Source organism: Cajanus cajan, chromosome 9 (assembly GCF_000230855.2).
Source record: "Cajanus cajan strain Asha chromosome 9, NIPB_CcT2T_4, whole genome shotgun sequence".
Classification (NCBI taxonomy): domain Eukaryota; kingdom Viridiplantae; phylum Streptophyta; class Magnoliopsida; order Fabales; family Fabaceae; genus Cajanus; species Cajanus cajan.
In genome coordinates this window covers 8,740,006-8,807,277 of record NC_138525.1, presented here as the reverse complement: position 1 = coordinate 8,807,277, position 67,272 = coordinate 8,740,006, and the positions used below count along the sequence as shown (strand labels likewise).

The 67,272-nt window shown below is 37.9% G+C and overlaps 1 protein-coding gene, 2 long non-coding RNA genes and 1 pseudogene across 4 annotated transcripts; 2 read left to right on the top strand and 2 right to left on the bottom strand.

Moving 5' to 3' along the window:
- Nucleotides 1–17,667: 17,667 nt before the first annotated feature.
- LOC145951834 (uncharacterized) lies at nt 17,668–26,293 on the bottom strand. The gene is made up of 3 exons (XR_014429772.1): nt 25,925–26,293; nt 24,317–25,476; nt 17,668–23,883 (listed from the first exon to the last, which is right to left on the bottom strand). It is a non-coding gene; the product is annotated as an uncharacterized LOC145951834 (long non-coding RNA).
- Nucleotides 26,294–30,463: 4,170 nt separating this feature from the next.
- Nucleotides 30,464–42,685, top strand: LOC145951622 (uncharacterized). The gene is made up of 2 exons (XR_014429421.1): nt 30,464–30,650; nt 42,527–42,685. It is a non-coding gene; the product is annotated as an uncharacterized LOC145951622 (long non-coding RNA).
- Nucleotides 42,686–47,553: 4,868 nt separating this feature from the next.
- Nucleotides 47,554–50,736, top strand: LOC109799756 (uncharacterized). Of its 2 annotated transcripts, none has more exons than XM_083064515.1 (2): nt 47,554–47,703; nt 48,617–50,736. In XM_083064515.1, the coding sequence occupies exon 2, from the start codon at nt 48,863–48,865 to the stop codon at nt 50,402–50,404; it is 1,542 nt and encodes a 513-aa protein (XP_082920641.1). In that variant the 5' UTR covers nt 47,554–47,703; nt 48,617–48,862; the 3' UTR covers nt 50,405–50,736. The 2 variants fall into 2 exon arrangements, with proteins under 2 accessions (XP_082920641.1, XP_082920642.1); XM_083064516.1 differs by lacking the exon at nt 47,554–47,703 and adding an exon at nt 47,738–48,397.
- Nucleotides 50,737–65,184: 14,448 nt separating this feature from the next.
- On the bottom strand, nt 65,185–66,224 carry LOC109799498 (HMG-Y-related protein B pseudogene; annotated as a pseudogene).
- Nucleotides 66,225–67,272: the final 1,048 nt, after the last annotated feature.

Below are 67,272 nucleotides of genomic sequence, written 5' to 3'. Positions count from 1 at the left end.
AGCAGGGATAGGCTGGAGAATAGTAACAAGGCTACTGGTGGTAGCAGGAGCTAACTTTTTGTGTGTGGGCTACTCGGCGTAGCTATTTTGTTAGTTTTGGATACTGACTTGTTGAGCTCCTGCCTAGACATATGTGTATATATATTTACTACTTTATATGCATACTCTACTTCTGTGTGGTGTTATTCTGTTATGTGACGGCTAGGCGGATCGTTACATAACTTATAAATTTAAATATTTTTTTATTTTTCCTGTAAATTAAAATTGGAAGGAAAATCCGCAAGAAATGTTACTTGCAAAACTTTTCTACCATTTAGTAAACATTACTTACGAATTTATTTTTGTAAGAAAATCTGTCAAAAAAAATAAAATAAAATTCTTATAATATTTTCTGTAAATTTTTACCATGAAAAAAATTTTCTATGATCATTAAAATTGTAGCAAAATTTGCAAAAATTTCTTGTAGATTATTTTTCATAAATTTTTTTCAAGAAATATCTATAAATTATTTTTCGCAAAAAAAATTGTAAAATTTTTTTGTGAAATTATTATTGCAAGAAAATTCGAAAAAAATTTCTGTGAATATTTTTTTATAGAAAAATTCGCAAAAAAAATTACACTTTTCTAATAGTGGTGGCTTAGCTCAACTCCAGTTTCACTCTATGGAGCACCAACTAAACATTAAAAAATATAATATTAGTGCAATTAGAGTAATTAATATTTTAATTTATATTTAGTATATGAGAATTATTAACATACTCTCATTTATTTTTACCAAATTTATTAGTTGGAATATATCACAAAAATTACTCACTCATCTTATTTAATTAATTTGAATAAGGATTATTATAATAATTTAAATAAAAAATAAAATAAAAATATCTTTTCACTCCTATTAATTTTTTTCCCAACTCATTTCTGTCTCCTCCCTTTCATCTCTTACTGTACCCCTCTTTTCTTGTCGAATTAGGATCACCGGTGTTAAGCAAAAAGATTGCTCAACATGAAACGAAAATTCGAAGCTACACAGATTGAGCGGCACCATTAGCCCAATTCTCCTTTCACTCGATCCTGACAAAGACATGAACAAGAGGATTCGGTTGGAATATAAAGGACTGGTTTCTTTACAGTTGTATAAACAACTGCACAAAATCTTGGCCAAAAACAATATTATTTTTTTTTATAATTTTAATTTAAAAATCTTGATTGGAGGCTTGTTGACGAACTTTAATTATTTTTTTAGCCCCAAATCTTCTTCATGGTGTGTTTTGAATACCATGAAGTGGATGATTAGCCTAACCATTATATACAAGATAAAAAAATATTAATACAATATATTGATATTTTTCAAGATTTTACGGTCAAATGAAATGATTGGATACCTTTTCATGCTACTTATTTTTATGCCCTTATTTGTGTTGTTTATGGTAGATGCTTCGGATAACATTTTGATTTCTATGATTTTAATATTGAGATGTAAAATGAACGAATTATAAGAAGATATGGCAGAGAACAATTAATGCACTCTCTTTTATTGCTATTCAAAGCTCCTGATTTGTGCCAGTTGTCATTTGTGGCGGATATGCTTCAAAAGGAGTAGAGAGAAAAGAGAGGAAAATACCTATTATTAGGAAACATTAGGATACTAAAAGATAATTACAATAAATAAAGACTAATGCTACTTCATTCATAATTTAGAAGAATATCATCATTAACGCTGATTCTATGAATATCATCATTTTAATTTAATAAAAATGGAGAAGATGAAGAAATAATAAAATAAAAGAAAAAGAGAGAAATAGAAGAGAGAAAGGTAGAGTGAGAGTGAGAGTGAGAGAGAGAGAAATAGAAGGGAAAAGATAGAGAGAAAGAGAGAGAGAGGGAGAGGAAGTAGAGGGACAAGAAGGAAGAGAGGGAGAGTGAGAGAGAGAAAGATAAATAAGAGAGAAAGAGAGAAATTTTATATTTTCACTTATCTATTAAATTTTTTTCCTAACTCAGAAAAACTTGCTTCTCATCTCTTGAGAATTTTTTTTTTAAGAAATATGGTAAAAATAATTTTCAAGAAACTATATTTCTAAAAAAATTATATAATTATCAAATATAAGAAATCAAAATTTATGATTTAAAATTATAAATAAAATAAAAATATTTCACGTACTAAACTTTTTTAAAAATTTTTATAACAAACATTGTTCCTAATAAAAATGATGAGAGATTAAATATATATATATATATATATATATATATATATAATATGTTATTCATATATGAAATATATTTGAGTTTATTTATAAGAATGTATCATCTAATAAGAAAATATTCTTCTTGATCAAAAGGTAACAAGTTAATGTATATTATTTTTTTATATTAATTTTTAATATTAATATACTTTATATTTACTATTATCATCAATTTTTAATTATATAAATAATTATATATTAGATCACTCAATTTATTGCATGATATCAAATCTAGTTAGTATTCAAGATCATAATGGGAAAGGGAAAAAATAACTTAATTGGTGAATTACAAATACGAAGTTGCTACTAAGATTTATTTCAAGAAAAAAATTGGAAAATCTTTAATATTGATAAGTAAAATGGACGAATAAAAAAAGATATTCCATATAACAATAGTCCATCCGTGATTGTTAGTCGAAGGCATTGGTTTGTGCAATATATGGTTGATATGCTTTGAATGGAGTTAAGAAAAAAAGGAGATTAAAATTTTTATTTGGTCCCTTAATTATAATATTTTTTAATTTAGTTTTATTTTAATTTTTAGTTTTAATTTGGTCCTTAATAATTTAAATTATTGTAATTTTGAACTTTCGTCCAAATAATTTAAACGGAGTTAACTGTTAGCCACGTGGATGTCAGGTGGATGCTACGTAGATGCGTAGTTGAATGCCGGATTTCTTGAATACACCTGGAACCAGAACGGCGCGTTCTAAAACCAGAACGACCCATTCTGGTCACACTCTTGGTGTCTTAATTTTGTACCTGTAACAGGTTGTTCCAGATGCAAAATTAACACACCAATAGTATAATCAGAACGGGCCGTTCAGGTTTTAGAAAGGACCGTTCTAAAACTAGAACAACCTGCTCTAACACCAGAACGACCCGTTCTAACAACATAACGGGCCACTCATGGTGTGTTAAATTTGCATTTGGAACGGCCTGTTCCAGTTGCAAAATTAACACATAACATGTGCAAGCAGAACGGGCCGTTTTGGTTTCAGAACGGGCCGTTCTGGTTCCAGGTGTATTCATAAAATTTGGCATCCACCTATACATCTACGTGACATCTACCTGACATCCACATGGCCAACAGTTAACTCCGTTTAAATCATCTGGACGGAAATTCCAAATTGCAATAATTTAAATTACTGGGGATCAAATTGAAACAAAAAATTAAAATGGGACTAAATTGAAACAAAAAAATTATTATAAGGGACCAAATAAGAGTTTTTTTTTTTTTAAAAAAAAAAAAGAAAACTAAATATTATTCAAGAAGATAACTACAACAACACCTCATTCTTTGTTTTCATAAGTTAAGATATAACTTTATAACCTAGTAGTGATAAGAGTGATGATTATACAGGTCTCATCATTTCAGTAGTGGAAAAAATACTTTTAAGATCGGTCATTTTTTAGTTTTAAGATCGGTTCTTTGACCGATCTTAAAAGAGATGATCTTAAAAGTTGGACGTTTTAAGATCGATCATGCTAGTAGCCGATCTTAAAAGCTAAACTTTTAAGATCGGTTATGCTAATAGCCGATCTTAAAAGCTGGATTTTTAAGATCGATCATGCTAATAGCCGATCTTAAAAGTCCAGCTTTTAAGATCGGTCATGGTAATAGTCGATCTTAAAAGTCTAACTTTTAAGATCGGTCATTGTGATAGTCGATCTTAAAAGTCCAGCTTTTAAGATCTGTCATGGTAATAGTCGATCTTAAAAGTCTAACTTTTAAGATCGGTCATTGTGATAGTCGATCTTAAAAGTTCAACTTTTAAGATCGACTATTACCATAACCGATCTTAAAAGTTTTGAATTTTTTTAAAATTATTAGTTTGTTTTGAGAAAGTTCTCGTAATTTAATCAAATAATGAACATTTGCTAACTGACAATGGCAACAACACCAAACACCAACATTCTAAAACAATGGCAAGAGGCAATGAATTCCTCGAAATCAAACATCTAGCGCAATCAATGCTGCCACTCAACCATAGTTAATACACTTGATTAGCAGAGGAGGTATTTGGCAATGCAAAACTGCATGTGGAAAACAAGTGACAAATGCATAGACCTAGTAAGAAACAAAACGATGCAACCATCAATATAATCCCATTCCTCATGGATCATGAATGTTCTTGTGTATATATCACCGAAGGAGAATGCACAAAATGGTATCCTACTCAAACAGAAGCGCTCTTTAGTTTTGTGCTAATGTTGCCTATGAGGTCATAAGTAACTATACTCGAGAGACTAAAGGTCAGAATTTTACTGAATTCATAGTAGATTGGAATGGAAATGAGTGCAATCATTCTTTTTAAACCTTTACAAAATGTAAAAATAGAGTCTGAGAAAGAACATTAAACGAATAATTTCAGAATATAATGCTAATCTTACACAGGAGAAATATGCAAGAATGGTGAAATTTTTATCAAAATCAAATGATAAGCTAATCGGTGCTGCCATGATTAATAAAGTTGCTACACCGAATGTAATTATGAAGGTCCTAATATCTCATATATGCAGAAAAAGAATTATATACATATGATATTAATGGAGTGTGTAACTATACATTTGGATCTGAACTTCATCTGTTTCCTTTCCAATTTAAGCATGAATTCTGATCAGAGCAAAATTTATAGAATATAGAACCGAAGAATATTATGCAAATAGAGTGAGCTGCATCCTATGCAAATATAGAATCGAAGAATATTATGAGCATGCTGCCAGGAATAAACTGTTCATAGAATATGAACATACTTTTTAGTCTTTTTATAACATAAAAAATTATATATAATTTAAGTCTTTAATTTGAATAAAAAAGTGAATGTGTAGCAATGAATGCAATAGCAATAGCTTGAGTGGTCCTTGTTTTCATTTCTTTATTTCTGAAATTTCATCCGTACAGAGGAAGGAGTAAGTTGAGCTCCATTGGTTTAATGGACTTGTTGGATAATTACAATAAAAAGAGACCAATTATCCATCCATGATACAATTTGAGTGGTCCTTGTTTTCATTTATCATTTGTTTTTCCTCTTTGCCCTTCTCGTTATTAAACGAACAATTTCAGAATATAATGCTAATCTTACACAGGGGAAATATGCAAGAATGGTGGAATTTTTATCAAAATCAAATGATAAGCTAATCGGTGCTGCCATGATTAATAAAGTTGCTACACCGAAAACAATTATGAAGGTTCTAATATCTCATATGTGCAGAAAAAGAATTATATACATATGATATTATATGCATAAAAGTACAGGATCAACAAAAAAATAAAAATTATGATCCAGAGGTAGAAAAAGAATTTGGTTCTTCACAAAAATCATTGATTATCTGGCTCAATGCGTTTCCAATTTCACAAAAATCTAACATGCTTAAGCATTTCCTGCAAAATCCTCCTTCAGCACATTGAGGACCTCAATCTCAACCAATCCAAGTCAAAATTAGTGAAATGGAAAAATTAATTTTCGTTGTGCTCAGACGTGAATAGAAGTGAAGGGTTTAGAGTACCTTGCGTGAAGTTGTGAACAATACTAGAGTGTGGAAGAGCAGAGGGAAAGTTGCGATCAGGAACGGCTTGTGAGGCAATGTAGTAGCAACAAATATACATTTAGGGTAGAGTATGGAAAAAGCTATTCAACCATGAATTATTCTACGAGATATGAACGAGAGGTTCCCTCTATTGTGTCATTCACTTTTTTATTTTTATTTTTTACTTTTAATGCCATATCAACAACATTGATATTAAATCTATAATACTGATTCGATGAAAAATATTATTTAATATACATTATTATATTTGGACTTAGTTTTCTTTTTAGAAGTATTATATTAAATATTTCCTTTATTATGAGTTATCCTTAAAATTTATAACGAACTTTTAAGATCGATCATTTAAAGAGCCGATCTTAAAAGTACTTTTAAGATCGGCTAAAATACGACCGATCTAAAAAGTTATAACTTTATTTACAAAAATGCTACCGTGTCACTTTTAAGATCGGCTAAAATATGACCGATCTTAAAAGTTGTAACTTTATTTACAAAACTGTCACTGTGTCACTTTTAAGATCGGCTAAAGTATGACCGATCTTAAAAGTTGTAACTTTATTTACAAAAATGACATTGTGTCACTTTTAAGATCGGCTAAAATATTACCGATCTTAAAAGTTGTAACTTCATTTACAAAAATGACATTGTGTCACTTTTAAGATCGGCTAAAGTATGACCGATCTTAAAAGTTGTAACTTTATTTACAAAAATGTCACTATGTCATTTTTAAGATCGGCTAAAATATGACCGATCTTAAAAGTTGTAACTTTATTTACAAAAATGTCATCGTGTCACTTTTAAGATCGGTTAAAATGTGACCGATCTTAAAAGTTATAACTTTATTTACAAAAATGCCACCGTGTCACTTTTAAGATCGGTTAAAATGTGACCGATCTTAAAAGTTGTAATCTTATTTACAAAATTGCCACCACATTTCTTTTAAGATCGGTTATCTAATAACCGATCTTAAAACTCCGATCTTAAAACTAACTTTTGTACTAATGTTTTAATTTAGGAAAACAATTACTTACTTTCTATTTTTAAGGCCTAGAGTCCATCATAATAGGTTTCCAAAACCATAATGGGGAAAATGAACAAAAAAATAATAATAAAATTGATGAATTACAAACGCAAAATTGTAACTGAGATTTATTTCAAGAAAAATATTGAAAAACCTTTAATTTGGGAGTCAAAAGATATTAAAACACTACATATTGATCATAAAGATGACTAGCCCTTATTTACCGAGTAAAATTAGAGTTTCTTTACAAATTTTTATATTACTTTTTAAAATGGAATAAAAATGAATTAAATTCAAACAAATAAATGATATATATATTTGAATGAAAATTGTGAAAATTAAAATTGACTCCACTGTTTTTTTCTCACTTCACATATCCTTTGGTGAAATAAGAATCTCATAGTCACATAATTTTTTTCTATAATAAACTAGATCAAATAATTAATTAATTAATTAATATTATTATTTATATATTATTTTTTGATGAAACTTGATTTTGAGAATTAAATAGAAATGGATTTTTAATTGGATTCAAAATCATCTAAAACTGTGTTATTTTTTTATTCAAACTTGTAATTCATTGATTTTCAATTTAAAATAAAGTAGAGAGACAGAGAGAAATTTTATAGGAATATAAAATGTAAGAGTTTAGAAAAGAAATTAAAATTAAAAAGTGAAAAGATTAAGTTTGGGGAAGAAATAGAAATTAACATTAAAAATAAATCAAAATTACTAGAAAGGAAATGGTGATTAATAATGTTGTAATAACCTGTTGATCCATGAGCATTCCTAAAACTTAAGATACTGTCTATAACATTCTTAGTATCAACATCTTAACACATCATCATTTATATGCATTATCTTAAGTTAATGAATATAGAGATCCAACATCATCATACAAGTATATATAACATACCAATGCTTAACAATAGTTTCAATCATACAACATCTACATATATTATCCCAAATTAATACATACATAACTTTCATCATCATTCAACACACAACATGCAATAGAGCCAACAATTATATTTGTGTTCACCATACAACTCACTTAGCAACAAATATAAGCAAAACAACTCGTGCTTGGTGCAACTTACTTTGCGCCCAGTGCCATTAAAGCAAAAGAATCATTGTTTCACCCACACCTAATGTCACACAACTCGTGCTTAGTGTGGCTGAGGTAGGGAATCCTTGGGATCTCATGTCTAGCATGGCAAAATCCCACACTCGACCTTATTGCTCTAACCTAAGATGATTCTCTCTCCTCACATCTGATGCTCCTCCTTTGGCGCCAATGCCAGTCTAGGTAGAGGCAATTCTCTCACCTCACGTCTGACACCATTCAAACCATGCATGATGCCATTCAACCTGAAACAGTTCTCTCTCCTCATGCCCAATGTCACCAATTCTACACTTAGCGTGAGTAGAACATAAGCCTTGTGTTGAAGGCACGCATAGTGTAATGATGAATTATGCACTTGTAGACTCACAAAATTGCCTCTCTTTCACCTAAAATTCAGTAAACCAAGCATGCAAAACTCTGACCAACAAGTATACATCATCTTGAATTCATTTAACACCATAATTTCAACATACAACAACAGATAAGATCAAACCATCAATTCCATACTCATATGCCCAAACACAAAAAAACAATCATTCCATCTTAGATTCATTCACACCATCATGTATTTAACATCATAGAGTCAAATGCAACTCAAACTCCAATACCAATATGGGTTCTAACTTTCCTTATCTCGACTCTAAGCCAAATGAGAAAGTAGGAGAGGAAAGAGAAGGAAAAAGGAGCTTTGAGAAGCTTCTCACCAACCCGCAACCTAGATCCTCAACTAGAAGCTTTGGATCAACACACCAACAACAATCTTATGAGCTCAAGATATCTATTAGAAGATGAAGAAAGGTCAAAATCTCCAAAAGCTCGTCTCTCTAAAACTCTCTAACATTCTGAAGAATATAAATTCATGAGACATAATTCTTATAAACCTTACATACTTCTCCCCTTAAGATCAAATTGGACATCAATCTAGAGAAACTCTCTAAACACCTAAGAACTTCTCAAGAGTTCCTTAACTTCTAGAGTGTCTCAACATTTCACCTCAAAGTAGCCTTAAATAATTATTGCTAAAAGCCAATAACTAACAAAGTGCAGTTCAATACTTATTACAAAAAAAAAATACTTATCAAAAAATTAAACTAAAAAAAATTAGGAAAAGGAGAAAAAAGAAGAAGAAAAAAACTAGATTGAATCTGCTACTAAAAATACTTTAAAAAAATTACTTATTTGTATGTATATACTTATCATTTATTAGTTATTTTTTTCAACTAATAGCTTAACTGTTAAGCGTAAAATTCATAACGGGTCATTACATAAGGTTGTAATGGATAACATGGTAATTAATGTTATCTTAAAATTTTAAAATAACAAAAAAATTACTAAAAATCTAACAAAGAGTATCCACTATTAAAAATAGTTACTAATTTTCGTTAAGAAATGCATTTCACTTTTGACTTAATATGTTTAATTTAGGAAAGAGGTGTATGATTGTGGCCTTTTGTTCCTTTGTTCTCGATGTTCAATAAATGGAGTCTGAAGTTGGGTGAGGGTTATTATAATTGTAGGAAACGATGCTCATCTCCCTCTAATGTCATTTCTATAAAAAGGGAAAAAGGGAATATGTATTCTTCACTCACTTTCTCATTTTCTCTGAATCTTTCTTCTTCATGGGTCACCCTCCAGTCACTGACCAAACCCACAAGGTGATAAAATTAAGAGCACAACTTGTGCACACACTGTTTGTGAATAGAGAATACTCTGATGTTTATTCAATTGAAAGAGCACGACTTTTATAAGCCTTTACATCCATAAGATAAAAATTGAATCTACGTACATGGCTACAAAGTAGGCCACACACACCCACGCACACCTACGTACATGGCTACAAAATAGGCCACGCACACCTACGCACACCTAAACAATAGCTAACTGATAGACTAGTTCAACCCTGAGAAATAAGACTTTATTTAAAAAATGCAAAAATAATCCAACAATCCTTCCCTTAAGCTCTAGCTTATTGTAGTAATATCAATTCCTCCAAGCATTTGTTGAAGTTTCTCAAATTTTTCAAGCTTCACTGCGTTAGTCATTATATCATCCACCTGTTCCTGTGTATTACAATATTTCAATTGAACAACGTGATCATTTACGAGATCTCTAAGAAAGTGAAATTTTACTACAATGTGCTTACTACGTCCATGAAAGACAGGATTTTTGGACAGCTGAATAGTGCAGTTGTTATCGCATAGAATTGTGATTGATTCCTTTCTTTCGATCCCAATATGTTCTAAAATTCTGTGAAGCCAAATGCATTGACAGGCACATGCTGCTACAGCTATATATTCTGCCTCTGTAGTTGATAAGCTAACTACTGACTACTTTTTCAAATCCCATGATACAGCCCCTGATCCTATATATTATGAATACTGCTCCAGAAGTGCTTTGTCTGTCAACCAAATCCCGAGCATAGTTACTGTCACTATAGCTTGTGATTTTAGTCTTTCCTCCCTTTTATTCCTTTGTTCATGATGTTCAATAAATGGAGTCTGAAGTTGGGTGAGGGGTTATTATAATTGTAGGAAATGATGCTCATCTCCCTTTAATGTCATTTCTATAAAAAGGGAAAAGGGGAATATGTATTCTTCACTCACTTTCTCATTTTCTCTGAATCTTTCTTCTTCATGGGTCACCCTCCAGTCACTGACCAAACCCACAAGGTGATAAAATTAAGAGCACAACTTGTGCACACACTGTTTTTGAATAGCGAATACTCTGATGTTCATTCAATTGAAAGAGCACGACTTTTATAAGCCTTTACATCCATAAGATAAAAATTGAATCTACATACATGGCTTGTCAGAAAACTAAATCAAGCTACAGTAAGCTACAGTAACTTGGAATTCAAAATTGTAGGCTACCGACAATCTCTTAAATTGATGAATAGTATGTTACTTGAAAGTCAAAATTGGCTGCACCGTTTCAAAGTGAAATTTGGAATTCTATAATTGCTGCATGGTTCAAATTGAATTCCACGAAGGCTGCATCATCTCAAATTTGCATACGTTAAGTTTCTTAAATATAATATTTTATTATTTTGTGTGTTGTAACATTTGCCTATAAAAGGCCATATGTTGTACGTTGTTAGTGTATGTAAGTTGAGTGAAAAATTTCCTCTTCCGTTTCTCTTGTTTCTGCTGTGTGTATATGATAAAAATTATGTCCCACTGATATCAAATTGGTATCAGAGCCAGAGAGTCCAGTGATAGTGTGAGAAAAAAAAATATTTGTGTGAGGAACAAGAGAGTTCTCACTTTATCAAAATTTTCAGAGTCTATTTGAGAAAGAGATATGGCCACCAACTACAATATTGTTTGGTCCGGTCCCAAATTAGATGGAAAACTGGATTACAATTATTGGGCATTATTGATGTCCACCCATTTGAAAGCTCATAATATTTGGAGCTTTATTGAACCAGGCTTACAACAAGGAGCAGATGATGCAACTAAAAGGAAGGACCAGTTGGCGCTATCACAAATTCACCAAGGTGTAGATTATTCAATTTTTGGCAAAATAGCAAATGCCAAAATAGCCAAAGAAGCGTGGGATATTTTGAAGCTATCATACAAAGGAGTAGAGAAAGCTCAAAAATCCAAGTTGCAATCTTTGCGACGGGAATATGAAAAATATGAAATGTCGAATTCTGAATCCGTGGAACAATATTTTTCACGAGTTACAGATCTCGTCAACAAAATGAGAGTATATGGAGAAGATATTCCTGAAAGCAAGGTGGTGGAGAAAATTCTACGCACCATGCCGATGAAGTTTGATCATGTGGTGACTACAATAATTGAGTCCCACGACATAGAAATCATGACAGTTGCAGAATTGCAAGGTAGCATTGAAAGCCATGTGAGCAGAATCTTGGAGAAAACTGAGAAAATAAATGAAGAAGCATTGAAAAGCCAGGTGAATTTTACCAACATAGCAGAACCCAGCCGAAGTGAAGACAGTAGAGATCGTGAAGGAGGAAATATAAAAGGAAGAGGCCGTGGTAGTTTCAGAGGAAGAGGTCGTTGTAATTTTAATCAACAATGGAGAGACAACAATTTCAGGCCACTTAATCAAGGAAGAGGTGGACACAATTTCAGATCTTCCAACCGTGGAAGAGGAAGAGGCAGCTTCACTAACCAGGAGAGGACAAATTTCAATTGCTACCACTGTGGAAAATTCGGGCACAGAGCTGCAGATTGTAGATTCAAACAACAAGCAAATATAGCAGAAAATCAATATAAGCATACTGGTAAGAGTTCTGATAGTCCACAAACCTTACTTCTAGTAGCAAATAATTTTTCAGGCGATGGAGATATTTGGTACCTAGATACTGGCTGCAGCAACCACATGTGTGGGAAAAAGGAGTTATTTTTCTCACTAGATGAAACGGTAAAATCTACTGTGAAATTCGGAAATAATTCTAACATTCCGATTTTGGGAAAAGGTCGAGTTGCAATTAAATTGAAGGATGGTTCTCAAAATTTCATCTCTGATGTTTTCTATGCTCCTGGTCTTCATCATAACCTGTTGAGTATGGGACAACTATCAGAGAAAGGTTACAACATGCAGATTCATCATGGATACTGCACGTTGATAGACAAAAGTGGAAGATTTATAGCTAAAGTAAAAATGACCCCGAATCGCTTATTTCCTTTGAAGATTTGTCATGAAAAGTTTTCTTGTTTGAGTTCTATTATTCCCAATGATGATTGGTTGTGGCATATGCGCTTTGGACACTTTCACTTCTCTGGATTAAATTATTTGTCAAAAAAAGAATATGTTTCTGGCTTGCCTATTGTGAATATTCCTAATGGAGTTTGTGAGACGTGTGAGATTGGAAAGAAGCATAGAGAATCATTCCCAACCGGAGTATCTTGGAGGGCAAAGAAGCTATTAGAGATAGTTCATTCAGATTTATGCATGGTTGAAATACCAACACATGGCGGTAGCAGGTATTTCATTACTTTTATTGATGACTTTAGCAGAAAAGCTTGGGTGTATTTTTTGAAACAGAAATCAGAAGCTTGTGATGCCTTTAAGTCATTTAAGGCATTTGTGGAGAAACAAAGTGGTTGTAAGATTAAAGCATTAAGGACAGATAGAGGCCAAGAATATCTTGCCTGTGCAAATTTCTTTGACCACCATGGAATTCAGCATCAAATGACAACTAGATACACTCCTCAACAAAATAGAGTAGCAGAAAGGAAGAACAGAACAATCATGGATATGGTGAGATGCATGCTAAAGGCAAAACAAATGCCTAGAGAATTCTGGGCAGAAGCAGTTTCTACTGCTGTGTATATTTTGAACAGGTGTCCAACAAAGAGTGTTTGTGATAAAACACCAGAAGAAGCTTGGAGTGGAAGGAAGCCCTCAATCCGGCATCTCAAAATTTTTGGGTGTATAGCATATGCTCATGTACCAGATCAACTCAGAAAGAAGCTAGATGACAAAGGAGAGAAGTGCATCTTTATTAGTTACAGCACCAACTCAAAGGCGTATAAGCTTTACAATCCAGTGACAAAGAAGGTTATCATCAGCAGAGATGTGACCTTTGATGAAGAAGGAATGTGGGATTGGTCTTTCAAAGCACAAAAGGAGCCTGTAATAAATCCAGAAAACTATGAAGAGGAGAATGGACATGTAAATCCAACACCTGATGAACCAGAAACATCAAGCAGACCACAAAGGCAAAGGAGATTACCAGCCAGATTGGAGGATTATGTTGTGGGTAATGATAATGACCCATCTGATGAAGAAATTATCAATTTTGCCTTATTTGCAGATTGTGAGCCTGTAACTTTTGAAGAAGCTTCAAATAATCAATATTGGAGAAAAGCAATGGATGAAGAAATTCATGCCATTGAGAAGAATCAAACATGGGAGCTGACAGACTTACCAGCAGACAAAAAGCCAATTGGAGTAAAGTGGGTGTACAAAACTAAGTACAAGTCCAGTGGAGAAATTGATCGCCTTAAAGCAAGGTTGGTAGTAAAAGGGTACAAACAAAAGCCAGGTATTGATTATTTTGAGGTATTTGCTCCTGTAGCGAGATTAGATACAATTCGTATGCTTATCTCTCTATTAGCTCAAAATAATTGGAAAATTCATCAAATGGATGTTAAATCTGCTTTTCTGAATGGCACTTTGGAAGAAGAAGTATATGTTGAGCAGCCTACAGGATATGAAGTTAAAGGAAAAGAAGATAAAGTCTATAGATTGAAGAAGGCATTGTATGGTCTGAAACAGGCACCCAGGGCGTGGTATAAGAAGATTGATTCTTACTTTGTGAATAATGGTTTTCAGAAATGCCCGTTTGAACACACTTTGTATATCAAATCTGTTGATCTTGACAATATCCTTATTGTGTGCCTCTATGTTGATGATCTAATTTTTACTAGAAATAATCCAAAGATGTTTGCAAAATTCAGGGAGGCTATGGCTAAATGTTTTGAAATGACGGATCTGGGCCTAATGTCCTATTTTTTAGGCATCGAGGTTGATCAGCGAGATGATGGAATTTTCATTTCTCAAAAGAAATTCGCAGGTGATATTTTAAAGAAGTTCAAGATGGAGAATTCAAAGCCAATCTCAACACCTGTTGAAGAAAAGTTGAAGCTGACCAGTGACATTGGAGGCAAGAAAGTCAATCCAACTCTCTATAAAAGTTTGATTGGAAGCCTTAGATATTTAACTGCAACCAGGCTAGATATTGTCTATGGAGTTGGACTACTCAGTAGATTCATGGAAAAGCCTCGAGATTCTCATTGGCAGGCAGCTAAAAGAATTCTCAGATACATCAAAGGTACTCTGACAGAAGGAATTTTCTATGATAAAAACATTGATGTGAATCTTGTTGGATATACGGATAGTGATTGGGCAGGAGATATAGAGACAAGAAAGAGCACGTCAGGATATGCATTCAATCTTGGAAGTGGTACAATATCATGGTCATCAAAGAAGCAACAAGTGGTGGCACTCTCAACTGCTGAAGCAGAATATATAGCAGCAGCAAGTTGTGCAACCCAAGCTGTGTGGCTGAGAAGAATGCTTGAAGTAATGTATCAAAAGCAAAATACTCTCACAATGATATTTTGTGATAACAAGTCAGCAATTGCATTATGCAAAAATCCAGTATTTCATGGAAGATCCAAGCACATAGATATTCGGTTTCATAAAATCCGAGAACTGGTAGCTGAGAAAGAAGTAACAATTGAATATTGTTCAACTGAAGAACAAGTTGCAGGTATTTTCACGAAGCCGTTAAAAGTTGAGTTATTCTGCAAGTTAAAAAGAATGCTTGGAATGATACAAGCTTGATTTAAGGGAGGCAATGTCAGAAAACTAAATCAAGCTACAGTAAGCTACAGTAACTTGGAATTCAAAATTGTAGGCTACCGACAATCTCTTAAATTGATGAATAGTACGTTACTTGAAAGTCAAAATTGGCTGCACCGTTTCAAAGTGAAATTTGGAATTCTATAATTGCTGCATGGTTCAAATTGAATTCCACGAAGGCTGCATCATCTCAAATTTGCATACGTTAAGTTTCTTAAATATAATATTTTATTATTTTGTGTGTTGTAACATTTGCCTATAAAAGGCCATATGTTGTACGTTGTTAGTGTATGTAAGTTGAGTGAAAAATTTCCTCTTCCGTTTCTCTTGTTTCTGCTGTGTGTATATGAGTGTATTTGATAAAAATTATGTCCCACTGATATCATGGCTACAAAGTAGGCCACGCACACCCACGCACACCTACGTACATGGCTACAAAATAGGCCACGTACACCTACGTACACCTAAACAATAGCTAACTGATAGACTAGTTCAACCCTGAGAAATAAGACTTTATTTAAAAAATGCAAAAATAATCCAACAATCCTTCCCTTAAGCTCTAGCTTATTGTAGTAATATCAATTCCTCCAAGCATTTGTCAAAGTTTCTCAAATTGTTCAAGCTTCACTGCGTTAGTCATTATATCATCCACCTATTCCTGTGTATTACAATATTTCAATTGAACAACGTGATCATTTACGAGATCTCTAAGAAATTGAAATTTTACTACAATGTGCTTACTATGTCCATGAAAGACAGGATTTTTGGACAGCTGAATAGTGGAGTTGTTATCGCATAGAATTGTGATTGATTCCTTTCTTTTGATCCCAATATGTTCTAAAATTCTGTGAAGCCAAATGCAATGACAGGCACATGCTACTGCAGCTATATATTCTGCCTCTGTAGTTGATAAGCTAACTACTGACTACTTTTTCAAATCCCATGATACAGCCCCTGATCCTATATATTATGAATACTGCTCCAGAAGTGCTTTGTCTGTCAACCAAATCCCGAGCATAGTTACTGTCACTATAGCTTGTGATTTCAGTCTTTCCTCCCTTTTATTCCTTTGTTCATGATGTTCAATAAATGGAGTCTGAAGTTGGGTGAGGGGTTATTATAATTGCATGAAACGATGCTCATCTCCCTCTAATGTCATTTCTATAAAAAGGTAAAGGGGGAATGTGTATTCTTCACTCACTTTCTCATTTTCTCTGAATCTTTCTTCTTCATGGGTCACCTTCCTGTCACTAACCAACCCCACAAGGTGTTAAAAACTCAGAACACAACTTGTGCACACACTGTTTGTGAATAGAGAATACTTTGATGTTTATTCAATTGAAAGAGCATGACTTTTATAAGCCTTTACATGCATAAGATAAAAATTAAATCTACGTACATGGCTACAAAGTAGGCCACGCACACCTACGTACATGGCTACAAAATAGGCCACGCACACCTAGGCAAACCTAAACAATAGCTAACTGATAGACTAGTTCAACCCTGAGAAATAGGGCTTTATTTAAAAAATGCAAAAACAATCCAACAATCCCTCCTTTAAGCTCTAGCTTACTATAGTAATATCAACTACTCCAAGCATTTGTTGAAGTTTCTCAAATTGTTCAAGCTTCACTGCCTTAGTCATTATATCCGCCACCTGTTCCTGAATATTGCTATATTTCAATTGAACAACGTGATCATTTACGAGATCTCTAAGAAAGTAAAATTTTACTGCAATGTGGTTACTACGTCCATGAAAGACAGGATTTTTGGACAGCTGAATAGTGGAGTTGTTATCGCATAGAATTGTGATTGATTCCTTTCTTTCGATCCCAATATGTTCTAAAATTCTGTGACGCCAAATGCATTGACAGGCACATGCTGCTGCAGCTATATTTTTTGCCTCTGTAGTTGATAAGCTAACTACTGACTACTTTTTCAAATCCCATGATACAGCCCCTGATCCTTGTCGCCACCCGCCGAAACGGACATTGGCATTCGCGACGATGGTTGGACTCTTTTTAGTTTTAAAAAATGATGGATTGTTAGAACAACTTATTCTCAAACTGAGACCTCATCGAACTAACAATTTTGTTAAATAATTCTCACCAATCCGTATTAATCCCAAACGGGACCCTCCATGGACTAGTGGTTTTCGCAAAAAGGGGTTCTTGGAGTCGCCACCAATGTTTTACTCAAAACATTGGAAAAAGACATAAGACAATTGATTTTCGCAAATCAACTTTGGCCATTACAACCAGAGTTTGGGTAAGGGAGTCGATTACGTGTGGGGAAGGTGTTAGCACCCCACAACGCCCCTTTAGGGTTCCCTATGACAGATTATTTCATAAATAATAGCGTAAAATTACTAAACTACCCCTATTTATTAGAACGATTATAAGTAAACTATCTACATGATGAAAGTTTTAAACGTGCAATGCAACAATCAAAAAGCGATAAATGAAAGCGGTAAAAGAAAGGATTTGGAAAGAAACCTTCGAAGCGGGCTTTTATATATTCAAAAAGGAGTTAGGAGGCTTTTTGGCGCTCCTTCCCACTACACGTTCGCTCGCTCCTTTCCCTAAAAATAAATATTAACTATGGAAATCAAAGAGATTTCCCTTCGACTTGTTCGAGTCTCAAGCTAAAGGCTCGTGAACTCAAGAACTTAGTCGGATCAGCTCTCAGAGAGATTTCTAGGACAGAGAATAGCTCAAAAACCCAAGAATACTCAGCAAGAAGGTGGAGAAATGCTCCAAAAATGTGGAAGGACGAGCCAATGACGTCCTATTTATAGGATTGAGGCGCAGTACGGCCTAAGGAGTCAATACGGCCCGTACTGAATTTTTGAACTACAGTACGGCTGTATTGATTTCATTATGACCGTATTGTAGTTCAAATGGCTTAGTACAGCCGTACTGAACCTCTAGGAGGGCGTATTGAGCTCCAATCCTCACACACCCTTATTCTAAGCTACTCTAAGACTTCTAGACCTACAAAGAATCATCCTAGGGTCTTCCAGGAGTCCTTCCGGCTGACTTTCCTTCGATCTTCGAGAGTCTTTGAGTCTTATTTCCGACCCGGACAATTTTAGGGGTCTACAATCCTATATATTATGAATACTGCTCCAGAAGTGCTTTGTCTGTCAACCAAATCCCGAGCATAGTTACTGTCACTATAGCTTGTGATTTCAGTCTTTCCTCCCTTTTATTCCTTTGTTCATGATGTTCAATAAATGGAGTTTGAAGTTGGGTGAGGGGTTATTATAATTGCATGAAACGATGCTCATCTCCCTCTAATGTCATTTCTATAAAAAGGTAAAGGGGGAATGTGTATTCTTCACTCACTTTCTCATTTTCTCTGAATCTTTCTTCTTCATGGGTCACCTTCCTATCACTGACCAACCCCACATGGTGTTAAAAACTCAGAACACAACTTGTGCACACACTGTTTGTGAATAGAGAATACTTTGATGTTTATTCAATTGAAAGAGCATGACTTTTATAAGCCTTTACATGCATAAGATAAAAATTGAATCTATGTACATGGCTACAAAGTAGGCCACGCACACCTACGCACACCTACGTACATGGCTACAAAATAGGCCACGCACACTTAGGCACACCTAAACAATAGCTAACTGATAGACTAGTTCAACCCTGAGAAATAGGGCTTTATTTAAAAAATGCAAAAACAATCCAACAATCCCTCATTTAAGCTCTAGCTTACTATAGTAATATCAACTACTCCAAGCATTTGTTGAAGTTTCTCAAATTGTTCAAGCTTCACTGCCTTAGTCATTGTATCTGCCACCTGTTCCTGAATATTGCTATATTTCAATTGAACAATGTGATTATTTACGAGATCTCTAAGAAAGTGAAATTTTACTGCAATGTGCTTACTACGCCCATGAAAGACAGGATTTTTGGACAGATGAATAGTGGAGTTGTTATTGCATAAAATTGTGATTGATTCCTTTCTTTCGATCCCAATATGTTCTAAAATTCTATGAAGCCAAATGCATTGCCAAGCACATGTTGCTGCAGCTATATATTCTGCCTCTATAGTTGATAAGCTAACTACTGACTGCTTTTTTGAAGCCCATGATACAACCCCTCCTATTATGAATACTACTCCAGAAGTGCTTCGTCTGTCACCCAAATCGCCAACATAGTTATTGTCACTATAGCTTGTGATTTCAGTCTTTCCTCCCTTTTGGTATAGAAGACCGAACTCAATGGTACCTTTTACATACCTCAGAATACGTTTTGTGGCGGCCAAATGTGATGCCTTTGGAGTAGCCATGTACCTGCTAATTAGACTCACTCCGAACATTAGGTCTAGCAGAGTGACTGTTAGGTACATGAGACTGCCAACAACTTGTTTAAATTTGGTGGCATCAACTGATGTTCCTTCATCATCTTTGGATAGTACAGTGCCTGGCACAATTGGATTGCAAACAGGGTTGCATTCTGTCATGTATTGAACTGAGCTAACAACTCATGGGCATAACGTCTTTGGCAAATGAAAATTCCCATATCACTCTGTATAACTTCAATTCCCAAGAAGTACCTCATTCTTCCCAAATTCGTCATGTCAAATTCTAATTGCATTGAACTCTTGAAGTCCTCACACATTTGACGACTATTGCTAGTAAAAATTATGTCATCAACATACAAGCTAACAATTAGAATATTACCATCAAACATTTTAATGAACAAGGTGTGTTCACTAGAGCACCGATCAAAGTGTTCGTTTGCAAAATATGCTTCAATCCTGCTATACCAAGGTCGTGGAGCTTGTTTAAGCCCGTAGAGAGCTTTCTTGAGACGATACACTTGATTTTCTTTGCCCCTTTTGATAAACCATTCAGGCTACTGGACAAACACCTCTTCTTTAAGTTCACATGTTCCTTGAGCTGCCAAGGCTAGTAAGACTCACACGGTACCAAGTCGAGCGATTGGAGCAAAAAACCTAAGTGTAGTTGATTTCGAATCTTTAACCGTAACCTTTAGCAACCAATCTGGCCTTGTATTTCTCTATCAAACCTCTTTCATTAAGTTTGGTCTTAAATATCCACTTCACACCAATAGGTGTAGCCTCTTTTGGATGATCCACGAGTTCCCAAGTGTTATTCCTTTCTATTGCTTCAATTTCAGCATTCATTGTATCTCTCTAATTTGGATTTGTATGGGCTTCTTCAAATGAGAGAGGATCTTCAGATTCACACATCATCATGGCTAGTAAACTCTCTTCTTCTTCTGTTATCGAGAGGTTCGTTTCATAATCGGTCATCCATGCAGGTGGTCGCCTCTATCTTACTGCCCTCCCTTCAGTTGGAGGATGATGAGATTCTAAGTCTGAATCAGAATTAATCAGTGGGTTTGAGTTGGTGTCATGACTGACTGGAAGTTCATGTAGGATAGAGTCTACTAGTGTCTCTTCTAGGATTGGGGTTTCACCTTATTGAGTATCATCCTTTGCACTACCATGGCAGTTCCAGCTTTTGTCCTCCTCAAACACTACATCCCTACTTATGATGACTTTATTGTTAGCGGGATTGTATAGTTTGTAAGCTTTTGATTCTTCACTTACCCCCAAGAGTATACATGGTTGACTTTTATCATCTAATTTGTTGCGCTTCTGATCTAGAATATGAACATGACCAATGCAACCAAATATTCAAAAGTAGCCAACATGTGGTTTGACTCCACTCCAAAGTACTTCTAGAGTTTGGTGATCTATTTCCGATGATGGACTTCAGTTTTGGACGTGAACGCACCACCAGACAGCATCAGACCAGTATGATTTTGGAACACATTTCTCATGTAAGACTGCTTGAACTGCATTCAAGATCGTGCGGTTTTTTCTTTCTACAACTCTGTTTTGTTGTAGAGTGTAAGTTGTGGTCTTTTGTCTTGAAATCCCTTGATGATTGCAATAATTTTCAAACTCCTCAAAGGTAAATTCACCACCTCTATCAGTTCATAGACAGATAATGGAAGCGTTGGCTTCTTTTTCTGCACGGGCTTTGAAAATTTTGAATGCACTAAATGTTTCATATTTTGCATGTAGAAAGTAAACCCATGTTTTACGAGAGTAATCATCAATGACACTCAGAATGTACCTTTTGTTGCTGTGAGATGAGAGTGAAATGGGACCACACACATCAGCATGAATTAGTTGGAGTTTCTTCAAGGCTCTCCAAGGAATTTGTCTTGTTATGGTGTCCCTATGTTATTTTCTAGTGAGACATGAGGTGCATGTTTCTTTGGATGCCTTTAGTGGTGGAAGGCCGGTTACCAAATGCTTGTTGGCAAGTGTGCAAAGTCCCTGAAAGTTTAGATGAGCAAACCTTTTATGCCAAAGTTATACTTCTAATTCAGAAGATTCATTTACTTGAAGGCATTGTGATTCACGAGGATTCATTGAGGATGTTAGATAAAATAAAACATCATATTTCCTTTCATGCTAGAATGAAGAAGTAATCCACGATCTGGATGGAAAATTTTGCAAGTGTCATTTTGAATCAATACAACCAAACCGTTCTCTTAGAGTTGCCCTAAACTTAGAAGATTGGTTCTAAGTTCTAGGACATAATATACATCTGTGATGATATATGAGCATCCATTAATACAAACTCGAATGTCCCCTTTTGCTTCTACTGCCATAGTGGTGTCATTACCAAGCTTGACTGTCTTGCACAGTCCCTATTTATGTATCTTGGTAAACCACCGTTTATCTCTGGTCATATGGTTACTGTAACCAGAATCAAGAAACCAATCTTCTTGTTGCACAGATTGATGATTTGTTTCTTCATATGCTACCAATAGTACTTCATCTTCTACCCCTGATGATTCGTCGTATATTGCATAATGCGCTTGTTTTTACACTCATGGGCACTTGTATTGGAAGTGTCCTAGTTTGTGACACCGAAAACACTCTACAAGCGCTTTATTCAGTGATTGTCTTTCGCGACCTCTTCCACGACCACGACCACCACCACCACCTCCTCGGCTGTGTCCATGACCTGTTTCTGATCTTCTATCATGAGTAATTTACAGCACTTGTTCATCGGGTTGAGAGTCCTGCATTCGCTGCTCATGAACTAGTAAGCTTCCACGAAGTTCATCAAGAATTAGTTTACTCAAATCATTAGATTCCTCTATTGAACAAACCACAAAGTTGAATTTTAGGGTGAGTGATATGAGTATTTTGCTAACCACAATACATGAGTCCATCACCTCTCCATTCGACTTCATCTTGTTGACACTACTGAGTGTACGTCCCAGATACTGATCAATGGTTTCAGCATCTTTCATAGTGAGTAATTCAAACTCACGTCTCAAGGCTTGGAGTTGTGCTCGCTTGACCCTAGTTGAGCCTTGGAATTTTTGTTGCATGGATTGCCAAATCTTCTTGGACGTACTCTTGTCCAGAATAGTGTCTAACTCCTTGTCAATGGCTTGAAACAGGCAATTTTTTACCTTCAAGTCCTTCAATGTAACGTCAGCTACAACTTTTTCTTGAGCTTCAGTTGGGTGGGTACCTAACAGCGGTATTCCATCTTGAATAATCAGCCACATCTCCTTGCTACGTAAGAAACTTTCCATAGTCATAGACCAAAACTCATAATGACCATCAAATTTCGGGATGGCAGGTTGAACAAGTTTCTCTGAGCCAGACATCCTTCTTTCTTCTATTTATGCACTCACACTGTTTCCCAGACCCCACACTCTTTTCACTCCTTTCACTCACATCACACCAGTTCACACTATATCAGGCCCCATGAATCTCTGATACCAATTGTTAAAAACTCAAAGCACAACTTGTGCACACACTGTTTGTGAATAGAGAATACTGTAATGTTTATTCAATTGAAAGAGCATGACTTTTATAAGCCTTTACATGCATAAAATAAAAACTGAATTTACGTACATGGCTACAAAGTAGGCCACGCACACCTACGCACACCTAAACAATAGCTAATTGACAGACTAGTTCAACCCTAAGAAATAGGGCTTTATTTAAAAAATGCAAAAGTAATCCAACACAAGGTGGGTTTCCTCTGCCCAAACTACGGTCACCGGTGCCCTTAGTGGTTGACGTCACTACTCATCACCGCCGTGGTCCTGGTGGGGATGGTGGTAGCGCTATACTCATCCGAGCATTGTACAAGGCTCTAATTGCACAGAGGCAACCACCACCTCCGCCGCCCCATCTGCCCCCGACAGAGCAGGTGGTGGACGACGAAGAGGGGCCGGTGTAGCCTCCTCCTCTTCCCGATTCGACATCTTTCATGGAATTAGACCTTTAAACACTTAGATTAACCATGTATATTATATTTCTTGCTTTTATTAATATATCAAAATCCTACGTGGCTCAATATTGGTGCCATTTTCTTCGTGTTTTTGTTTTCTCTTTGTCGAAATCAATAATAAAAAAAATAAAAATAAAAAACAAACTTAGTTGACTGAAAATGCTTTTTGTTTATTCATTTCCTGATGCAATTTTAATCTTATAAAAATAGAGTTGAGTTCCCATTTCTCATCAGAACTTGTTTATTTTCAACGTTTTTGTTCTCGTCCCGATCATGTCACCCCCTGGAGAGAAATTGAAAAATTAACTCTCTTACTATAATATAATATATAGAGTTGCTATGTACGCTCAAAGTTGAAAAGTTTCACTACATTAACTTATAAAAGATCTTAAAAAAATAATTTAATTATAAAATAAAAAATTTAAAATCCCCACGAGTAATACATACATAAAATAACATCATGCATTGTGTTATCCAAATTACATTACTTATTTAGTTAATTTATTTTAATTATACTAAATTATGCTAATTTAAAATATGAAGAATTTTTTTCTGAAAAGTGTTTGTATTGTCAAACGCATCTTGAATATATATATATATATATATATATATATATATATATATATATATATATATATATATATATATATATATATATATATATATATATATATATATATCTTCCTGTCAATGGCTTGAAACAGGTAATTTTTTACCTTCAAGTCTTTCAATGTAGTGTCAGCTACAACTTTTTCTTGAGCTTCAGTGGGGTGGGTACCTAACAGCGGTATCCCATATTGAATAATCAGCTACATTTCCTTGCTATGTAAGAAATTTTCCATAGTCATAGACCAAAACTCATAATGACCATCAAATTTCAGGATGACAGGTTGAACAAATTTCTCTGAGCCAGACATCCTTCTTTCTTCTGTTTATGCACTCACACTATTTCCCAGACCCCATACTCTTTTCACTCCTTTCACTCACATCACACCAGTTCACACTGTATCAGACCCCATGGAGTTCTGATACCAATTGTTAAAAACTCAAAGCACAACTTGTGCACACACTATTTGTGAATAGAGAATACTCTGATGTTTATTTAATTGAAAGAGCATGAATTTTATAAGTCTTTACATGCATAAGATAAAAACTGAATCTACGTACATGGCTACAAAGTAGGCCACGCACACCTACGCACACCTATGTACATGGCTACAAAGTAGGCCACGCACACTTACGCACACTTAAACAATAGCTAACTGACAGACTAGTTCAACCCTAAGAAATAGGGCTTTATTTAAAAATGCAAAAATAATCCAACACAAGGTGTGTTCCCTCTGCCCAGACTACGGTCACTGGCGCCCTCAGTGGTTGACACCACTACTCATCACCGTCGTGGTCCTGATAGGGATGGTGGTAGTGCTATACTCATCCGAGCATTGTACAAGGCTCTAATTGCACAGAGGCAACCACCACCTCCGCTGCCACATCTGCCCCGCAAGAGCAGGTGGTGGACGAGGAAGAGGGGCCGGTGTAGCCTCCTCCTCTTCCTAGTTCAACATCTTTCATGGAATTAGACCTTTAAATGCTTAGATTAACCATGTATGTTATATTTCTTGTTTTTATTAATATATCAAAATCCTACATGACTCAATGTTGGTGCCATTTTCTTCGTGTTTTTGTTTTCTCTTTGTTGGAATCAATAATAAAAAAAAATAAAAATAAAAAAACCAACTTAGTTGACTGGAAATTCATTTTGTTTATTCATTTCCTGATGTAGTTTTAATCTTATAAAAATGGAGTTGAGTTCCCATTTCTCATCAGAAGTTGTTTATTTTCCACTTTTTTGTTCTCGTCCCGATCAGGTCACCCCCTGGATAGAAATTGAAACATTAACTCTCTTACTATAATATAATATATAAAGTTGCTATGTACACCCAAAGTTGAAAAGTTTCACTACATTAACTCATAAAAGATCTTTAAAAAAATAATTTAATTATAAAACAGTAATACATACATAAAATAACATCATTCATTGTGTTATCCAAATTACATTACTTATTTAGTTAATTTATTTTAATTACACTAAATTATGTTAATTTAAAATATGAAGAATTTTTTTTCTGAAAAGTGTTTGTATTGTCAAACGCATTCTTGAATATATATATATATATATATATATATATATATATATATATATATATATATATATATATATATATTTCTTCCTTTCAATGGCTTGAAACAGGTAATTTTTTACTTTCAAGTCCTTCAACGTAGTGTCAGCTACAACTTTTTCTTGAGCTTCAGTGGGTGGGTACCTAACAGCGGTATCCCATCTTGAAAAATCAGTTACATCTCCTTGCTACGTATAAAATTTTCCATAGTCATAGACCAAAACTCATAATGACCATCAAATTTCGGGATGGCAGGTTGAACAAATTTCTCTAAGCCAGACATCCTTCTTTCTTCTGTTTATGCACTCACACTATTTCCCAGACCCCACACTCTTTTCACTCCTTTCACTCACATCACACCAGTTCACACTGTATCAGGCCCCATGGAGCTCTAATACCAATTGTTAAAATCTCAAAGCACAACTTGTGCACACACTGTTTGTGAATAGGGAATACTCTAATGTTTATTCAATTGAAAGAGCATGACTTTTATAAGCCTTTACATGCATAAGATAAAAACTGAATCTACGTACATGGCTACAAAGTAGGCCATGCACACCTACACACACCTAAATAATAGCTAACTGACAGACTAGTTCAACCCTAAGAAATAGGGCTTTATTTAAAAAATGCAAAAATAATCCAGCATAGGGTGGGTTTCCTCTGCCCAGACTACGGTCACTGGCACCCTCAGTGGTTGACGCCACTACTCATCACTATCGTGGTCCTGATGGGGATGGTAGTAGCGCTATACTCATCCGAGCATTGTACAAGGCTCTAATTGCACAGAGGAAACCATCACCTCCGCCGCCACATCTACCCCGGCAAGAGCAGGTGGTGGACGATGAAGAGGGGCAGGTGTAGCCTCTCCTCTTCCCGGTTTGACATCTTTCATGGAATTAGACCTTTAAATGCTTAGATTAACCATGTACTATAAAGCATCGATACTTCAATTTACTTCATGTATCTGTATCCGATACGTATTCGACACGATACTCTTGGATACTTCACCGATACTTGTCAATAAAGTATCTTAACTTTTGAAAATATTATGAAAATTTTATTCAATCCCATTACTCTTAGATACTGCACCGATACTTATTGGTGATATGTATTGATAAAGTATTCAAGTTTTTGAAAATTTATGAAATATCCATTACAAATAAATAAGATATATAAACATTTTTAATATAGAAACATAGAAATATTGGTCTTTGATAAACTGTAAATGAAAATTATCTTCTACATAGATAATTTTAAGAAAGGAATGAAATTGGTAATATTATTTCTATTTGTAAATGCTTAGATATCTTTCATGGAATTAGACCTTTAAATGCTTAGATTAACCATGTACTTTGTTTTTAATTTGGATTTGCAAAATAGCAATTATATATTTAATGCTTATGAATTTTGATAAAAAATTACAAGTACACAATTGTTATATTGTATGAACATTGATATATATGACGACATGTATCTTACAAGTATCATATCCTATATATTTTAAAATAATTGTATCGCCATATCGAATACGTCTCGTATCCAATACGCATATCGTATCGGTGCATCATGTATGTTATATTTCTTGTTTTTATTAATATATCAAAATCCTACGTGACTCAATGTTGGTGCCATTTTTTTCGTGTTTTTGTTTTCTCTTTGTCGGAATCAATAATAAAAAAAATAAAAATAAAAAAACCAACTTAGTTGACTGGAAATGCTTTCTGTTTATTCATTTCCTGATGCAGTTTTAATCTTATAAAAATGGAGTTGAGTTCCCATTTCTCATCAGAACTTGTTTATTTTCCACGTTTTTGTTCTCGTCCCGATCATGTCACCCCCTGGAGAGAAATTGAAAAATTAACTCACTTACTATAATATAATATATCTTAAAAAAAATTTAATTATAAAATAAACAATTTAAAATCCCCACAAGTAATACATACATAAAATAACATCATGCATTGTGTTATCCAAATTACATTACTTATTTAGTTAATTTATTTTAATTACACTAAATTATGTTAATTTAAAATATAAAGAATTTTTTTTCTGAAAAGTGTTTGTATTATCAAACAAATTCTTGAATATATATATATATATATATATATATATATATATATAACTGACATATTTACATAATTATGAATAACTCCTTATCATTAAAATTTTTTGCATACATTATTGTTATTAATATGATTACCATCATCACAAATCCTAAAATAAATACAAAATCAAAGGATATTAACTATCCCTCTAAATGTAAACAAAAAATAAAAAATAAAAAATAAAAATAATAAAAATAAAAAGAGTTTAAGTCATGATAATATCTACACTAATTCCAATAAAATCACTCTAACTCATCAAAAATATGTCTTAATAAATGATAGAATCCTCATAAGCTAATAAAGGTCCTTTTTGTGATTAGAATCCTCATCGTCAGTATATTTATTGGGCATCTAAGAGCTACTAGAAGAATTTGAAAGATTCTCCATGTATACCTAAATTATAGATGAATGTGAATGAAGGACAGCTGAACTTTAACTCTCTTTTTTCATGAGTGAAGTAAAAAAATAATATCTTTATAAGTATTTAAATATTATTTATGATCATAAGTTTCAAACTTAAAAGTGTAAAATACAAAGATAATTAAACACATAATTGTTAAAAATAAATATTAAATTCATACAAAATTAAGTTATCCTCAAATACCACGACACATAAAAAACAGATTAATAATAGTTATACATTACAAATAAGCTCATGAAAGAGAAATATAGATTAACAATCTGATCTCGAAATTTTAATGAAATAAGATTGTCACTATATAAAGTGTCATAAAGTGGGGCCGCTGAGACGTCAAATCAAAGTAGTGTTATAAATGATATCAATGTAGATCTTCTCTCCTAGTATGGTGTGTGTACTATCCGATCTGTGAAACCGAGCTCGGAGCTTGGCACCACGACACAGGATGATCTCGGGTACACATTGCATGACGTCAGCTCGGTACCTAGTGTAAATCATAACTGATCCCAAAGGATCTCGCCCCAGGCGAAATACATTATCTAATCATACTATATCTTATCTCAGGCCCAGAGCCCAAAAACAACCTAATTCACACCAAGGTACGTGCGTTATTAAAATGAGACTCATATTCACACAAACCCTAACTTTAGCATCGGAGTCTCTTTTGCAGGTACCTCCCCCATCTTGGAGCACCAGCACATCACCAAAGGAGGCTCACCGATCTTACTGGACAGGTCATCGCCACAACCAGATTCTGGTAAGAACATTTGGCGCCCACCGTGGGGCCGATCGTGACAGCTCTCATCGGCCACCTGTATGGTTTCTACCAGGAGCCACATCAGAAGAGCAACGGACAACGTAAGCCACTCAGCCACCATGGATAGCGAGGCAACAACATTGAGAAGGCTGATTGATCAGGTCGAACAGATGCGATAACAGCACAACGCCGACCTCCAGAACATGCGCACTCAGCATGCAAACGATCTCGCAGCTATGCAGGCAGCCAATGAAGCAGAACTCGCAGCCTTACGTGCTGAAAACGAGCATATCCACTCTCAACTCCCTCGACACCACTCCAACCAGCCTCCCCGCGAGAGCAACACATGCGACGAAGAGGCACATTCAGCCACTCAATCTCGGGCAACGACCAAGGCACCAACCTCACGGCCCGCTACGCACCGATCTCACGCACCGACGTATAAGTCAGGGCAGGACACCAGCAAGGCCGCCACCCATGCTTTTGAAGGCCAAGAGCCTTTCTGCCGTCACCCTTTCGTGGACGGCATCATGGAGACTCCGCTACCCCGCGGATGGAAACCCCTCCACCTCGACCTCTATGACGGCACAACTGACCCCGACGAACATATCGATTCGTATACAACCCAGGTAAACCTCTACACTAACAGTGATGCTGTAACATCCTAGTTTTCCAAATGATTATTACTATTATTATTATTATATGGTATTTGGTCATAATTTGGTAGTTATATTTTAATTGTAGTTAATTCATACTCCATTTATGCATAATTATAAGCTTTAAAAAGATATGTGTGTTATTGGACCTAATTAGATAGTTGTGAATTTTTAAGAACCATTTCTCGCTGGGCTGACTGACAAGTCTCGGTTTTTGGGGGATAACTTGGTCTGTGATGGCCCAAATGATGCAAAATTGGTGTCAATGGAAACCTAAGATAAAAACTCATAACTTTTGCAGAAATAGCCATTTGCAAATTCGTTCGTATAGAAGGTCAAAATTGGTATTTAATTGATACAATTGTTTCTCGTTGGGCTGATTGGCAAGCCTCGGTGTTTGGGGCATAACTTGGTCGGTGGTTGTTCAAATGATACAAACTTGGTGGCTATGGAAATATAAGAGAAACTCCTACAACTTTCATGAAGAAAATATTTTCAGATTCGATTGTCTATAAGGGCCAAAGCGGTGGCCAAAGTCGGTGAGGAAAAGAACATGGCACCAACTCCATTAATTCACACCAACTCCATTAATTCCCACCAACTTCTATAATTCATTCCACTAATTCATTCCACTTAGTTTTGTCTATCTTTTTCTCCATTATTTTACATTTTTTAATGTGTTTTGGAGACTATAAATAGACCTTCACTTCTCCATTGCAAACCATCCCAAGAAACACTTCTCATTCTTATTCTCTCTTCTCTTATACTCTCTTCTTTCCCTCTTCTTCTCTTTGAAGACCAAGGGAAATCTAGAGGAGGAGGTTCTGTCCTAGTTTTAGCTCCGGTCCCTATTTTAGACGGAAGGAGCTTTGGGGAGGCAGCTGTGCTATAGTCTCAGTTTCTGCCCGAGTTTCAGTTCAGGATTATCCAAGTAAGGGTGGCATTTATAAAATTAATCTAGTATGGGTAGTACTTATAAGACTTAATCTAGTATACATGAGCATGATAGGAGTAGTATAACTTTTAATATGCAATTTTGTTTGTATGAAGGTTGTTATTTATTTAAATTGATGGTTGTTATTTATTCAAGTTGGTGGTTGTTTTGGATATTTAATTTGGCATGGTTATGATTATGTTTATATATATAATTATGAAGTATGTGTATGTGGTTTGGAAAAGTAAATAGGACTGAGAGGAGTAAGGTTATGGATGGGAGGTCTCTTGGTGAGATCAGGGATATAATCTTTGGAGAAAATATGGTATTTCGGAATCCCATTGTAAGGATTTCCAATTTCGAAATTTTCCAAGGATTATATAGTAAACCGCTTCAGATGTGGATTCTGAAGTACTCCTCTAAGTATCTATTTGCTACCGGTATGGGTCTGGGTCGAGTCATACTGATGGATGAGGTGACCCCACCAGGGTTACGTGACGACGTAATCCAACTGTATACTTTCCATGAGAGGTTAGGCGTGAGACATGGGTTGCTGACATGTTTCACCGTATCAACACTTGGTTTGGATAGGTGTTGAGGCCAACATTTGGTTTGGATGTGTTGGTTACATCATGGATTATACGGTGGTGTGACTTTGCTTTGGATGTGGATTATGTATACATATGGTATGGATTGTATACTATGGTTATGGATTTCTTTAATTAATATGTATGCATTGGCATGGTGTATACATTATATTGGTTTATATCTATCTTGGAAATACATGTTGGCTTGAATAAATAATTGTTAAATGATATTTATACTATGGTTGGTTTTATACGTGCTTGTAGACCCCTAAAATTGTCCGGGTTGGAAATAAGACTCGAAGACACTCAAAGATCAAAGGAAGGTCAGCCAGAAGGACTCCTAGAAGACCAGAGGATGACTATCTGTAGGTTTAGAGGTCTTAGAGTAGCAAAAATAAAGAAATAGGAGGAACTAGGCTCAATACGGCCTGTTTGGAGCTTAGTACGGCCTGTATTGAAGTTTTGAACTTCAATACGGCCGTATTGAAGTTTTTGAACCTCAATACGGCTGTATTGAATTCAATACGGCCGTATTGAAGTTCAAAACTTCAATACGGGCCGTATTGACCACATAGGCTGTACTGCGCCTCCCCCCTATAAATAAGACGTCATTTGGACGTCATTCTACACTTTTCACACAGTTTTAACCCTCTCCTTGAGTATTCTGGGGTTTTTGAGCAGTGTTCTGCCCTAGAATTCACTCTGAGAGTTGATCCGACGAAGTTTTTGAGTTCTGAGCTTTTTGCTTGAGCCTCGAACTAAGTCGAAGGGAAATCTTTTGATTTCCATAGTAAAAAATTTTACTTTAGGGAAAGAACGAGTGGGCTTGTAGAGCGAGGGAACGCCAAAAAGCTTCCCAGTTTCTATTTCAATAAGAAAGCACGCTTCAAGAGGTTTTTCTTAAAATCCTTCCTTTTACTGCTTTCTGTGTGTTGCATATTCTTCATCATGTAGATATTTAATTTATAATCGCTTATAATAAATAGGGGTAATTTAGTAATTTTACACTGTTATTCAATAAATAATTTGTCATAGGGAACCCTAATGGGGCGTTGTGGGGGTGCTAACACCTTCCCCGCATGTAACCGACTCCCTTACCCAACTCTGGTTGTAATGGCCAAGGTTGATTTTTAAAATCAATTGCCTTATCCCTTTTTCCAATGTTTTGAGTAAAACATTGGTGGCGACTCCAAGAACCCTACTTTTTGCGAAAACCACTAATCCGTGGAGGGTCCTGTTTGGGATTAACATGGATTGGTGAATCATTTTAATAAAATTGTTAGTTCGACAAGGTCTCAGTTTGAGAATAAGTCGTTCTAACAATCCACCACTTTTCAAAATTCAAAACGAGTCAAACCATCGTCGCGACAGCCAAGGCCCCTTTCGGCTGGTGGCGACAGATGGCGACTCCACTGGGGAAGCCTCGAGAGTCAGTCCCATTTAGTGATGGATTATTTTTAAAATAATAGTTTAAAATTACTTCATTACCCCTTACTTGTATGATAACATGCTTTACCTATTTGGCTTTAATAACTGCTATTTGTTTAAATTACGCAATTGTTTGAAATATAAATTGCACACAAACCATTGCACACAACAATTCCCTCTATACCCGAGGGCATGAGTGGCAAGCCATAGGGAGTGGATGTTAGTACGGTCGGTTGTCGAATGGGTCTATAGGTGCCCGTAGACCGTTGTCGGAAAGCATCACTCAAGGTGATAACCATGAACTCAAGTCCGACAGTGCGTTGGAGTTTTCCATCGGCTTACCATGAGAGGAATTGGGTCCCTATAATGGGGGCACCTTGGGGGCCTCAGACCGGTGAGAACAGTTAGAACCACCTTGAATATGCACTTTTCTGCAGGATACCCCTACCTCGTGATTCGCTCGTGACTGTTCGTGGATGAGTGAATTGTTTGTGCATTGATTATGTGAAATTGTTTGAGCATACATTTGCATTCTTTAAACACACAACATTTCTATTAAAATAATAATAAATAGAAATAAGAACCTTCCATTACATGGTGTTAACATCTACCTTCATCACATTCATATAGGTAGTTTCACTTTTCACCCAAAAAAAAACAAAACATTTGAAAAACAAGAAAAATATATATTTATCCCAAACCAAAGCAATATCATGCATCATCTTAGGAAATCCCGAAAACATGATAATGCTTAGGTAAATAAACACTATGCATGCATATTCATCGCCATCATCTCATATCATGCATTTTATTGTAGATCATGGAGGGATCTAGGGGAATGCAAGGGCAATTGAAGAAAGTGGACTTCTTATTGTACCGTGCCGAGAGGTTGGATCACCTCTGTACTTTGATGCCACGAGAGGCTCGTTTGGAGTTCGAAAAATCCTATGGACGAGTTCTCGACTTGATGAAGATCTGTGTGGATCCAGCTTTTCTGAGAGCCTTGGTCCACTTTTGGAGTCTCGATCTGCATTGTTTCGAGTTTCCCCAGTTTGACTTAGTTCCTACTCTCGAGGAGTACGAACTCATGCTTCGATGGCCCAAATCAGCAGGGGTCTATATTTTCCATGGAAATCATGTGGCCGTAGAGAGGGTCGCAACTCAAGTCAAACTGCCATCACGATCATCCGCTTTAGTGGGGAACGGCAGTATTAAGGGTTGGAAGCTTGCGATGATTGAAGACCACCTTTCTTCCTTGGCTGGTGAGGGAGATTGGTTAGCTTTCAACAAGACTCTAGCATTAGCAGTGTTTGGGACGATCCTATTCCCCTTTCACGCTAACACAGTGGACCATGCTGCTATGGACGCTTTCTTCGCTTGGGACGTACATATGAAGAGTCCCGTGCCTGCCATTCTTGCCGACACCTTGCTTTCTGTCAACCTATCTCAGCAGAAACAAGGGAAGACTATCCGATGCTGCACCTCCTTGTTGTATGTGTGGGGCATCACACACTTCTATGCCTCTAGTCACATGGGGACCTTGCCCGATCCGTTGAGGAGTTTTTCGAAGATCCCCGTACGCCGCCGATATGCTTCCGAGTGGAAGGAAGAGATGGAACAGTGGAGTATTGAGCACTTCACATGGGTTTGTCCTTGGTTCCGTCCAAGTAATGTATTGACAAGATGCGGCAATTATCCAAGCATACCATTGATGGGCCTCAGAGGTTGCATAGCCTACTCACCTAGATTGGTTATGAGACAACTCATGAGGACTCAAATTGTTCCTACCAAAGAGGAGCTTGGAGGGTTGTGTTTCTCCTTCGATTCCGAGCATCAAAGGGATATGCACGCTGTCATTAGAGCATGGGAGAAACCTATCTATGAGGGAGATCGAGAGCTTGGAAAGCCTCGGGTATCCGCCTCCACCGACTACGAGATATGGAGGAGCGAGAGAGGGGTGTCTCGACCATCCACCTCTTGCGCGACCGCAACTACAAGGAGGTTAATGCAAGAACAAGTCGACGCCTTGACCAAGAAGCTGGAAATCATGGGAGCTCAGATGAGAGTTCTTGAAGAGAAGAATGAAGAATCCAGTTTTGTCATTGATGGTCTACAAAGGCAATGCAAGAAGAAAGACCATGAGATAGAGCGGCTCAAGGATGAATGTGCCAATCTCAATGAGGAGGCTATTCGGGCATCCAAAATGCCAAAGGTTGAACCGAGTAGTCAACTCCAAGAAGTCAACTCAAAGATAGCACGCCTTGAAGCCGAGCATGCAAGGCAGGCACAGTTGATCAAAGACATGCAAGACGATCTGCTTTTGACTCAATCCGATGCGCAACAATGGCGGGAAGTTGCTCAACAACAAACCGCAAGCCTTTCCGATTTCCGCAAGAAGGAAAGGGAGGGACTAGAACAAATGGCTAAACTCCGAGAGGAGAAGGATCGAGCCGAAGACGAGCTTAATGAGCTGCAGGCTATGATCAACTATCACATTCAGAAGGCGAAGGATGCTCAGAAGATTAGTAATGATATGAGCCAAGCCGTCCATATGCAAGTTGAAGCAATGGCACGCCATGTGGAGGAAGCCGAAGATGAATGGAGAAGAAAAATGAACCCGCCTGTGGGTTTTTACCGGCTTTTCTCATATTGTAAAAAATTGCTTCAAAGCATTGTATGATAAGTTGTACACTTTCTTTAATGAATAAAGATCGAATTTTGAGATTTATTGCCTTTGCATTTCATAGTCATTCATTTGCATATATCTCTCCGGGTAATTTAATAAACATTAATAAAAAGAAAGAATTAATCGATGCGTATGTTCAGAATGGATCGCACGCCATTGGTTATCAAATGCAAACCAACAACCGCGCCGAGCAAGCACACGACAGCTCCGTTGTTGGTAATCAAGACTAATAAAGGGGAAGGTCCGACACCGTTAAGGATTACTGCGCCAAGACCTTTTCCCTACGAATCAAATAAGGTTGTGCCATGGATATACGACATCCATTCTTTTGCCGACAGCGATATCTCTAACATCGCTGGACTTGGGGGCATGACTAGGAGTGGCAGGATCTACACTCCCGAGGAACTTCACGATAAAGCTCCCAAGAATAAAGAAAAAGAAGAAAAGAAAACCGAGGAAAAAGAATCCGAGGAGGAGACAGACGAGCTGTTAAAGTTTATTCGACAGAGCGAGTACTCCATCGTGGATCAACTTCATAAGACACCAGCGAAGATCACTCTGTTGTCGTTGATCCTAAGCTCCGAACCGCATCGGCAAGCTCTGTTGAAAGTCTTGAACGAGGCATATGTGTCGCACACTATCTCCCAAGACAAGTTCGAGGGGATTGTTAGTCACATCACGGCTAATGATCACCTCACTTTCACTGATGAAGAGATCCCCGCGGTGGGACCGAATCACAACAAGCCCTTGCACATCTCTGTAAAGTGCAAGGAATATCACATCGCAAAAGTCTTGGTAGATAATGGATCTTCCTTGAATGTGATGCCCAAAAGAACGCTTGATCAAGTGGCAATCAAGGAAGTCCAAATACGCCCGAGCAACATGATCGTTCGAGCCTTCGATGGATTTAAAAGAGAAGTGGTGGGAGAGATCAATCTTCCAATCCAAATCGGATCCACTATCTTTAATGTCGAATTCCAAGTGATGGACATTACTCCTGCATACAGCTGTCTCCTCGGCCGACCTTGGATTCATGATGCAAAAGTTGTTCCTTCTACGCTCCACCAGAAAGTCAAGTTCATAGTGGGTGACAAGCTCGTGACCGTACAAGCTGAAGATGACATACTCATCAGCAAGCCATCTACCATACCATATGTGGATGCAGCGGAGGAAGCTTTAGAAACCGCCTTCCAAGCATTGGAGATTGCCAATGTTGAAACGTTTCCCCGAGAAATGAAGAAGGTAGCTCATATGCTCACCAAGAATGGATACTTGCCCGGACAAGGACTTGGCAAGGACTCCCAAGGAACTCCAGAGCTGCCAGTTATCAGAGATAATCCGGGGAAACAAGGGTTAGGATATGACCCTAACAAAGATCAAAGAACGAAGAGGAACAAAGATCCTTCTCGACGTTCTTTAAGCCAGATCTTTAGGAAGGCCGATTTACAAGCGTCAAGGCCGGTCGTCGTCATCAAGTGTTCTTCTCCTTCCGATAGGGATGTGTAAACCTGATGACTATTAGAGATTACTCCTCGGGGACAGCCCGACCCCCGAGCCTCGATAGGGCACATGATTCCATTATGATTATAATAAAATCATTCTTTATTCATTTCTTATTGCTTCTTTTCTTGCTTACAATAAATTTATGGGCCATATTATTTAACCCTGTTTGAATAAGCATAAATGAAGTTAAAATTGTCTTAATAATAAACCCGCATCATTTTATGTGAAAGTGTGCGACAACTTAGAGCACCTTTCCTTGGCCTCGATCAGTGCTATCATGGATAAAAAGAAATCCTAAAAACAAAAAGCTCGGCAGGAAACCCAAAAGAGGGACTGCGCAAAATAAAAGCAAAGAACACGCTAGGAATCCCACAAAAGGGTGAACTAGGCAGAAATTAGGGTTGCAAAATAAACAAAAACAAAGGTCCGCTAAGACACCACCAAAAGGGGTTTTAGGCAAAAATAAGGACAAGCAAAAGAAATCCATGATGGTACTATGAACATAATTCAAAAAGAAAAGTTCAAGGAAAGCTATCTAGGTTGTCAAATCACAACGTCAATAAAAGACTTGATTAACTTCACGCGTGCTTAAACAAACAAGCCTAAACACGCGAGCCTACCGTGGCCAGCCATTCTTACAAAAACCTTTTTCAAAATAAAATCGAATCCCCTCTAAAACACAAACTTTCAGAAAAATATATATCTTTCCTTTCTTTTCTCTCTTGACCCACACGATTTTAGGATAATCTAGTGGAAACATGGAGATATAGTGGTCAATAGGAGGGTTGACGTATCTTCTAAAGGAAGAGAAGGATCATTTGGTTGACGACGCCAAATTCAAATATAACATGCATCGTTCCTCGGTTATAAAAGTCGGCAGAGCACAGTCCGTCTTGAGGAATGGCAAAATCCAAACAAAAAACGCATCGGTTAATTCTTTTGAAAGATAAATCAAATAGAATTAGGTGCATCATACATCGTATACATGCATACAGATGATAGGTGTAATGGAAGGTCACTTATCCTCTGTTTCTTCTATATATAAAAAAAAATCCAAATCAAATCAATACGGGCCGTACTCTTTCAATACGGCCGTATTGAAGCTAGGGTTAAGGCAACCCTTCGGCTTCAATACGGGCCGTATTAAATTCAGTATGCCAGTATTGAGTGTAACGGCCACACCAATATGGGCGTATTGAGTGCAATACGGCCCGTATTGGTCCCATATTTTGCCTAATAACGGCTATGTCAGTACGGGCCATATTGGATTTAATACGGGCCGTACTGACATAAACACTTCTATAAATAGCCCATTTCTCCCTCATTTCTACACAGCATTTCTTCCCTCCTCTGCATACTATCTTTGTGAGTGAGTCCAAGGTTCTCAAAGCTCAGAGACATGGCCGAATCATCAAGAAAGAGGCAAAGGGTCCCCGCCCAGCGAGAAATGACCGCTAAACATCAAGAGAAGCTGGAGCTCTTAGAGACATTCATCTTCAAGCCACTGAGGATATTAGACTTGAAGATCCTCCAAGCGATGGAGTGGGAGCCGACGTCCTAGGCTACATCAACGCCATAGGATGGGGGTTCCTCCTCAACCCTCACGCTAAGATCTTCCTGACAGCGACGAAGGAGTTCTTGGCTACTGTCGGCATCACTGAGCCGACAAATAGCTTTGGAGAGACAGTCTACTCAGTAGACTTTTGGATGAACGGCGGGTACCGTTCCCTATCATTGGACGAGTTCAACATCCAAGCCGACTTTTTCTCACGACAGGATCAGCTGGAGTACAGGGATGCTGTTTGCGAGTGTCCAGATGGGCTGACCCTGAATGAGATGTGGAGGGAGGTTACCAGTCAGTCGGACTACCATTCTGGAGTGAAGGGCACTCGACTCCCTGCTGCACTCCGCATCTGCCATAAGCTGATCACTGGCTCTGTTCATGCAAGACAGAAAAGCCCAGAGTCGGTAACACAGAGGGATCTACTGGCTCTATACTGTATGGCCATTGGACAGAAGGCCAACCCCGGATTCTTCTTTCTTGAGCACATCAAGAATCTGGGAGTGAGAGAGGGAGGCGAAGCCCGGCGAGGCTACATCCTGGTTTTCACGCTCATTTCAACGCTCGCCGAGGCTTGGGGATGTCCCGACGGTACAGATGCGGAGGAGCTGGCGCCTTAGCCTATTGGTGCCCCCACCTTAATCAACATGAAGATGATTATCAAGGTGGGAAGGCAATATGTGCGGGCCACCGACGAGTTCAGTGAGCTCTTTGCTGACATTCAGCTCCCGGGAGATGAGGACCCGCAGTCAGAAACCAGCACCTCCCAGCATGACAGGGCTTACTTTGATGCCCGCTTCGATGCTTTACAGCAGAGCATCGACAGCCGATTTGATGCTACTCAGCATAGTATCAGTGCCTTGCAGCGGAGCTTCGACGCTCGCTTTGATGCTCACCAGCAAGGTATCGAGGCCCTTCGGCAGGGATTTGACAGCTTGTCCGTCTGGATGCACCGTCGCTTCCCGGACCCTCCACAGGACCCGCCGGCAGAGGAGTGAAGACCGGCTACTTTTTGCTTTTAGTGCATTTGTTTGTTTGGGCTTAGCCCCATTTCTTAATCATTTTTTGTACAAACTCATTTCTAGTAATGAAATTTGTTATTTTGAATTCAGAATTCTTTAGCACTTTTAATTTCTGTACAGTAAAAGCCAAAATCAATAAAAAGAGGCGAAATACAGAAAAAGCCAAAATCAACAAAAAAGGCAAAACACAGAAAAAGCCCAAGATCAATAAAAGGCAAACATAAAGATCCCCAATTGTACAGAATAACTGAGTCTAGAGAGGCTCGCCGAAATAATACTCCCTCACAGAATAAATTGAGCCTGGAGAGGCTTGCAGAAATAATACTCTCATCAGAATAACTGAGCCTGGAGAGGCTCGCCGAAATAATACTCCCCAGAGACATCTCAGCTTCCACTCACGGGCCAAATTCCCCAGTGAAAGCTATCAAACTACGATCAGCAAAATTCCCCAAGGGAGGCCTGATCATTCAAACAAAATATCCAAGTCGAAAGGACTTAAACCTCCCCAGTATAAGATAGCTTTCCAACTCAAGCGATGAGTGAAGCTAAGCCTGAAGAGGCTTCCTAAATAATACTCTGGGACATAAAAACTTCAAATCCCCAGTCGCCTACCAAGAGGCACCCCTTCAAAAAGCAAAAATCTAAAAGATCAATAAATTATTCCCCAAGTGGAATCCGGCTCTCAGCCAAACAGTGAACATCAAGACGATCCGCCAAACAGAAGAGGCCAATCAAAATCAACAGCCAGAATCCCCAGCGGATAACAGCCTACACAGAGGCAGCAAAAATCAGAAAATCAAAAAGAGTCACCCGAATAAGGATAACCGGGATACTCCACCAACGTTGAAAGGACGTCAGCCAAACATAAGGCACCGCTCATCTCAGAAAGAGCATCTTCGTGTCTACACCCCAAGGAAACAGAAATTCCTCAATGGGCACCAACAACACAATGCAAAGTTGGGACACAAGAACCTGTGAGTAACTGTACATCCCCTAGACGGATCCCTGCGTTATCCAGCCCTCAGTGGCATCAAAATCAAACTGTTGAAGCAGCATCATGGACTGTGGAGACAAAACCATCACAAATCCCTGGAGAGGGCAAACTCAATTGTCTGGAGAGACCGTACTCGCAGCTTCCGGCTAGGGCGTCTAGTGAAGCTAACCCTGGAGAGGGCAAACTCAGTACCGAAGTGTTCAGAAAACATGGAGGTATGCAACTTTCGGCTCGGGCGTCGAGTGAAGTTGTATCTGGAGAGACTGTACTCGCAGCTTCCGGCTAGGGCGTCTAGTGAAGCTAACCCTGGAGAGGGCAAACTCAATTGTCTGGAGAGACTGTACTCGCGGCTTCTGGCTAGGGCGTCTAGTGAAGCTAACCCTGGAGAGGGCAAACTCAGTACCGAAGTGTTCAGAAAACATGGAGGTATACAACTTCCGGCTCGGGCGTCGAGTGAAGTTGTATCTGGAGAGACCGTACTCGCAGCTTCCAGCTAGGGCGTCTAGTGAAGCTAACCCTGGAGAGGGCAAACTCAATTGACTGGAGAGACCGTACTCGCAGCTTCCGGCTAGGGCGTCTAGTGAAGCTAACCCTGGAGAGGGCAAACTCAAGTACCGAAGTGTTCAGAAAACATGGAGGTATGCAACTTCTGGCTCGGGCGTCGAGTGAAGTTGTATCTGGAGAGACCGTACTCACAGCTTTCGGCTCGGGCGTCGAGTGAAGCTAACCTGGAGAGGCTACTCAACTAATTTTCCACCGGAAGACACTACAAGTCGGAAGGATGGGCTCATTCCCAGGACAATTGGGTCAACTCCTTTACTTATCAACCGGTACACTAAAAATCCGTTTGACTAAGTAAAGGGGGGCAGCTGTAGACCCCTAAAATTGTCCGGGTCGGAAATAAGACTCGAAGACACTCAAAGATCAAAGGAAGGTCAGCCAGAAGGACTCCTAGAAGACCAGAGGATGACTATCTGTAGGTTTAGAGGTCTTAGAGTAGCAAAAATAAAGAAATAGGAGGAACTAGGCTCAATACGGCCTGTTTGGAGCTCAGTACGGCCTGTATTGAAGTTCAAAACTTCAATACAGGCCGTACTGAAATCAATACGGCTGTATTGAAGCTTTTGAACCTCAATACGGCCGTATTGAATTCAATACGGCCGTATTGAAGTTCAAAACTTCAATACGGGCCGTATTGACCACATAGGCCGTACTACGCCTCCCCCCTATAAATAAGACGTCATTTGGACGTCATTCTACACTTTTCACACAGTTTTAACCCTCTCCTTGAGTATTCTGGGGTTTTTGAGCAGTGTTCTGCCCTAGAATTCACTCTGAGAGTTGATCCGACGAAGTTTTTGAGTTCTGAGCTTTTTGCTTGAGTCTCGAACTAAGTCGAAGGGAAATCTTTTGATTTCCATAGTAAAAAATTTTACTTTAGGGAAAGAACGAGTGGGCTTGTAGAGCGAGGGAACGCCAAAAAGCTTCCCAGTTTCTATTTCAATAAGAAAGCACGCTTCAAGAGGTTTTTCTTAAAATCCTTCCTTTTACTGCTTTCTGTGTGTTGCATATTCTTCATCATGTAGATATTTAATTTATAATCACTTATAATAAATAGGGGTAATTTAGTAATTTTACACTGTTATTCAATAAATAATTTGTCATAGGGAACCCTAATGGGGCGTTGTGGGGGTGCTAACACCTTCCCCGCACGTAACCGACTCCCTTACCCAACTCTGGTTGTAATGGCCAAGGTTGATTTTTAAAATCAATTGCCTTATCCCTTTTTCCAATGTTTTGAGTAAAACATTGGTGGCGACTCCAAGAACCCTACTTTTTGCGAAAACCACTAATCCGTGGAGGGTCCCGTTTGGGATTAACATGGATTGGTGAATCATTTTAATAAAATTGTTAGTTCGACAAGGTCTCAGTTTGAGAATAAGTCGTTCTAACAATCCACCACTTTTCAAAATTCAAAACGAGTCAAACCATCGTCGCGACAGCCAACGCCCGCTTCGGCCGGTGGCGACAGTGCTAACCCTTATGTTTCCATGTGGTGGAACTGTGATGATCTCACTATGTGGGGGAGCAGATCAGGTGTGAGGCCATGGGATAGCAAGGAGTCTTCTGGGTAGCTGCTTTGAGAAGTGGCTAGGCTTAGAGCTTGACCAGCACCTAGGGTGTTTCTGTTGATGGTTAATGTTAATATATTTTGGATGACTGTATAATTTTACTGAGAATGACTAATATACTTATATTTGCTATTATGAAAACAATTTTTACACTCTAGCGTAGCTGGCTTTTGCTCTAATATTTTCTTTATTATATTTATTTATTATGATTGATGATTTATGTGACGACCTAGGGCGGGTCGTTACAGTTTTGGTATCAAAGCTGGTCAAGTCTCTTTAGGATTTGTGGGGAATGGTCTTGTTATGTTTCCGTTGTATGGAAACGAATTTTGAAAGGAACTTCATGAGTAACTCATGAGTTTCTTAATCTTGATTAGGAATTTCTTATGAGTTTCGTGTAAACTCATAAAGTTCTTTGACCTTTTTAGGATGACTGGTAGGGGAAATCATTCTAATTCTTCTTCAAGCATGGATGGGCGGCAAATTGCTCGAGCTATGGAGCTAATTGCTGCTACTATTGGACAATAGAATACTTTATGGTGAGCTTAGGTACCAATAGTATGAATAAAGCCTTGATAATCAACTAGAAATTATTGACACCTTAGATTTAGGTGAGACATTGATTTAGCAAGAGTTTACAGTTAATGGAATTTAGGAATCTATAGTAGTAGTGATTGAATCCAAAGAGGTTGTATCTGAGAATTGAAGTTTTGATGGGAGATTGGAACGTTCCTTGAGTGTTGGTGCTTGCATGATAACTTTTATGGTTGAGGTAGTATGTGAATTTTATTTTGTGAGCTGTTTTGGTTTAGGATTGTAATGAAAAGCTTGAATATGAGTTTAAGGTGGAAAGGAGTGAGTTTGGAATGGTTAAGGTATGTTAGTACACTAATGTTGTATGATGTGGGGATTATTTTTGTTGAAATTTTGTTGTGCTAGTATAAGTATAATATTGATAGAATCTGATTTTGTGGTCTTTATGAGAATTATGGCTTTAGATACTATCTTTCTAATGGAACTGGAATCAGGTAAAAAGGAGGTCTAGAACTCTAGTTATGACTGCTTTGGTGATCAGAAGTCTAGTTGTTAGAGCTGAATATACTTGAAGTGATTGTTGAAATTTTGGTTAGGAAGGTGATCTTTTTGAAATCTTAAGAGTTGTAGCTTATTCATTTAGCTTTCATTTAAGACAGGTTTGAAATCATTTGGATGAGTATAACTCTATAGATATATACTGTCATGATAGGCATAACAAGGATAAAATAGATTTGGTGATGTTTTGAGGTTTGGTCATTGAAAGGTTGATTAAAATGATATGCTTGGTTCATGGTGATCAATTCATATATGCTTAGGGATGGTATATGTGAAGGAAGTATTCTAATATGAATTGATATGCAAGTATGTGACCTTATGGATCAATTAATGGATATTTGTGTGTTAATGAAAGGTTTTGATCTTAGGATGTGATATCATCATATTAGAGTTAAGTGTGAAGATATATCCAAGATAAACTTAGGCTAGATTATCTAAGTATGACTCTGATTGTATTAGGTGCGTGTTTTAGGCCATGTAATTTCTTGTGAAGGTTTAACATAGAGCTACCTAAGGTAGAAGTTGTAGTGAGAGATACCTAATTCAATTAGTAAAATTAAGAGTTTTCTTAGGATAATTTATAGGAGATTTATTAAGTAAATTTCTAAGATAGCAGTTTGAGGTTTAGGCTACTCTCATCTCACTCGCCTCTACTACAGGAATCGCTTTGCTTTCTTTTCCTATAGCTACTAAGATAGATTCGGGAAGAGTGTTGATGCATGAAGGAAAGATAGTAGCTTGTGATTCTAGGCAATTGAAAATTCATGAGAGGAATTACCTTACCCATGACCTTGAGTTAGCAATTTTAATTAAGATTTGGAGACACTACATATATGATTCTAAGCTTGAGGTTTTTAGCGATCATAAGAATTTTAAATATCTATTGACAAGAAGAGATAATTGGAATTTTTAAGGACTAGGATTTTGATCTTAATTGTCATTTGGGCAAAGCTAGTATGGTGGTTGATACTTTAAGTAGAAGACCTCTAGATATATCTTCCCTTATGGTTAGAGAGATAGATCTTTTGGTTTGGTCTAAAGATTTAAGTTTGGCTTATGAGGTTACCCTTAGTAGTATGAGACTAGGTATGACTAAAGTAACAAGGGGATTATTGAAGGAAATTGGAGAAGCATAATTAGTTGATTCATTTTGAAAACAAGACAAGAAGATATAGGACAAGGTAGTGGATAAGAGCTGCCTTCGGTATAGATGAGGTGGTAAGACTTGGAGATTGATTCTGTGTAAAACTTACGCTTAGGCACATGATTTTTGGAGAGGGTCGTAGAAATGAAAATATTATTCTGGCAGATACCTTGAGTAGGATGATCTTTCGCCTACCACATTTGATGATTTAAGGGTTGGATTTGACTAAAGAACTTAGAGACTTAAGCGTGATGTGTGAGCTCACCCTTAGGAGCATTGAATTTAGTATGTTGAAAGTAACTAATGAATTAATGGACGAGATTAGAGAAGCCTAGGAGTTAAATTCTTTCTTAGTGAACCAAGTGGAGAGGATTGGTAGGGGTATAAATAGCCCTTTACGAGTGGAAATTGATGATGTTTTGGGGTTCAATAATAGGATCTATGGCCTAGTAATCTTGAATTTAGGAAGATGATCTTAAAGGGAGGACACAAGTGTTCTCTTAGTATCCATTGAGGAGCTACTAAGGTGTATCAAAGTCGTGCAGTGGAAGCATGGTGGCCTTAAGTGTAGAGAGGAATAGAGGATGGTGTGTACTCATATTTAGTGTATAAGTCTGAGACAGAACATTAGGTGCCTTTTAGGACTTTTGTAGCCTTTAGATGTTCCTATTTGGAAATGAGATAATGTGTATAAACTTTGTTGTGGGTTTTCCTAGGAGGTTTAGGAAGAATCTTGAACAAGATATGGATGGGGTTTTAAGGTACAATGGCAGAATTTGTATTCCACAAAATGGAGAGTTGAAGAAGTTGATACTTGAGGGAGGTCATAAAAGCAAGTTGAGTGTACATCCGGGTATGACAAAAATGTATCAAGATTTGAAGAAAATGTTTTGGTGGAATGGAATGAAAAAGGAGATAGCTGAGTATGTTGCATCTTACATTGTGTGTCAGAAAGCTAAAGTGGAACATCAAAAACCAGGAGGTTTGTTACAAATAATGGAGATCCCTGAATGGAAATGGGATAGTATAACCATGGATTTTGTTGTTGGATTACCAAAGTCTGCTAAGAATTGTGATTCTATTTGGGTGATCATGGATAGATTAACTAAGTGTGCTCATTTCCTTCCGGTGAATATAAAGTGGTCCTTAGAAAGGTTAACTCAAGTGTATATTAAGGAGATTGTTAGATTACATGGTGTGCCCTCCAGTATCATCTCTGATAGGGATCCGTTTTACATCTTGATTTTGGCAGAGTTTGCATCAGGCGTTAGGGACTAAGTTGAGACTCAGTTCTGCTTATCACCCACAGACTGATGGGCAGTCTGAGAGGACTATCCAATCTTTGGAGGACTTGTTGAGGGCTTGTATTTTGGATCATCTAGGGAGTTGGGAAGAAATGTTGCCTTTGGTCGAGTTCACTTATAAAAACAATTTTCACGCATGTATAGGAATGGCACCATTTGAGACTCTATATGGGAGGAAATGTAGAACACCTTTGTGTTGGTTTAAAGAGGTAGAACATGTATTTTTGAGGGTGACTCCTACCACAGGTGTGGGAAGAGCTATTAAAACTAAGAAGTTGAATCCTAAGTTTATTGGGACCGTATCAAATTCTCAAGAGGATTGGAGTAGTGGCATATCAGATTGCATTACCTCCATTCTTATATAATTTGCATGATGTGTTTCATGTTTCACAACTGAGAAAGTATATTCACGATCCGAGTCATGTTTTAGAATCAGAGGTAGTACAAGTTAAAGAGAATTTAACTTTTGAGAAACAAGCCAATCTCAGTGGTAGATAAGAAAGTTAAACATTTACGGGGTAAATTTATCAATTTGGTAAATATTATTTGGGATGAGGTTACTAATGAAGCCACTTGGGAGTTGGAAGATAAGATGAAGGATCAATACCCATATCTCCTTTCAAGTAAGTGAATTTTCGGGGACGAAAATTTTTGTTGTTGGGAAGAATTGTAACATCCTAGTTTTCCAAATGGTTATTACTATTATTATTATTATATGGTATTTGGTCATAATTTGGTAGTTATATTTTAATTGTAGTTAATTCATACTCCATTTATGCTTAATTATAAGCTTTAGAAAGATATGTGTGTTATTGGACCTAATTAGATAGTTGTGAATTTTTAAGAACCATTTCTCGCTGGGCTGACTGACAAGTCTCGGTTTTTGGGGGATAACTTGGGCTGTGATGGTCCAAATGATGCAAAATTGGTGTCAATGGAAACCTAAGATAAAAACGCACAACTTTTGCAGAAATAGCCATTTGCAAATTCGTTCGTATAGGTCAAAATTGGTATTTGATTGATACAATTGTTTCTCGCTGGGCTGATTGGCAATCCTCGGTGTTTGGGGCATAACTTGGTCGGTGGTTGTTAAAATGATACAAACTTGGTGGCTATGGAAAGATAAGCGAAACTCCTACAACTTTCATGAAGAAAATATTTTCAGATTCGGCTCTCTATAAGGTCCAAAGCGGTGGCCAAAGTCGGTGAGGAAAAGAACATGGCACCAACTCCATTAATTCACACCAACTCCATTAATTCCCACCAACTTCTATAATTCATTCCACTAATTCATTCCACTTAGTTTTGTCTATCTTTTTCTCCATTATTTTACATTTTTTAATGTGTTTTGGAGACTATAAATAGACCTTCACTTCTCCATTGCAAACCATCCCAAGAAACACTTCTCATTCTTATTCTCTCTTCTCATATACTCTCTTCTTTCCCTCTTCTTCTCTTTGAAGACCAAGGGAAATCTAGAGGAGGAGGTTCTGTCCTAGTTTTAGCTCCGGTCCCTATTTTAGACGGAAGGAGCTTTGGGGAGGCAGCTGTGCTATAGTCTCAGTTTCTGCCCGAGTTTCAGTTCAGGATTATCCAAGTAAGGGTGGCATTTATAAAATTAATCTAGTATGGGTAGTACTTATAAGACTTAATCTAGTATACATGAGCATGATAGGAGTAGTATAACTTTTAATATGCTATTTTGTTTATATGAAGGTTGTTATTTATTTAAATTGATGGTTGTTATTTATTCAAGTTGGTGGTTGTTTTGGATATTTAATTTGGCATGGTTATGATTATGTTTATATATATAATTATGAAGTATGTGTATGTGGTTTGGAAAAGTAAATAGGACTGAGAGGAGTAAGGTTATGGATGGGAGGTCTCTTGGTGAGATCAGGGATATAATCTTTGGAGAAAATATGGTATTTCGGAATCCCATTGTGAGGATTTCCAATTTGGAAATTTTCCAAGGATTATATAGTAAACCGCTTCAGATGTTAGGTGGATTCTGAAGTACTCCTCTAAGTATCTATTTGCTACCGGTATGGGTCTGGGTCGAGTCATACCGATGGATGAGGTGACCCCACCAGGGTTACGTGACGACGTAATCCAACTGTATACTTTCCATGAGAGGTTAGGCGTGAGACATGGGTTGCTGACATGTTTCACCGTATCAACACTTGGTTTGGATAGGTGTTGAGGCCAACATTTGGTTTGGATGTGTTGGTTACATCATGGATTATACGGTGGTGTGACTTTGCTTTGGATGTGGATTATGTATACATATGGTATGGATTGTATACTATGGTTATGGATTTCTTTAATTAATATGTATGCATTGGCATGGAGGTGTATACATTATATTGGTTTATATCTATCTTGGAAATACATGTTGGCTTGAATAAATAATTGTTAAATGATATTTATACTATGGTTGGTTTTATACGTGCTAACCCTTATGTTTCCATGTGGTGGAACTGTGATGATCTCACTATGTGGGGGAGCAGATCAGGTGTGAGGCCATGGGATAGCAAGGAGTCTTCTGGGTAGCTGCTTTGAGAAGTGGCTAGGCTTAGAGCTTGACCAGCACCTAGGGTGTTTCTGTTGATGGTTAATGTTAATATATTTTGGATGACTGTATAATTTTACTGAGAATGACTAATATACTTATGTTTGCTATTATGAAAACAATTTTTACACTCTAGCGTAGCTGGCTTTTGCTCTAATATTTTCTTTATTATATATTATTTATTATGATTGATGATTTATGTGACGACCTAGGGCGGGTCGTTACAGATGCTATACTGTGTAGGGTTTTTCTGATCTCACTTAAGGGAGCGGCACTTCATTGGTACACCCAACTACCTGCCGGGTCCATCGACAACTTCAACACATTGGTAAGGCGATTCTTAGCACAGTACGCCACCTGCCGACCCCATCATACTACCTCGGCCGCTTTGGCCAACCTCCGACAGAATGATGACGAGCCCCTACGAAGCTTCATGGAACGCTTCTCCAGCATCTCGGTGAGGATACGGAACTTGAACCCCGAGGTCGCCCTACACGCCATGCTCATGGCACTCAAACCCGGGCCTTTCGTTGATAGCCTATGCCGCGACGCCCCCCGCGACATGGATGAACTCCGCGCCCGCGCAGCTGGATACATCCAGATGGAGGAACACTCCACTTTCCGCGACCAGATTCGCGGAGAAATCCCAGCAAAACCAGAGCAAGGGCATAAAGACAAGGTCAAGGTCAACAATGACAGCTATTTCAAAAAATCGACTAGAGCAAGTAGAGGAGGGAGGTACGATTTCTACACCCCCCTAAACGCACCTAGGGTGCACATCCTAGAGGAAGCCAACAACAACAACTTGCTCGCCCTTCCACCACCAGGCAATACCCCCAACAACGCTGACACGTCCAAGCACTACCGATACCATAGAAATCATGGTCACACCACGGAGGAATGTCGCACGCTCCGAGACCGCATCAAGGAGCTCATTCAAGCGGGCCACCTTGGCCAGTATGTACAGCGACAGCAGGGCAGTAGAAATGGCCATGGAGGCCTGGGACGCGGAAGGAGACGAGGCTCTGGAACCCGTACTGATGCACCCTCAGGCCCCCAACAAAACACTAGTGGCGCAGTGCAGGCCGAGATAAGCCAGGAGACAGAATCTACTCCGTTGCGGGGAGTAATCAACACAATAGCGGGTGGTTTCGCTAGAGGAGGCGCCAGCAGCTTGGCCCGAAAAAGACACTTGCGGAACGTCAACTGCGTTCACTCAACCACCTCAGCCCCGCATCAAAGTTCACCACCGATTTCTTTCTCTGACGAAGATTACGCCGACTTCAGTCCTAACCAGGATGACCCCATGGTCATCGTCGTGGAAATAGCCAACTGGAAAGTGCAAAAAACACTCATTGATCAGGGAAGCTCGGCTGACGTCCTGTATTGTCCAACTTTCCTCAAACTAGATGTCCCCCACTCTCTCATTCAACCTCACACGGAGCCCCTAGTCGGCTTCGCAGGAGAGCGAGTCCACACCCGGGGGTACGTAGACTTGCTGACGACCTTCGGGACGCCACCAGATACAAGACGAGTCATGGTCAGGTACCTCCTCGTGGAAGCCAACTCTTCCTACAACATCATCATCGGGCGACCAATTCTGAACCAACTCGGAGCGGTCGTCTCAACTACACACCTCACCATGAAGTTTCCAGGGAAGGACGGCAAAGTCATTTTAGTCAAGGCTAATCAAAAGACAGCTCGGCAGTGCTACGCCGCAGCCTGAGAATCTCTACTCCAAGCAAGCAAAACAAGGGGAACTCCCCTACTATAGACATTTAAATTTTAGCACTTCTTTTATTTCCAATATGCATATATTGTGCACTCTTTTCCCGCCTTGGTCCTCGACTAAGGGTTTTTAACGAGGCACACACACAACCATCAATAAAATTACGTGTTTCGCACAAATTACCTCTTCCATCGCTCTTGCATAAATGAAATCACACACTCTAAAGGCCTACATTTACAAGCTTTTCCGAGATCAAGTCTGAACCTCGCAGGATTCGGAGGGTCGAAAACGAACCTTACCAGCATTTCCGAGGTCAAGTCTGAACCTCGCAGGATTAGTAGGGTCGAAAACGAACCTTACAAGCTTTTCCGAGGTCAAGTCTGAACCTCGCAGGATTCGGAGGGTCGAAAACGAACCTTACCAGCATTTTCGAGGTCAAGTCTGAACCTCGCAGGATTCGGAGGGTTGAAAACGAACCTTACCAGCTTTTCCGAGGTCAAGTCTGAACCTCGCAGGATTCGGAGGGTCGAAAACGAACCTTACAAGCTTTTCCGAGGTCAAGTCTGAACCTCGCAGGATTCGTAGGGTCAAAAACGAACCTTACAAGCTTTTCCGAGGTCAAGTCTGAACCTCGCAGGATTCGGAGGGTCGAAAATGAACCTTACCAGCATTTTCGAGGTCAAGTCTGAACCTCGCAGGATTAGTAGGGTCGAAAACGAACCTTACAAGCTTTTCCGAGGTCAAGTCTGAACCTCGCAGGATTCGGAGGGTCGAAAATGAACCTTACCAGCATTTTTTAGGTCAAGTCTGAACCTCGCAGGATTAGTAGGGTCGAAAACGAACCTTACAAGCTTTTCCGAGGTCAAGTCTGAACCTCGCAGGATTCGTAGGGTCAAAAACGAACCTTACAAGCTTTTCCGAGGTCAAGTCTGAACCTCGCAGGATTCGGAGGGTCGAAAACGAACCTTACCAGCATTTCCGAGGTCAAGTCTGAACCTCGCAGGATTCGTAGGGTCGAAAACGAACCTTACCAGCTTTTTCAAGGTCAAGTTTGAACCTCGCAGGACTCCTAGGGTTGAAAACGAACCTTACAAACTTATCCGAGGTCAAGTCTAAACCTCGCCAGTTTCATAAGGTCGAGTACGAACCTTACATGGTCATTCGAGGTCAAGTCTGAACCTCGCCAGTTTCATAGGGTCGAATACGAACCTTACAAACCTATCCGAGGTCAAGTCTGAACCTCGTTAGGTCCGCCAGGTTAAAGATAAATAGTGACGCGCTTACTCAGTCAGAACCACGAGCAATCCTCACATGAGATCGTTTCACCCAAACCCAAGAACGAAATCAGGAAGACAGTAATACCTAAAGCATGGTCAACATCGAAATCAAAACACCGACACGATCAACATCAAGTGAGACCCAAACAATGACTCCCATGTAGGATTAACCGCAAACCTACACAGTGACTACTTAGTCAAAATCCGAGGTTAAACGCGAACCTCTCCACGGTCGAATTCGATATCTGCCTAAGGTGAAGATCAAACTCCCAAGCGAAATTTGGAAAGCTCGAGTTCGAACACCATCTTCGACAACTCAGAAGCATAATCACATACAAAAACATACACACAGGAACCAAACGTGTACCTTAAACAGCGCGAACACCCAAAATTAAACGCAAAAGGGGACGAGATAGGGAAAAATATATACATATGAGTAGAGTTCCAAAAGTCATTACATGAGCCCAAAGAAAAAAATTAAGCAGGAAATTACAAAGGCAGCCTAAACAGAAGCACCCTCACTAGAGCTGTCATCGGCGTTGTCCTCCCGAATCAACCTCCCAAAGCGGACGGTTTTCTCCACGTGCATGGAAGAAAAATCGTATCCGAGCGCAAGAAGTCGGGCCTGGCGAGCAGCCTTTTGGAAGCCCCTCCTGTGCTCAATCACGACGGAGCGCTCAACCTCGGCAAGCCTCCTCTCCACGGCCGCCTTGCTCTCAATCAGCTCGATCAGCTCCGTCTTCAAGGTAGCAATTTCATCCTCGTAGCCACCCTGAATGACCTCGCCACGGAGACGCTCCTCAGCCGCCGCTGCCAACCCCCCTTGAGGGAAGTCACAGTATCCTCCAACGCCCGTACCTCGTCGCGGGAAGACATCATCCTGTCTTCCAAAGAACGAGCACGTTTTTTGGAGAAGGCCGCAAGCTCCTGTAACTCCCCCACCTGGGCAGCATAAGCCTCATTGGATCGCAGCGCAATCTCAAGAGACTTTTGGGCCCGCGCGAGATCACCGCGGACAGATCGGAGCTCGACCTCCTGCCACCTTGCCTCGCCAACGACAACACTAAGGGCCTTATTTTCCTCCATAAAAATCTTGTTGGCCTCCTTCCAAGGTTGGAGTCGCCCCTTCAACTTGGCCAGTTCTTTCTGCTGCCCGGCCAAAACCTCCTGCTGCTGACTCCATTTGGGCTTCCAATGGCCCATTATTCCCATGACCCTTTGCAGCATAACTTGGGCAGCATCAAAACTGTCTGTAGGACCGACCTCGTCAATCAACCCCTGGTCCTCGGAACTCAGCGACCCCTGAGGGAAGAACCTCTCCGCGGTCACTCCCGCACTCCACAGAGAATTCAAGTTCGCGGAGTTGCTCACATGGTCCAGCCGCACAGTGTCAAGACCTTTACCGAAGCGGTGGGCCAAATACTTAGTCTGAGGAGGACCCCGCGACGAACCCTCTGGGGGCACCGAAGCCGCAGCAGAAGCCGGCGTCCCCTGCTCAACATCCTGAAAGTCCACCACGGGGACCTCCAAGCTCGCCTACAATAATCAGCCACACGTCAAAAACAAACATAAGGGCCAGGGAAGAGCCACCAAAGAAAATACACAAACACTACTTATCTCGGCAGCCTGTACAGCAGGCTCAGCAGTCCGAGCTTCCCCAGCAGCACGTGTCGCCACCTCGACAGCATTTCCTGCCTGCGAAAAATTCACCCTAAAGTCAGGTAACCAACCAATACAGCAAAGGGCAGATGAAAAGCTTAAAGAACAAAAAACTCACCACCTCGGCAACTTGAGCAACATGCTCAGCTACCTGATCTCCCGTTCTGGCAGCAACCACCCCGACCTGCAAAAGGAACCAACCAGCCTCAACAAGTCTAGCCTAGTCAAAAAGAGACACTCAGAAAAGCGAAATCGCTACCTCGGCAGCCTGTACGGCAGGCTCAGCATTCCGAGCCACCTCTTCAGCAGCCACCTGGGACGACAAACTCTCCGTGAGACCCGCCGTGTTAACATCGGCAATTCGGGAGTTCGCCTCGTCGACACCCGAAGGGACAGAAGGCCCAGCAGCCCCTTTCTCCTCCTTCCTCCTCTTCCGGCTAGCTTTGGGAAGGGGAACCTCCTCCTCTGGGTGGTCGGGAACCTTGAGCTCAGCAACATTGTAACGATGCTTAAGCTCCTTCCACAACTTTCCCATATGGCCTGCAAAACAAAAGAGGGAAATTTGAAGAAAAACAGAAAAACAAACAATCCAGCGACCAATCGAAGGCAAAATACTCACTCTCTAGATCCCTCTCCCTGTGCGCTGATCTCTCGAGCGACAGGATGAACTTGCAATCCAACGGCCGAGGAAGCGCCTCAAGGTCTTTGATGGCTACCAACTCCGCAGCCGTCAACATCGATTGGTCCACCCCATGAAACCTAGACGGTTTGGGGCACCAATAAAATGGGAACTTCGACAACCCACCGAAGTAGAATGCACCATCCTCCGACGGATCGACATCCACTAAGGCGACCCGGAAAAACTTCTGTTTGAAGTTTTTATACGATTGGGAGTAGAGGGTGAACAAACCTCCACCCTTACCCCCATTCAGCGACAAAATACTGTAAGGAGGGACACCCAGCTTCAGCTGGTAAAAATGAAGAAAGACGGGAAGAGACACCTCTATCCCTAAAACTGTACAGAAGACCTCGAAGGCCCGCAAAAAACCCCAACTATTGGGATGCAACTGACAGGGAGTCGCATTGACGTGACTCAAGAAATCACACTCAAACTGAGTAAGAGGGAGACGGACACCTAGGTCCCTGAAGAAACACCAAAATATATAGAAGTGGGGAGAGTCGGTCGACTTCCCCATAAACACACCTTCTCCGGCCTGACAAGGGTCAAGCCGGAGCATTGAAGAAACGGAGGGGTCACAAACCCGCCCCGTCTCCCAAACGGCGTCAACATCAGAACGCGAGCGGAACACACTCTCAACCCCAGCTACGTCGCGCCTGACCCAATCATAACCAGGAACCCCTGGCACTAAATCCTTGGGAGGATCAACCTTCCCGGCAGCGGCCTCTCTAGTGACCACCGCCTTACCCCGTGCTCTGCCTCTCCCCCTAGCAGGCGCAGAAGAACCAGCACCACTCTCCCCAGCCATATAAGAAGAAGAAGAAACGAGACAGACCCCACGAAAACCCGGAGAAGAAGGAAAAAATGAGAGGAGCAGGAAATACCTGGTACTATTCCTCAGAAAATTTACCCTAGCAACAGCTGAGTCACCGGGAACAATGGTGGAAACTGAAAAAAAAATGAAGATGGAAAGATAACGAAGGACAGAGAGAAAAGCGTGCACAAAAAGCCAGAAGAAGCAAGAAGTGAGGAGAAAAGAGGCGCGGGGAAAAGAAAAGGTTCTACCAAAATTCAAACAGCCACAACACGTGTCAGCCAGAGGGTACACTTGAACACGCAATAAATGAGGCCCATTATGACAAAAGGAGCCATCATTGCATAACCGTCACACCCATCAACACGCAGCCCTCGGTTACTGAAACGAGAAACGACACGCGGCGTAAATGAATGGGCCAGCGTATCCAAAAAGTCATTCCCCCTGGTGAAGCTTGGACTATGAAACTTAGTTCGGAACTCGGCACCTCGATGCAAAATTACCCCGGGGGTGTAATATGTGTTGTCAGCTCTATATTTATGACCAGGAGCCCTTGCTCCTGACCGAGTTCACTACTTAACAGAGGTCCTAAGGTCGAGTCCGAACCTAGAGACTACATTCTCCCAACCAAGGTCGAATCTGAACCTTGAAGACCACACCTACCTAGCAAGGTCAAGTTTGAACCCTGTAGAAACAAAAAATGGTGAGGTCTGACCATGAAGCATAAGCTTCCGAAACATCTCATCGGCCCAAAGAGGTCACACCATCAAACAAATGAACGCACAATCTGGCCCTCACGCCACCCTCACATTTCCAAAAAACGGAACAACAACGACAACATGTGCCATCGTAATGAGCAGAAACACGACCCTCTAACAAGTCTGATCTTAACTCCTCGACCCACGGTCTTCGGAGCTCGGGGGGCTAATGTACTATCCGATCTGTGAAACCGAGCTCGGAGCTCGGCACCATGGCACAGGATGATCTCGGGTACAAATTGCATGACGTCAACTCGACACCTAGTGTAAATCATAACTGATCCCAAAGGATCTCGCCCCAGGCGAAATACATTATCTAATCATACTATATCTTATCTCAGGCCCAGAGCCCAAAAACAACCTAATTCACACCAAGGTACGTGCGTTATTAAAATGAGACTCATATTCACACAAACCCTAACTTTAGCATCGGAGTCTCTTTTGCAGGTACCTCCCCCATCTTGGAGCACCAGCACAACACCAAAGGAGGCTCACCGATCTTACTGGACAGGTCATCGCCATAACCAGATTCCGGTAAGAACAGTGTGATTCAACGACGAACTAACTGGAAGATGATGAGCTTGTAAAAACTCGAACACCAAAATGATTGAACGAGAGGGATTCAGAGATTTGTATATGTATGAGACTATGAAATTGATGATGATTTAAAATAATTAATTTGTATTATCTATGATAACAAGATGTATTTATTTTTTGATAATTCATCACAAAAAACACCACAATTAAGTGTGTTTAACTTGAAGAAATTTAAGGATGAGCGACAAGTGTGTGCGAGTGAAAACAGAACACACTAGAAAGTCTTGTGTTAGTTTGAAGGGTTAATTATTGATCTTAAAAGCATAAGAACTACCCACGAAGGATTCTAACTGATGAAGAATTTTGACCAATAAAAAGTTGTCTAAAGTGTCATTGTATAAAGAGTGTTACAAAGATAAATCATAATTTAAAAAATAGAATGAAAATTAAAAATAAAAAATAAAGGGAAAAGAAAAAGGAGATAGTTAAAGATAACTCTTATTTATTATGATTTTACATTAGCATTTATGGAAGTTCACTCTGATTAGGAAGAGAGAGAGAGGGGAAAAGATTAATAGTATATTACACTTTACTTTTTACATTTAATATTACTAATTTATTTTTCTAAAATTATAAATAATTTTTTTAATTGGTTAAACAAATAATTATTGATTAATACTTTACAAATAATTTATTTTCTCTAAGTTATTTTTTATATAACTCAATTATATAATTATTTCTAATTATATAGACTAAATAGTAAATAACATTAATTTTCATACTCTTCCAACAATAGTCCTCAGCAATTGTCCAATTCACGATGACCACCAAAACATGATACCTATAAGGTCAATAATGAACACTAGAGTTCTTGAACCTATCTGTAACCCATGTAATCCAAATTTAGAAGAAGATTTTCAAACGGTCGATTTTGATAATCCGGTTGCATGAACTAAAGAAAATGGTTTAAAATGGGTAATGTCGAATGGTTGCGGGTTAGAAAAGTAAAAATCATGATAACCTGTGTCCGACCGAAAAAGACTTTCTATGTTTAATTTTATAATATTAATTTAATATTTGAATATACTACGTTAAATGTGTTGCAATATGTTTCATCTCTATTGCCTCTTTCCTCCACCGAAGCCACATGCATCCTTTTCATTTGTAGAATCAGTAACTAATTCCCAAATTCTACCTCATCCCTTTTTCCTTTCTCAATCCCAAGCAACTTTCCACTCTTCCCCCACTCCACCCCAATTCACCAATTTCCAGCAAATTCAAACCACCATAAATAAAGTGAGCCAAAATACATATAAGTGCATTGTGTTATCTATTTCTGCAGTTACAAACCTATAAAGGTTTTGTCTTGGTGACATTAATGGAGGTTATGGAAACATCAATCATACCCAACCGATGAATTCATAACCTGTTACATATGAAATTTGCATAAATCAAAGGATCAAATGGTCAGGGTCGATCCCAAAAATTGTTACTCAGCTTACATCGGATAAAGCTTTCTTACTCCAAAAATTGACCAAAGTTGACCGACGTGCACCCTATTGAACACTAACAAAGATAGTGGCAGAAACAAAAAAAGTACTATGCAAAAGGTGCTAGACGAACATCAATCATCTCTTGTCATATCATTCTTATTCAATCATTAAACATTTATATCTTGATAAGACTGTCTATGAACCTTCTATTTTATGACCAATTGAGAGTTTCAAACGAATTTCTTTTCTATTTATTTCTTTTTCACATTTGTTTTTGCCCCACATACTATTAGTTTGTCATACTTTTTCAACTCTCGTATATTTAAGAATAATATGATATAGTTTTAGAATATATTGTTAAAATGTGTTCTTATGGGATTTATATTCTAAAAACTAATTATATTCATTGTGCGTCTCTTATTGGGACCTTTATTTAGAGGAAACATAATTTTAATTTAACCTTTTTAGATAAACATTTCCTAAACATTTTTAGAAAAAGTGTTAGAGAGAAAATGATAGAGTGAATTGTATTGAATCTGAAAATATTGACTATATTTAGGAACACAAAGACGTTGAACTTATATACAATGAGAGAACTAACTAGAGTTAGTATTTAAATCTACCTAAACTAACTCAGTATCCTCTTTATCCCCCCCTCAAACATAGTGTGGATTGTCCATCTACAGTAAGTTTGTCTCTAAGATCAAGAAAGATGGTTGTATTAGGGGCCTTTGTCAACAAATCTGCAACTTGAAGTCTTGCTAGAATGTGTTTGACTATAATCTTCCCTTGAGCTACTCTTTCTCTAATAAACCATAAATCTAATTCAAAGTGTTTGGTTCTGGTATGTAAAACTAGATTGAGGGATAGGAGAACTGCCCTTTGATTATCACACCAAATTAGAGGTTGATTTTTGTTGTTGTGACCAAGTTCTGAGAGAAGATTCTGAACATATTGGATTTTTGCCACCAGACTTGCCATACTGCGAAATTCTGCCTCTGTATTTGACCGAGATACTACCTTTTGATTCTTTACCATCCAAGACACAATGTTGGAACCTAAGTACACACAATGGCCTGATGTTGATCTTAAATCATCTTGATCACTTGCCCAGTCCGAGTCACAATAAGCATATATTTCAGTATCAGTGGTTTTCTTGTAATGTAATCCATGATGTAGAGTCCCTTTGAGATACCAGAGAAGTTTTTTTGTTGTTTTCTAATGAACATCCAGCGGGTTATGCATAAATTGAGACAACCTATTGATTGTGTAAGCAATATCAAGTTGGGTAATGGTTAAATATTGCAGAGCTCCTACTATTGACCTTTACTGACTCGGATCCTGACATGCTTCTATTCCATCATTGGTTAGTTTTGAAGTAGGTGCCATTGGTGTTTTGACAGATTTGGCATTGGTCATGTTGTGTCTGTCTAGAATGTATGTAACATATTTAGTTTGAGAAAGATGAACACCACCTGCATTGTTTGAGTGAACTTCAATCCCTAGGAAGTGATGAAGTCTGCCAAGATCTTTAAGAGGAAAATATTGATAAAGAGCTTAAATGAGACTACATATAGCAATGACTGAATTGTTGGTGATTATCACATCATCAACATAGACCAAAATATATATTGATGTGGTTCTGGATGTGGAAATGAAAAGAGAAGTATCTGATTTTGCTTGTATAAATCCCAATTGAATCAGAGTGATATATAGTGAGTTTCTAAAACCAAGCTCTTGGGGCTTGCTTGAGACCATAAATGGCTTTCCTCAGTTTGCATACAGTATTTGAACTCCCTTGATGAAATCCTTGCGGTTGAAGCGTGTATATTTCCTCCTTTAAATCTCCATTTAAAAAGGCATTGTCTACATCAATTTGATGAATTGGCCAGCCTTTTGAAATTGCTATGGCAAGAACTACCCGGATGCTGACAAGCCGAACAACTGGACTGAAGGTGTCTGTGTAGTCTAACCCCGGTTGTTGATTGAACCCTCTAGCCACTAGTCGAGCCTTGTGTCTAAGGATTGAACCATCTTGTTTATACTTGTTCTTGAATATCCATTTACAGGTTATAGCTTTCCTGCTGGTGGGAAAGGAACTAATTCCCAAGTGCAATTCTTCATCAATGCATCGTATTCAGCTTGCATAGCTTGTTTCCAATGTTTCTGTTCCAAAGCTTGAGCTACAGTTGTTGGTTCATACGTAGCAAGGTAGACTTTAGGCTTGAAGATATCAGCTTTTGCTCAGGTGACCATAGGATGTTGATTTTCCAAAGAGTGATTGGTTGAGAGCATGTCAGTCTGTGTGTTGTCTGGTACTTCTACCGGGTCTGATGATAAATAAGGAAGAGTTGTGCCAGAATCTGCATTCAAGTGATCAATATTGGAAGTGGCTGGAGCTGATAAAGGAGTTATGCTGGAGGAGGTAGATGGAACCAGTGATGTAGGCTGCAAAATTGGAATACTTGGTACTGTATATGATGATGTGGGCATGTAGATTCCTACAATTTTGTTAGTGGAGAAAAACAAGGCACCAAGGAATGTGTCTTCATCAATGATCACATTCCTAGATATGATAATTTTGCCATTATTGGTAAGACATTTATATCCTTTATAATGCATGCTATATCCAATAAAAAGACACTAAGAGGATCTAAAGTCCATTTTATGACTTTTAAAAGGTCTTAAATGAGGATAGCAAGAACATCTAAAAGGTTTTAACAAAAAATAGTTTGGTATTTTCTTGAATAACATTTCATATGGAGACTTTTGTCCAAGAATAGGTGTAGGAAGTCTGTTTATTACATGCAGGGCGATGCTAAAAGCATCAGCCCAGAATTTGTGCAGTAAGCCAGACGAAGCTAAAAAAGTTAAGCCAATCTCAGTAATGTGTCTGTGTTTCCTCTCAATTGAACCATTTTGCTGATGAGTATGAGGGCAGCTTAGTCTATGAAGAATGCCACTTTCATTGAAAACCTTTGTAAGATGCATAAATTCTTTCCCTCCATCAGATTGAAACATTTTAATGTGAGTGCGAAATTGATTTTCAACCATATTTTTAAAGTGATGAAAATGATGTGCAGTCTTGGATTTATTATGCATGAAATATATCCATGTGTATTTTGAATAAGCATCAGTAAAGTGAACATAATATCTAAATCCCTCTCTAGAGACATAATGTGAGGGACCCCAAACATCACTATAGACAAGCTCTAGTGGGGAACTATATACAGTGGAAGAATCAGGAAAGGGAAGAGCATGTGACTTTCCAATGCAGCAGTGCTTACAAACAAAAATATCTTTATTGCTAACAGACAAAGGAACATTACAAGTGTTCATTACAACTTTTACAATTTTCGTAGAGGCATGAGCGAGTCTATTGTGCCATACATCATAAGAGGTCTTAGACCTTTGAACATTCAGAATAGTAGGATCATGAACAACAATATGCTTATGAGTATCAGATTTCATGATTTGCACTTCATCAAAAACATATAAGACATTTTTAAGATCCCCTCATAGAAGAGTTTCCTTCGAATCCTGAGATTTAACAAGGCAATGATGGGTGTGAAATTCAATATAAACCTTATTATCTCTACAAAACTTAGATACACTTAGCATATTTTTGGTTGCTTGAGGGACATGTAAAAGATCCTTTAAAGTAAAAATTTTGGAGGACATAGGAGTAAGAAAATATGATGTACCTGTATGATTAATTCCAATTACTTGTCCATTTCCTATCGTAATCTTTTCTTGACCTGTATAATCAGATTTTGAGCCAAGATTACTCAAATCTGGTGTAAGATGATTAGTGGCTCCAGAATCTAGATACCATTGATCATCATATGTTGTATTTTGAGAGCTCTCATACATGGCTTGCAGTTGTTGTGAGTTCCCTGAGCTGTAAGAATTAGTGGTTTTATTGAAATTAGGTTCAGTGAATTGCTGATCATACTTGTGCCAGCAATGAAAGGTTATATGACCCATCTTTCCACAGACTTGACACTATTGCCTATTACCTCTTCAATAAGTCTGATTTGTTCTTCCCTAGCCTCTGCCTCTTTGAGAGTTTCTTCCATTGCTATTATTATCAAAGCCCCTACCTTGATTGTGTATTGTTTTCTTGCATGAAGATTTCCTTGAGCCAGGTTGACATGGGGAGGTACATTGTCACTACGTTTGTGTTTTTCCAATCTTTCTTCATGAGCCATCAGAAGCGCTTCAATTTGCTCAACAGTGTAGTCTTCAATTCTTATAAGAACAAAGGTCACGAATGGATCATATTCTTCAGGCAGTCCATCAAAGATTGCATCAATGTGTTCGGTTGTATCGAGAGGTGACCCAATTGTTGCCAAGGTGTCTACAATCTTCTTGATTTCAAGAAGATATTGATTGATGGCAGTGGTTTTCTTGATGCCTCTGAGTTGAATCTTGAGTTGCTTAACACGGGCCTTGGTTTGAGAAGCAAAGTATGTTTCCAGATTTCTCCACATTTGATGGCACCACTCGTATCCAACCATTCTTACCTTGAATTGAGGCTCCATGCTTTCCAATAACCAAGATTTGAGCAAATTGTCTTGTTGATCAAAGTTTTCATATTTTGTACTAAGAACCCCTTTTGCTTCTTCTTCATCTGTCTTGTACTGAGGGGGAACGTGAGTTTCTCCAAGGATGTGTTTTTGTAAGCGATACCCTCTGATTGTAGATTCAGCTTATTGGCTCCAGGTGAGGAAGTTATCATCACTGAGCTTGGATGAGATTGGGGTTGAGAAGGTTTGCGAAATGAACAATTTTGTTGGTGTAGAAGCCATGGCGTTTCCCGAAAAAATGAACCTTCAGCTCATGATACCATGTTAGAGAGAAAATGATAGAGAGTGAATTGTATTGAATCTGAAAATATTGACTACATTTAGGAACACAAAGACGTTGAACTTATATACAATGAGAGAACTAACTAGAGTTAGTATTTAACTCTACCTAAACTAACTTAGTATCCTCTTTAAAAAGAAAAGAAAAGAAAATAAATAAATAATGATTGTCATGACTAATTTTAACTTATGTAAGAATTTCTATATATTAGTTCATACATCATCTGATTTTAATTTTCAGAGAAAATTATTTTGTTTTTCATTTTTCTCATAGAATTACATACAAAAAAAATTATCTAATTATGTATATTGGTTAAATATTACGAGTTTCTTTTAACATCTTAATAACCTTCAAATTTTTTTCTTTTTTTCTTTTGGTGGATAAACGAGCCAGAATCTAATTTTTTCTAGTACATTTCAAACTGAGATTTTCCTAATATAGTCATTGTTGATAAAAAGAATCTAACGATTAGAGCCTTTATTCTTAAATTGGAGATGAATACAACAAAAAAATAATATCAAGTTAAATATATATACCAAAGACCAACCCAAACCATTCTTCAGTGATAGTTAGATTGTTTTAACTCATTTAGTCACCACCCACCCCTTTCTTTGAAGTTTGATTAGTAAATTTTCTAGTGTTTTTTTTAGGTTCAAATTGAAGAATATAGTATTCATGAGGGGAAAAAAAAATTTAGATGCATAATGGTCCATACCTAATGCTGCAATCAAGGCATAAATGTTTCTGATACTCAGGTCAGTACTTATTAGAGACTTGGATTTGATTGCTTTGGCTTAATATTTTGCCTAAAAGATATAAACTTTGCTAATTAGTTCCTAAAAATTTCGCAACTTTCTCATTTAATCCCTTTTATAAAAAAAAAATTCTGAACAACATTCTTGTGAAAAAACAAATTTGCTTATCAAAATTTTTTTATGAAATAATCACTTTAAATATTAATCCCTCCGTCCCATAATAAAGTGTCATATTAGAAGAAAAAATAAATTTCTAATTAAGAGTTATGCTAGTTTTTCAATACAATAATAATTACATCTTTTCCATCTATATCTCTAAAATATTATGTAAAATAATTTTTTTATTGTATAATTTCTGACAAAGAGAATTAATCATATGATTAATTTTATAAAATTATTATTTTATTTCATATATTTATTAACTTTTCTTAGTATGTGATAAATAAAATAAGGCAACACTTAATTTTAAAATAGAAGTACATCGGTAGTAGTATTTATAATGGAATGGTCTCTTTAAAGAGTAATTAATACACTCCAAAACCTCCTTCTACATCCTCCTTTGTTGACAAAAATTGTTAGAAATATATAAATGTGTACGTCTTTATATAATCACAATGGTGTAGATTAGGATGCATAAATTATAATTTAAAATGAAAAATTGTAAATTGCAAATTATATATAAATACATATAAGAAATTGTGACTTCTAAAATTGTGATTATATTATTGTCTTGTTACAGATATTCTTAATTCATTAGTTCAAAAACTAATATCACTCACAAAACTGTCATTGGCTAGAGAAGTTTTCATAATCCAATACACGAATAAATCATTCCCCAAAATGTGTCAAACTTCATCAATTAGTCATATAATTGCAATTTACTATGATTAATCACCAGTGCAATTTCTAAACCACCGATTTCTTTCTATTTATCTCTATTTTATGCATTCGTCACTCTTATTTTATCATACGTAATGTTGTCCAGGAATGTTAATGTGTAAAAGACCCTATGAATTGAATGCCAACAAAAATTGCCTATAATTGGTAAAGCAATTACTTAATAGACAGAAGTAATTACTCACAAAATTTGATAAGAATAAGTGTGGACACGTGGGTCTTAATAGTCGACAATACAAACCAAACATTTTCCTAACCGAGTTCATGCTGGAAGTAGCTATAAGTTAATTAAAGAGAAAAACATCTAATTCGAAAATATTAGTTAGTTAAAATATATTATGATGTTTTACGAAGAGTATTCTATATAATAGAAGGGTGGTGAACAAAAATAGATCAAGAACTGAGCATAGCGAACACATCCAAAATACTACGCACAAAACAAACGATTAAGGTTCATCAAAAACATCAATAACGTTTAAAAAAAACGTAAAACTGTATAATTCAATCTCATTTGGATTCGCCCTTCCATGACCCGAAATTTCAATTCTAAATTGTGAGTAGCTCAGAAGATTAATTGCATTTCTGACTCTTCCAATTCGAGTATTTGACAAAAATTATGTCATGGTGAAAGAGAATGGAAAGAAAAGACAGATCCATGGTCAAACCAAGCCAGAGAATTTCCCCCGCAGAGGAGACAACGACATCTCAACACACTCAAGAGGTCTTATCAACAAAAAGATGGGAAGATAGGTTGTACCGTACGAGGCTCCTTCATAGGTTGTTGTCCAATATCAAGCATAGTGTCGAATTTATTACATCACCTTCGATAATCAACAATAGCTACTTCCCCTATCTCTAGAGCCAGGGTACATCGACCCATCATCTTGTTTTAATTACGAATGTAGTACTAGTACTAAATATTGCAATTACTCACACAACAATTAAGGATAAACAACCACATTAAAGTCTTTAACAAACACATTATGGATTTTATAAGGGAACACAATAGGAGAAACCAAACCATCATCAGCTCAAGTCACTGTTCTATTTGATGATTAGAAAGAAACAACAACAAAGCCTCACAATAAGAAGTTAGTACTACATAATTTTATAATGCAATTACATCAACACAGAAGCTACAACACCCACATCCCACATCCATCACTCCTACATAGCATGGTCACTACAACATTTGACACTTAGACAAAGAAACCATTCTATTCTATGATTCAACACTGACTTCTGTCAACTGAGGCTTCACCTTGGGAGGCCTGCCTCTAGGCCTGTCGCTGGACATGGCGGTCGGAGCCGCCACCGACGGTGACCGTGCAATCTTCTTTGGCCTTCCTCTTGGCCTGCCACTTCCAGGGGTGGCCTTAGACTTGGGGGTTTAGCTAGGAGGAGCATTAGGGTCCTTTGGTGGACGACCCCTTGGCCTTGGAGGGGACAGGACAGTGCCAGGTGGCAGAGGAACCTTTGGCTTAGGTGGCCTTCCACGACCCCTCTTTGGTGGGGCACTTGGATCAGCCTTCATGTAGTTGTTCTTCACAAACACTAGCTCTCCACTCTCTTTCATCTTGTTAAGCTGATTACCCAAAAGAGTTGAGTCTGGTAACTCACCATAGGTCGATTCTATGTGTTTTGATATTGCCGATTTGCTCGATCCGGTTGGTTCATTCAGTGCTTCAAGGGCCTTCAATATCAGCTACAACAAAAACAACACTATCAGCATCAGCACCACCAGAGCTAACAAATCATAAGCGTATTCTTACTCACACTTTCTGACTTTCGCTGAATCTTTCTTCTTCATGGGTCACCCTCCAGTCACCAACAAACCCCAACAGGTGAGTTTCCTCCGCCCAGACTACGGCCAGCGACGCTCTCGGTGGTTGACGCCACTGCTCATCACCGCCGTGATCCTGGTGGGGATGGTAGTAGCACTATTCATCCAAGCATTGTGAAAGGCTCTAATTGCACATAGGTAACCACCACCTCCGCCGCCACATATGCCTCCGCAAGAGCAGGTGGTGTTCGACGAAGAGGGGCCGGTGTAGCCTCTTCCTTTTTCCCGTTCGACATCTTTCATGGAGTTAGACCTTTAGATGCTTAGATTAACCATGTAGTTATATTTCTTGTTTTTATTAATATATCAAAATCCTGCGTGACTCAATGTTGGTGTCATTCTCTTCGTGTTTATGTTTTCTCTTTGTCGGAATTAATAATCAAAAAAAAAAAAAAACCAACTTAGTTGATTGGATATGCTTTCTGTTTATTCATTTTCTCATGCAGTTTTAATCTTATAAAAATGGAGTTGAGTTCCCATTTCTCATCATAATTTGTTTTGTTTTTCACGTTTTTGTTCTCATCTCCCCGGAGAGAAATTGAAAAATTAACTCACTATAATATAATATATAGAGTTGTTACGTACGCTCAAAGTTGAAAAGTTTCACTACATTAACTCATAAAAAATCTTAAAAAATACTAATTTAATTATAAAATAAGCAATTTAAATCATATTTATAAAATAAAAAATAAGACAGAATTATAGAGATTAAATTTATAAAATTTCAATAATGCTATAAAATATATATATATATATAAGAATTAATAAATAATAGAAATAAAAATTTATTAAAATTATAATATATAAATTCATAAATTTAAGGTGAAAAGATAAAAATATACTTAAAAATTATTAAAATTAAACTATTTTCATATATAATAATATTATTACAAAGAAAATTAGAACATATAAAATAAAAATAAAATGATTAAATAATTTTAAAAAATAAAATAATAAAATATCATAAATATTATATAAACAAATTATTAAAAATATAAAATATAAATAAATTAAGATATTTTTACTCTTTGTTTATTATGATAACTACACAATTATTTTTTTAATAGATAATAACTCAATAATTTCACTTAATTAATTTAAATAAAAATTATTATTTTTCAAAAATAAATTACAATTTATGTGACTTCAACGTCCCAAAACACTAATGAGAAACCTTAATGGTCTCTATGATTAGGGACGCCTGCACGTCTACCATTATCGGGCAAATACCCCCACTAAATCTTCATATCAATTTTTCATATACACATTTTTATAAAATATCTT

Coding starts and splice junctions, on each gene's coding strand:
- LOC109799756 (XM_083064515.1), top strand. CDS start 48,863: ATGATTGATGATTTATGTGACGACCTAGGGCGGGTCGTTACAGATGCT.